General features: G+C 32.2%; 3 long non-coding RNA genes across 3 annotated transcripts; 2 read left to right on the top strand and 1 right to left on the bottom strand.

Annotated features, from left to right (window-relative positions):
- Window positions 1-479: 479 nt before the first annotated feature.
- Window positions 480-13903, top strand: LOC143059395 (uncharacterized). Its single transcript, XR_012973477.1, has 2 exons — window positions 480-545; window positions 10879-13903. It is a non-coding gene; the product is annotated as an uncharacterized LOC143059395 (long non-coding RNA).
- Window positions 13904-15152: 1249 nt separating this feature from the next.
- On the bottom strand, window positions 15153-30714 carry LOC143059394 (uncharacterized). The gene is made up of 3 exons (XR_012973476.1): window positions 30560-30714; window positions 20517-20916; window positions 15153-16575 (listed from the first exon to the last, which is right to left on the bottom strand). It is a non-coding gene; the product is annotated as an uncharacterized LOC143059394 (long non-coding RNA).
- A 496-nt stretch (window positions 30715-31210) lies between these two features.
- Window positions 31211-34853, top strand: LOC143059291 (uncharacterized). The gene is made up of 4 exons (XR_012973471.1): window positions 31211-31416; window positions 32451-32515; window positions 32996-33163; window positions 34522-34853. It is a non-coding gene; the product is annotated as an uncharacterized LOC143059291 (long non-coding RNA).
- The last annotated feature ends 26095 nt before the right edge of the window (window positions 34854-60948 follow it).

Raw genomic sequence — 60948 nt, 5'->3', positions numbered from 1 at the left:
GTCGATTGCATAATAAAAGAAAAACAGTAAACCCCATTATACTGCAACAATAAACGAAAAACAAGTACTGCAGACGGCAATAACGGACAACGTTGGTATACGAACCTACGACCTGTTGATAAATTTTTACCCTTTTCATTACAGAAGGTGTCACACCACCAATTACTCCCTCCAATTTAAAACGTATGTGAAAGTAGGCCTACTCGGACAAAAAATAGTGCATTTGATGTCATTGTTTACTTAAACTAACCAACAAATTGGCAGAAATGAAACTTCTGGTGAAAGAGAAAATATATTAAGACCATTTTGAGCTAAAATTTACTTGTTTATGAGTTTGCATTGAAAATTGAGGATTAATGCACTCCATAGTATACTAATTTTAAGATTTCCAGAAAACCAGGGGTTATTTTTAGTGGTACCTCTATTCGGAAGACCTCTTCTTTCTTATATGATTTGAAACATCTGTTAAAATTTTGCATGTAGAAAGCTCATAAATGTACGTAACGATTCAGGATATACCTGGTTTCTATGAAGTTAAACTTAAGGTAAAATATTTAGAAAGCTGTGAAAATTGCAAAATTTGGTTGAACAGATAGGTACTTTTAATCGGCGGTCTGATACCAGAAGAGTAGTTATACAGTCCAGGCGATTATTGTTATTCGTAATATTCCTCAAACTTGTAATATTACAACAAATAGTAACATTACAGCATTATGTAATATAAGGCCTATATAATAATATTACAAAAAAGCGTAATAATCAATATTACGAATATCTGTAATATAATTTTCACTTTTTATATTGAGTCTGTAACGTGTAATTTACAAACAAAATAATGTGTTCGTTGATTTTATATGGAAACCATCTTTGCTTATTAAAGTCCGAGAAAACCTTCCGACACGTTAATATTGACAAACAATTGACAAAAGCGTGCTAAAAAATCACGTGCTTTATTAGTGTGACAATTAAGCTGTGTTGATTTATCTACTTTCACTTTCAATTTTACTTGCGCAGTAACGGCTTTCACATTGTTTACGAGAGAAATCATGCATACCGAAAAGCATTCGGTGAATCTCGGAACAATTACTCACTGGAAGTAAACAAGTAATAGCTTTTCTAAAAATCTTGCCGTATTTTAGCTGATTATATTGAGATCAGTGGTTTGTGAGCGGTACCTCGAATCACCGAATAACACTGTTATTATCCGAATAACACATGTAATGACCGAATAACTCTTCAAATATCAATATTAACACATTTGAGTGACTTTTAAACATATATTATTGAAAAAAATTATATTAGAAGTGTATTTTATAACCTAAAAATGATTTACAAGTTGCAGGTAAGTTAATATTGACAAGGATTTGTATAGTAAGAACTATACAAATCCTTGATATTGATCATTAAAAATTTATGGATATCGGTGTGTACTTCCAAGATGGCGACCAATGAAATCGTATGGAATGAATAAAAGAAAGATTGCATATGCCTTCAAAGGAAAACGCTATGAAAATATAGTATTAAATATTTTACTGTATATACAGAGAATTGTCTAATGATTGTTTTTCAGAAAGGATTTGAAAATTTAACCAGTACATCAAAGCAATGCAATTACTCCAATCACTAATTACTTTTCATAACAATTTACTCAACATTAAATAAAATGTAATTAAGTATTTTCACATATTCAATTCAAATTTAATTAAAAAATTATTATACTTGATTGTTTTAATAAAAACAAAGCTTCTGAATGGATGATTCGTATGTTTGTTCTAATAAAATTTTCTCAAAACTAAATTAAAGATTTTCATTGGCAAATATAAATGTTTTTACAAGTAACTATAATTTTGTATAAAAAACCATGAAGACATTTGTGCTGTCTTCCATTTTCAAAATGGCTTTATATCCGTGTGTTCAATGTGATGAAGAATGTGTTGATTGCACCATTCAATGCAGTTGTTGTGATCGTTGGGTTCACAGTGCTTGTGTCCCAATGGATGATGCATTGTTATTGGCCTGGTCAGATGTGTCTCTAAAGTTCCTATGTAAGGACTGCTGCTTTACAGACAACAATTATGACATGGCCAAGGCCCTAGAAAGGTAAGTATTTTTTTTAAGTATATTTCAGACATACCGTTTATATTATATAGGTTGTTTTATATATTATAGGGTATATAAATGTGAAATTGAGTTTTTATATTATTAATAGAGAACAAAACGGGCGCATTTCATTTGCGCCAATTTTAAAAAAATCAAACCTTTCATTTGCGCCACAAGGTTATATATCATTTGCGCCAAAAAAAAACCTTCATTTGCGCCATTTTACAGGTATGACAGGTAATATAACGGAAAAGTTAAATATTATTTACGATTTATTTTGTTTTTTGTTTGTACATAACTCCCCCTGTGCCAGAACAGACTTGTAACTTTACTATAGTGCTAACAAATGTCTCAGTAATGTACTCCAGTGTATAGTGCTTTCTTTTCTGTTTTTATCAAGGTTTTAACATTACTTTCATGATTTTACCAAGGTTTTATTCAGGTTTTAACATTACTTGTATGATTTTATCGAGGTTTTAGCATTACTTGTATGATTTTATCGAGGTTTTAGCATAACTTGTATGATGTTTTATACTATTATCGAGGTTTTAGCATAACTTGTATGATGTTGTATAATCTTATTACCTGTATTTCTGAGGAGTATGTTTCTTCATTATTAAAAGACTTTTTGAAAAATGTTATGTTTTATACTATTATTAACTGTATTTACCTGTACTTACCTGTAATATTGGCGCAAATGAAAGATTTAGTTTTTGGCGCAATTGAAATATGGTTTGTGGCGCAAATGAAAGATTTTTTTGGCGCAAATGACATGCCAATTGGCGCAAATGAAAAGCACCGGAACAAAACATGGAACAAGAAGATTAAAATAATTTTTAAGAAGACAATCTTTCACTAAGTTTATTATATTTCATTTATTTCTTATTTCATTTAAAATGTATTAAATTTAATTAATTTAAGTTACTAAAAAATCAGAAATAATATTCTTCTAAAATTAGTATTTACGTTTTTTTATTGCTACTTTCCTTTATTTTCATACATTGAATAAGTTTTAATAGTGAAATGTTCAGTACCAAATATATAATTTAGTAGTGATAATGAGTTAATATGTTCACGGCCGACACTCGGCTAACCGAGAGATAGGTCGGTTAATCTATATTGAGTATGCGGCTATATCGGCGGTTGGTCTGTTAATTGGGTTGGTTATACGTGTGTCTTTCTAATACAACACGGGGTACATATAACGTGTTGTCGTTCTCATATGCACATGATATTTGTCACTGGACGTTAAACTCTAAATCGTCAACATCATCCGATTGGTTCTTTTCTTCTATTACTGAATCATCTGTTGTTTACAAATCAGTCTAAAGAAGTAAATGGAAAGGAGAGAATGCAGGTACATTTGGTTATCATAAGTTTTAATTCATTTTATTCCGTTAAGTTCCTTTCTACATAAGTGCAGAGGAGAACTGCAGTTGTTCGCATGTAAACTTTTAGCATTTATTACCAATATGAGTACATAGCAATCCGTTACTGTTTCAACACCCAGGGGTGTTTCATGTCTTTATTCTCAAACAGTTATATTTTTTTTTCTATCTTATTTTATTAATGCATCACTTCCTACTGTCCTTATCTATTATTCTATATATTCTGTGTTTCCATCCAGATTCTCGTGTATACAATGAGGGTCCGGATTGGGGTGTTGTTTATTTCTATATTCTTTAAATTGTCTGTTACTTTTCTCTACATTTTATTTTATCTTACTCATTATTATTTCTTTATTCTTTATATATTCTAACATCCCAATATATTTTACTTACTGATGTTTAGTTACATAACGACGTTTATCTCTGATTTATATACTGGTTAATACCAATTTAGATACAAATTAGTGTCATTCATGACAACCTAAACAGAATCCACATGATATATGCGACCATTCTTGGATGAAATCAATATGTATAGATTATAACATACCCTTTTCTATATTAGCCCTGATATCATCCCGAGACTCCCATATCGACCTCGAGGCTTTAGCCGAGGGGCGATATGGGTCGAGAGCTGATACCAGGGCAAATATGGAAAAACATGTTATAATCTTTAAGCTATTTATCACATATTTAAGTGTTGCAGAAAAGAGGGGAAAAAGTTCAATTATAACAATTTAATGAAACATAACAGGTAAATCTTAAAAATGTATCCGTATCCGTAACAAATATGTGATAAGATATAAATAACACATAGCTGAGAGGGTGATAGAGCAGATTGGGTCCCGAGAAAACATTGTCAACCGCGGCGAAGCCAAGGTTGACAATATTTTTTCGAGGGATACCGATCTGCTCTATCACCCTCTCAGCTATGTGATATTTGATTTATTATAATGAATGTCCTATCATCATTTTCTTTAACAGATGGGTTTTATTATAAAGTATTTTCTATGTAGTCACGTACTTGACAGCGTAACGGGTATTTGAAAAATCATCAGAAGTGAAGTAAATAGACAATAGTAGTGCATTGACTTGACATATAAACGATACAAGGATTAGGCCCGAAACGGGAAAAAAGCTCTGCTATCAAGAAAAAAAATATTTTCAATTGTTGTTATTTTGTTATTGTTATTTATTTTATTTAAATTTTGGGTAAATACCCCTTTCAAAAGGCCTCATATCTGGCGGAGAAATATACATCACAATGAACATGATGAAATGTACATGTACATCACCAGTTGAAACCCATCGATGGTGAACGAATGCGTTTAATATCAACAATAAGCATAACACACAATGATTTATAGGTTTTAAAGTAAAAATATTAACAAGTGAAATACGTTTTTCCAACAATTGTAAAAGAAATAAGTTTGAGTCGTTCCACGCTTCGTTGTATAGTAAATTAGAACTTTAAGCATTGTCTATAAAATAACTTGATGACGATTCAATTCATTGTCGTTTAAACTGCCGATTTTTTATTGGTCTAGCCGAGAGGGTGACATTCCAAAAAATTGTCACCCGCTCAGCCATGTGATAGAGTAAATTAACACCTTCGTATTAGGCAATCAAAATATGGCATTTTAACATGATGTATAATAATGACATTTTCAGCATGTTTAACTAAATGACAACTGCGTCTTCAAAACAACTGTTTACTTTCAGTTTGTGTTTATCGTGACTTTCGATGTAAAATCTAGAGACGTTCCGAATTCCTGCACTTGTGTCAACTCGGCCAATATAGAATAACTCGGCCAATACAGAAAAAAATCTGTATTGGCCGAGTTATTCTGTATTGGCCTAGTTTACACATTATATTGCATAGGCAGTTTTCATCATATTAAGTCCAATAACAGTGTAGTTAATTAATAATAAAGTAGTATGGCATACATTTCAGGCGAAAGACAGTCACATTCATTTAAAAGGTATTTTGAAAGCAGACGATAGAACTATTTCAGGTTTGGGGAACGAGTAGATTATCACAAAGTTTTTTTGTGTACATTTTGTGTGTGTAAAATGTGTATAAATTTATTGATGAGTAACACGCCTTTTCATTTTATAGATCGTACATCGAAGCTAGAAAAATAATAATTACACCACTGGATTCAGTACATTGAATTGTTTTGTTAGACATGAATAATTTTTATGATAAACATATATTTAAAAAGTTATACAATGAAACATGCAGAATTTCCAATGATTTCCTCGATAACACCTGATTAACAGACTTTAGCCAACCCGATTAACAGACCCACCGTCGATATAGCCACATACTCAATATAGATTAACCGACCAATCTCTCGGTTAGTCGAGTGTCGGCCGTGATGTTCCAATAAACAAAATAATCATTACCTCACACTTCTGTTATATTGTTAATTCGGTTGTTGTTTACTGACACGTGCCCATTACATAATTAATCATTAAGAGATAATGAAATTATATTACGGTATGGACACTCTGCATTAAACAGGCTTATGACTGTCTTGGTTTACCAAGGCTGCATTACCAACACCAATAATTATAAAAATGAAAATAAATATTTACAACTATATACAATATGTACATCCTATGTTAGCTTTCTGTGAAAAGGTAATAATGTTCAATGTTTCACCAATAATTGATAGTGACCATTCAGGAAATCGTGGATGCACAATTCAAGGATTTGCAGCGTGCTTTGGTGTCCAGGGGCCAGTACCGTGTGGCTGATTCACATAAACATTTCGAGATAACAGCAACGTCATGGGTTAATAAAACTGTACCAGAAAGAGAAAGATTGACCAAGAGATTCAAGAACTACATTCTTCCAGATAAACGTGTTATTACATCAACAGATGGCAGGATGAATGTCATAAAGCCGAGAGCATTGGGCAAGAAAATCGGACAACGCAAAAGAAAGATCAACGAGAGAACAACAACCTTCAACCAGATGCGTAGCTTTATACGACCGCAGAGGTTGAACCCTGAACGGTTGGGGCAAGTATGGACACAACATTCAAGCTGGATTCAGCTCTAAATTTGGATTGTGATTAAATAGTTGACACAGCATAGGTTTCTGACACAGAATGAATGTGTTCTAATGAACTTAAAATTTTGTTTTCTCTTAGAGCAATTCACTATGCTGTTGAATATTAATCCTCTCAAAAAAATGTTTGAAGAAATTTTCTTTTTTATTTATGAAATTTCAAATGAGAAAAATTGAACCCAATTTTTTTAAATCACATCCCCCTTTCCCTTATTCCAAAACTAATCTCAATTAAAATTTCTAATGGAGTTTGCAACAATAACTACTCATTTAAATACATCATAAAATATTAAGATGTAAAAAAACTGCTTCTTATCATTGAATGGTAAAGATTATTTTAATTTATCAGTTGGTAGTAAAAAGTGAATATACATTGTATATTGTATATAACAAAGATTTAAGTTGATTCTGGACAAAGAAAGATAACTCCAATTAAAAAAAAATCTTGCTATTGCACAATATTTTGCAATTAGATATTTCTTGCTTACTATTCTGGACAAAGAAAGATAACTCTAATTAAAAAAAAATTTGCTATTTCACAATATTGTGCAATTAGATATTTCTTGCCATTGCGCAATACTGTACAATTGAAAAGACTTGCTATTGCACAATACTTAATATAATAATTTTAGATCCTGATTTGGACCAACTTGAAAACTGGGCCCATAATAAAAAATCTAAGTACATTTTTGGATTCAGCATATCAAAGAACCCCAAGATTTCAATTTTTGTTAAAATCAGACTAAGTTTAATTTTGGACCCTTTGGACTTAAGTGTAGACCAATTTGAAAACAGGACCAAAAATGAAGAATCTACATACACAGTTAGATTTGGTATATCAAAGAACCTCATTTATTCAATTTTTGATGAAATCAAACAAAGTTTAATTTTGGACCCCGATTTGGACCAACTTGAAAACTGGGCCAATAATCAAGAATCTAAGTACATTTTTAGATTCAGCATATCAAAGAACCTAACTGATTCATTTTTTGTCAAAATCAAACTAACTTTAATTTTGGACCCTTTGGACCTTAATGTAGACCAATTTGAAAACGGGACCAAAAGTTAAGAATCTACATACACAGTCATGACAGTTCGATTCGGCATATCAAAGAACCCCAATTATTCAATTTTGATGAAATCAAACAAAGTTTAATTTTGGACCCTTTGGGCCCCTTATTCTGTTGGGACCAAAACTCCCAAAATCAATACCAACCTTCCTTTTATGGTCATAAACCTCGTGTTTAAATTTCATAGATTTCTATTTACTTATACTAACGTTATGGTGCGAAAACCAAGAAAAATGCTTATTTGGGTCCCTTTTTGGCCCCTAATTCCTAAACTGTTGGGACCTAAACTCCCAAAATCAATACCAACCTTCCTTTTGTAGTCATTAACATTGTGTTTAAATTTCATTGATTTCTATTTACTTAAACTAAAGTTATTGTGCGAAAACCAAGAATAATGCTTATTTGGGCCCTTTTTTGGCCCCTAATTCCTAAACTGTTGAAACCAAAACTCCCAAAATCAATCCCAACCGTTCTTTTGTGGTCATAAACCTTGTGTCAAAATTTCATAGATTTCTATTAACTTAAACTAAAGTTATAGTGCGAAAACCAAGAAAATGCTTATTTGGGCCCTTTTTGGCCCCTAATTCCTAAAATGTTGGGACCAAAACTCCCAAAATCAATACCAACCTTCCTTTTGTGGTCATAAACCTTGTGTTAAAATTTCATAGATTTCCATTCACTTTTACTAAAGTTAGAGTGCGAAAACTAAAAGTATTCGGACGACGACGCAGACGACGACGACGACGACGACACAGACGACGACGCCAACGTGATAGCAATATACGACGAAAAATTTTTCAAATTTTGCGGTCGTATAAAAAAGAAAAAGGACTGATTGGGTATTTAATACTATACATGTATTACATTATTATTACAGCAGTGGGTAAATTGTGACTTAAATTGTTTAAAAGAAGTTGTGTTATCTAATTGTATTTTATTTATACTGCAATTACTTTGTTTGATTAATTCTGTTTTACTTATTGGTAAGTATATTGTGTGCTCAAACTGTTCATTTGAATTCTGTTTTTTAACCATGTTGATAACTTACTTTTGTTTTCTTTCTTCTTCAGTCATTGGTAAGTAAGTATGTATTGTTCATGATGTTCATGATGTTCATTATTGTGTTCATTTGTATTGTGTACATTTTTCTATATTGTTCATGTTCAATTTCATTGTGTACATTTCGTATGTAGTTATACTGGTAAGTACATGTTTACGTTGCAGGTTCTATTCTCTTTTTTCAATTATTTTAGTGTTTAAGTAAGTATACAGTTTTGTTTATGCAATTTATTTGTATTGTGTTTAATGCATTTTTCTTTTCTTGTTTCCCATTGCTGTTTTATACACTTGATACATAATGCATGTATAGTATTGTTGCGCATGTTTTCAGGTTGAACTGGATGAATATATTTTTAACAATTCTAAATAAAGTATTTCCGCGGACTATGACAGATAAGCCCGTGCCTTGTGCAGGATATCTTAATAGTTATAAATATTTTACAATAAATTCTAAATAAAGTATTTTCGCGGACTATGACAGATAAGCCCATGCCTTGTGCAGGATATCTTAATAGTTATAAATATTTTACAATAAATTCTAAATAAAGTATTTTCGCGGACTATGACAGATAAGCCCGTGCCTTGTGCAGGATATCTTAGTAGTTATAAATATTTTACAATAAATTCTAAATAAAGTATTTTCGCGGACTATGACAGATAAGCCCGTGCCTTGTGCAGGATATCTTAATAGTTATAATTTTTTTTAAATAAATTCTAAATAAAGTATTTCCGCGGACTATGACAGATAAGCCCGTGCCTTGTGCAGGATATCTTAGTAGTTATAAATTTTTTACAATAAAATCTAAATAAAGTATTTTCGAGGACTATTTACAGATAAGCCCGTGCCTTGTGCAGGATATCTTAGTAGTTATAAATTTTTTACAATAAATTCTAAATAAAGTATTTTCGCGTACTATGACAGATATGCCCGTGCCTTGTGCAGGATATCTTAGTAGTTGTAATTTTAGAGTTTAAAAGGGGGCTTGGTTAACATCCATTTCTAAATTAAAAATATAATAATATGATAAAGATAATAATTTTTTTAATAACTAACTAAAATTAAAACAAAAACTAATTTAAACAGTTTACTATTCCATATTTTATTTAAAAAAGCCCACCCTCACATTGTTCATTGCCTTGTCGTGGCGTGAGGGCTCCACTTAGGTGGTCCAAGATGAACACGTTGAGGGATTGTATGCAATCTTTCTTTTATTCATTCAATACGATTTCCTTTGTCGCCATCTTGGAAATACACACCGATATCCATAAATTTATAATGATCAATATTAACTTACCTGCAACTTGTAAATCATTTTTAGGTTATAAAATACACTTCTACTATATTTTTATTCAATAATATATGTTTAAAAGTCACTCAAATGTGTTAATATTGATATTTGAAGAGTTATTCGGTCATTAGGCAGCAACCATTTGATTTTCTGGGGGGGGCTATGGTTTTTATTTCTGGACAAATTTTTTTTTTCGCCTGCGGCAAAAAACAATCTATTTTTTTCGCGACAAGTCGAAAACAATTTTTTTCTTTCAATTTTAGCATTACATATAGTGGCAGCTGAGGGTGAAACAAACAATTTTTTTTTCTCAGAATCACAAACAAATTATTTTTTTCTCCAAAAACTGGAAACAAACTTTTTTTTCCAAAAAAAACCATAGCCCCCCCAGAAAATCAAATGGTTGCTGCCTTACATGTGTTATTCGGATAATAACAGTGTTATTCGGTCATTCGTGTTACCCGTTTGTGAGTAGTTTATTTTTATTGGAATATTGCACTTCAAGCAATATGAAAACATAGCGCTTTTTTTCTACTAATTTGTCATTTTTGTTGTATTATTGGTGGACCCGTGTTATAATGGAAGGAGACTTTATAAAATTAAGAATGGAAATGGGGAATGATATTATAATAAAATGTATTCTGTGTCTATAATCAATTTGATAAAAATAGCATATAACCTACACATACTTTTGAGGATTACTACTTGACAAAATGGACAACAACAGAAGGCAGTGGCGGATCAAGAGGGGGACGTAAAGTGTGTACGCCCCATTCCCCCCCCCCTTTTGCTCGTTTTTTTTTAAAATGATTAATCATACGCAACTATGTGAACTTTGCCATTTCCTGTGTACTCTATTATTTAATTTTTATCCGACAATTCTTTACTTATAGAGATATTTTTCGCTGGAATTTACTGATTGTCAAAGTCATGTGATTCGCTATGGTGGAGTTGACCAGTGCTTCGAAAAACGTCGCTCAGTCATTTTGAAATTCAAATTACAGTAACACATTGCTTAAGCTGAGGATTACAATCATGACACCTTCAAAGTGACATAGGATTGAGCAAGAACGTATTGACTTCTATTTCACTATTCCACCAAACAGGAAGTAATACTCTATAGACTATAACACTCTCATGAAAAAAGTTCCATGGCAATATTATTTACCTACGAAAACATGTTTAACCCCAAACGCCATTGTCATGATTGATATGGACTATATAAAATTGCTGTTTGCTGTGAACCAAGCTTTGCCTTGAAGACCAAACTACAACCTTTAATAGTTTACTTTCATAAATTGTGACTTGGATAGACAGTTGTCTTTGGTACTTAAATGTATATGAGATCCAGTAATATCTATCTACAAGATTAATATTGAGAACACATTTTTTTGTAATAAATTTAAAACATATTTAATTCTGTAATATCTGATAATATGTATCAGTTATTTGTGATTTTTCATTTGATGTGTACTCTCTGGTAATGTCAGTATCAGCATGATCAGTTGATTGGTTGTGATGAGAAAAAATGGGGCAGTTTTCAATTGTCATGTGCAGGTACACCACATGTGGATCTTCTTTCCCCTCTCATTTATAAAATTGTGCATGATATTTATCACAGAAATGCACCCGTATTTTGGTGAATAAAACACTTGTCATATTAAATTAAAGTCAGAGGTGGAGTTAGAGGGTTTTTCGGGGGGCCTGGGTCACCCCTTTTTTAGGAAAAATTTTGTTGTTTTTATAGGGAATCACTGAAGCATGACTGGAGTTGGCCCCTTCTTAGGCAGTCAGTGGGCTCCCGCTTATGAACATTTCTTGATCCACCACTGAAAGTTTGAGTAAAGTTAGATAAGGATTTATGACAAATTATGTTGAAATTTGCACAGATAATGAATGAAAAATCTAGTAAATTAAAAAATAGGCACTATTATTAAAAGCTTTCCTTGCTTATTCACAAGGACATATCATATCCTCCATGCTATTCCGATCTGAGTTTTTATTCATACATGTACATACATGTAGTCTGGTGCTGTTCCAAGTAGTCTTCTTTTTTCTGTTTCTTGAGAAGTATTTGTTTTACCTGTTCAGTCACTGTAAAGTGTTGCAATTCATATTTAAACGCAACACATAAATAGTGACCAAAAAGGTATGGCTATCACATGAGAGAAGCTAGAAAAAAGTCAAATGTATACATTTTAAACATTTTTGTGGGACCATGAAAATGTGGTATATAGATAGATATGCATAGATAGACCATATAACAAATAAGCAAACAATTCAAAGGAGATGTACATGTAAGATGAATTATGAAAAAAAAAAGAGCCATGGCCAGGGGCCCCAAACTTGACAGCATTTGGTGTTGAACAGGTAAAATGTTTGCAGTGACAATAAATATAGCCTTTGTTAGAGGTGACCCAGGTCGCCTTTCTCTAAATCAGCTATATTAAACATATTTCTGGGCCGGGTTGAAAAATAAATGAAAATGACTTTAAAAAAAGCTAATAGAAATACACCAAATTTGGGAGACATCTATTTAAATGTTTGAAATAATAAGAAAGTAGACAAGAACTAAGCTTTTTCAGATAATATACAGACTATTGCAGTCAGCCTATAATAGACTCTTTGCCTCCTGAAATGTTTGCTTATACACTGTGCTTTCATATAATGATTTAAAATCAGTGTGATAGTTTTCATGAAGAACACTGAGCGTACAGGTATTATGACAAGATAAATGTTGTGTTACATGTACATGTATCTACCCAAATAAGTAAAATATAAAAATTCTTGACTTCTAAAACCAGTGATTGATCTCCTGATTTATATCTCATCACTCTATGCAGATGCTGTGTGAAAAAAAAAAAATTGACTTGCCAGTATGCTTCTATCCATTGAGTTGATTTATTATTAATTATTTTGCTTTGGATACACCTTAAGCTTATTGCTACAACATGTATATGTCTAGCTGCCATTACAAACTGTACATGCATGTACATCACATATATTCCATGTAAAATTTTGATGTTTTAATACAAAATATATGATGCCACAATGGAAAAGTAATCGTTGTATGACGTTAATGGTTAAAATGGGACAGATTCTCAGGTCAGCTGGGACAATAAGGGAGGGCTGGGGGAAGGGGTGACTTCTCCAGTCATGCTTCAGTGATTTCCTACATAATCAACCAAATAGTAATGTTCATCACGAAAAAATATACTAAGTGTAAGACCTGATGATGTGAATAAATTGAAATCAGACATATCAAATGAAGTTTCCAGTGCTTTTGATATATCAATGGGCAATCTGATGAGTTAAGCCTTTTTTGACTGATTTTTATAGTTTGTTCTTATGTTGTACTGTTATACATGTACCACTGTCCAAGGTTATGGGGAGGATCGGAATCCCGCTAACATGTTTTACCCCGCCACATTATTTATGTATGTTTCTGTCCCAAGTCAGGAGCCTGTAATTCAGTGGTTGTCGTTTGTTTATGTGTTACATATTTGTTTTTCCTTCATTTTTGTATATAAATAAGGCCTTAGATTTCTGGTTTGAATTGTTATACATGTCATATCAGGGCCTTTTATAGCTGTGTTGTATAGGCTTTGATCATTGTTGAAGGCTGTACGGTGACCTATAGTTGTTAATGTCTGTGTCATTTTGGTCTCTTGTAGACAGTTGTCTGATATCGGGATCGTTCGCCCTGATTACATGTTCGCCCTAGGTTCGTTCGCACTGAGTTTGTTCGCCCTGGTAATCCGTTCGCCCTGAGTTCGTTCGCCCTATTATCATTAATGATATGTATATATATGTATATGTTACATTAATAAAAGAAATGTATATTTATATATATTAAAATTTATGTTTATCTATTAAAGCTGAATACAGAATATTAATTAAATAAAATTCGTGGCTGCATTATTACACTTTATTTTATAATTACTTTTAATTACTGTTGATTGAATTTTGATTGCTGATTAGGTATAATTTGAAATCTTTGATATCACTGATTGTTATATGAATTGTCTTTGATGGATTAAATAATGAAAATAACATTTTTCTCAAATAAAATAGTCAGCTTAGCTTGGATGGGTAAAAACACTGATGTACAAATTGTTAGGCATGAAAGGGAAATTATTTTCGCAGCTTGGCTTCTTTGATCTCAAGTGTGTTTTGACAAATTTGTTATATATGGAAGTGGATTATGGAACCGGTGCATTATTCCATAAACTATGGAAGTGTACATGTGAAAAAATCGTAATATTCGGCGATATTGTAGACTGACTTCAACATATTCAATTAAATACACACAACACAACACTATAATAAAAAATATAAATCAGGGCGAACATACCCAGGGCGAACGGTCTCAGGGCGAAACGGAACTAGGGCGAACAAAAATCAGGGCGGACGGACCCGGATTCCAGTTGTCTCATTGGCAATCATACCACATCTTCTTTTTTATAATGACTGCTGATCACCACTGTGTCCATACTGGGACTATTATGGTCCAACAACCAGTGGCGGATCCAGAAATTTTCATAAGTGCAGGCCCACAAAATTTCCCAGAAAAGGATGGCAAGCCCCCTGGCCCCCTTCTAAATCAGCCTCCTGACAACTCCAAAGAATAAATCATCATGTACGAGTACAGCAAAGATCATCAAACTGTCTACACATGCAAACATCTTTTTGGGAGTTCACTGTGTTGCAAGTTTTTGGGGTTCGAAGGATCGTATAAAATGATTGCCTTGGGGGTCATTGTCAAATATAGAGCTGTGCATTGTAAAAAGCTAAATTATATAATTTGCAACAGCTGACACTATAGTATCCTATTGTGCACTGAAACCCTTGCCAATAACATATACCGTGATGCTTGGTGTAGGCTTCTTTGCACATAAGAAACCATATTGCTCACCTTGTAATTTTTGTATTCTTCTAATCAGTATCGTCGGGTTTGTTTATTTACACCAGAAATCAATGAAGGATGAAAGTGCTGGAAACGAAATTACATCTTCGGTAAATTCCGTGATTTTAATATTTTCTAATCAATATGTCCAAGCAATGAAAAATAAATGGCTATTATTTTTATACATAGAGCATACGTTTTGTGTATTAACTATTTAAAATCTAAGTTTTATAAGAAGAAATCTAACACAAAAGTATCTCAATCATTTAACCGTTTTAATACGCAGTTTAAAGTGTGAATTATACACATTACTGTTCTATTTTTAGAGAATAGCAATAATACATAAATGTACAGTTTCTTACCAAAATAGCAACATAATTTCAAGATTAAATCATCACATTGTCACATGATTATATAATCTGTACCACATTGACAGTTTGTGGTGAGTTATCATCATAACTAATCACTATAGCAAATGAACACTTTATCATAATATGTACCTATAACCTAGTATCATGATTTCAATCCGACCCCACTTACGGACGCGTTGAACATATAATGCATGCCACTCATTAATAGCCAATCAGACGTTAAAATGACCTTCATTTCCCCCATAATAATTCCGGAAACAGCCACGAAGCAGCCATTAGATAGTATTTATAACCAATGAAATAACAGAAATACCGTTAACAGATTTACCCGAACCTGACGTTTAGCCTCTGACTAATCAGACCGTATCACCATGGTGATACGGTAATAATTCATGAAGTTTTACATTGAAATATAAGAGTTTTCACAAAAACAAGTGTATGGATAAAAGTTTTATACTATAAACTTACTATTTAGTTAAAAAAAATCATGTTCAACTTTATTTTCTACAACTCGTTTCATATGACTTTAAGTTTTCATAGTGACTTTTCAGATTTTTTCTCCAACTCACAGCTGTCTTTGGTTTTGATCATGCATTTTGATTTCCTGGCCCATTTTAAGACTCTGAATATGAAGGTACACATTGTATTTAATTCTTTCAAATCAAGTTTTGGTGGATTCTGAATACCTCTAAATGTCATACTGGGTGTACTTGCAAAATGAAGATCTTTATCCTTTTTTATAATAACTGATAGTTGAAATGATCTAGGTGAGACAACAATGCCAAAAACAATATCTTGGAAGAACAGTTTAGACAACATTTGTTGAATGTTTTGAACAAGTCCATGTGACTCCTGATAGGCAGGTTTCAGTTCAAATACTAATGGGAACATACCAGGAAAGGCTGGAAGGGCAACACAAAAATCTGGCACAACTTTCTTGTGTGGTTGTGATAAATGTACAGGATGTACTTCTGGTGCTAAATCAGCTGCTTCAGTTAATCTTGTTGATTCGAGATTTAAAGATGAAAGGCTGCTTACTAAAGATGAAGAATTACTGAATGAACTGCTAAAATAGGGTTCTGCATTATACTCCATCTGAGTAATTGAATTATCTAAATCACCAAAAACAATTTCCATGACAGTGTTGGTGTTGTCATACTGAACTGGAGCAAAACCACTTACGTCAGCTGACCCATCAGCACCGACACATTTCAAAAGGATTTTTATCAATTCATCTATCCACATTTTAGCATGGCCGTTCTTCATATCAGTCCGTAATGCTTGCACAAATGCTGATACATATGCTGTTTGTTCTGAAAATATATATAATAAAGAAATGCATGAAATGGAGGAGTAGTAAACAACAGCTTTAATCCCCTCCCTTTCTTTGCAAAGCGTGTTATAACAAAAATGTAGGGCAAGGTCACCTTATTTTGGTACTGATATAATCATCCAGTTGGTTAATACCTAAGATGTATCCACTGACCAAATATCCCCCTTCCCTGACTTGTACATGGGGTAATATGGACCTTACAGGTAGGGGAAAAACATGCTGTAACGTTTATATGGATAGGTGAGAAAAACAAGTTGCTTGTTTAAAAATAAAAATGTGCTTTGCCGAGCGCAGCTGGGTCAGTCCATTTACACAGTGCTTTAGTGGTATAGCAGGGAAAACATATAATATTTTTTTGTAAGAAGCAATTGAATGCTGCAAAATGGGCAAACATGTTGCTTATATAATGAAGAGATAGTATGAATAATTATATTTTGATAGGCTGTCAACTTTTTTTTAAATAAAGATTATATTTCAAAAAGGCCTCATTTTTGCCCTTTTAAAATGGGACAAATTATACATCACCAAGTAAAAGATTAAAAATATGTTGAAAAAATATAAAGTGAATGGTTTTTATTCATTTCAGCTAGTTCTTAATAGTGTGTTTTTTGTCGTAAACTACTTGTTTTGTGAATTTAATTGGTGAAAATGGGTGATTTTTAATGTTTTAATATGCAGTTCATTTGTGATTACTGTCCGTCAAATTTATATTTACAGAAAAATATTTGTAATGCATATAACAGCTGTCAGTTGAAAGTTAATGTATATGAAAACAAGGACCTTTATAGCTGACCTATTCATATTTGGATTATATTGCCCCTGTTAATTCTTCTATGAGAGAAAAAAAGAAAGAAAAAAAACTTCTTTCAAATGTCCGTCAACATTAAGGATAACAAATGTGCATTTCACTTTCATTGTTATCCATTGTTTACAGGAGTCATTATTAAGGACAATTGCTTATATTGAAAGTCATCATCACTGCATTGTTATATACAATTATGATAACGTAGGGTAGAGGAATCTGCCGAGATTTGCCAATTGTACTTTGTCCGTCAACACTTCACAGCATTATAACATATGAACAATTTATCACAAATGAACATGAAATCGAGAATAAATTGTCTTATACCTGTTTTGATATCCTTTAAAAATATGTAGTTCTTGAAAACAGAGAATATACATCTGTTGCCAAATACCAAAGTATGATAAGACCACAAGGACCTCATTAGGATATGTGCACATTTGTGATTTGACTGTTTGACATTTTTTCTTTTGTGATTCTTGACCATAATATTGAAAGTCAAACATCACAATTGTTTTAGATTGCATGTTACTGCCACTTTGGGATACATGCAGAAAATTCTTTTTAGAATTATTTTTTTAACTTGGTGAAGATTTCTCATCTGTAACTTGGAATTTCAATCAGTACCGAAAATCATGTATTTAAATTGTTATCACTTAATAGTAACATATGTGATGATGGTGCTGTCAACAATCATGTATGAACATTTGAAGCTTATCATATCCCGATGGTACTTACAAATAGAAATATTTATTTCTTTGGTTCATTATAATTAAATTAAACTAGAGGCTCTAAAGAGCCTGTGTCGCTCACCTTGGTCTATGTGAATATTAAAGGAAGCAGATGGATTCATGACAAAATTGTGTTTTGGTGATGGTGATGTGTTTGTACATCTTACTTTACTGAACATTCTTGCTGCTTAAAATTATCTCTATCTATAATGAACTTGGCCCATTAGTTTCAGTGGAAAATGTTAGTAAAAATTTACAAATTTTATGAAAATTGTTAAAAATTGACTTTAAAGGACAATAAATCCTTAGGGGGTCAATTGACCATTTCAGTCATGTTGACTTATTTGTAAATCTTACTTTGCTGAACATTATTGCTGTTTACAGTTTATCTCTATCTATAATAATATTCAAGATAATAACCCAAAACAGTAAAATTTCCTTAAAATTACCAATTTAGGGGCAGCAACCCAACAACAGGTTGTCCGATTCATCTGAAAATTTCAGGGCAGATAGATTTTGACCTGATTAACAATTTTACTCATGCCAGATTTGCTCTAAATGCTTTGGTTTTTGAGTTATAAGCCAAAAACTGCATTTTACCCTTATGTTCTATTTTTAGCCATGGTGGCCATCTTGGTTGGATGGCTGGGTCACTGGACACATTTTTTAAACTAGATACCCTAAAGATGATTGTGACCAAGTTTGGTTTAATTTGGCCTAGTAGTTTCAGAGGAGAAGATTTTGTAAAAGATTACTAAGATTTACGAAAAATGGTTAAAAATTGACTATAAAGGGCAATAACTCCTAAAGGGGTCAACTGACCATTTCGGTCATGTTGACTTATTTGTAGATCTTACTTTGCTGAACATTATTGCTGTTTACAGTTTATCTCTATCTATAATAATATTCAAGATAATAACCATATAACGGCAAAATTTCCTTAAAATTGCCAATTCAGGGGCAGCAACCCAACAACCAGTTGTCAGACTCGTCTGAAAATTTAAGGGCAGATAGATCTTGACTTTATAAACAATTTAACCCCATGTCAGATTTGCTCTAAATGCTTTGGTTTTTGAGTTATAAGCCAAAAACTGCATTTTACCCCTATGTCCTATTTTTAGCCATGGCAGCCATCTTGGATGGTTGGCCGGGTCACCGGACACATTTTTTAAACTAGATACCCCAATGATGATTGTGGCCAAGTTTGGTTTAATTTGGCCCAGTAGTTTCAGAGGAGAAGATTTTTGTAAAAGTTAACGACGACGACGGACGACGGACGCCAAGTGATGAGAAAAGCTCACTTGGCCTTTTAGGCCAGGTGAGCTAAAAATCAGCAGCAGCAGCAGGTTTTTTTTTTTTTAGTTTTTTCATCCTCCTACCCATTGGTTTTGTCAAAAAATTTCGTAAAACTAAAACTATAATAACTATGGCCTTAATGACTTTAAATAAAAGGAATATACTTTAAAATCAATAATAATGATTAAGAGTTATCTCTCTTTGCATTTTTTAAGTTAGTGTGTGAAAAACAGTAAAATAACTTTATTTAGATAAATAAGTTAATTATCTCACTTTAAATACTCCATACCAAGAATATCTTACATAATGCACATTCTCTGGTCATGTACTGCAATTGTGCATAGTTTCATTAATATTTCTAGTCATTTTAGGAGGAGTTGTGTTTATAAGACCTATTGCCACATATTGTGTTATTTAAACAAACTTAGTTCAATTATCTCCCTTGAAAAAAAATCTGACCAGATATATCCTCCTTCCTGCCCATCCTAATGTTGTGTACAACAACTGTGTAAAAGTTTCATCAATATTAATTGATCAATTAAAGTGTAGTTGGGCTTACAAGACCTGTTGCCATTTATTGCTATATTAAAACTAAGTAAATTCAATTGTCTCCCTTGAAATAATTCAGACCAGAAATATCTTTACCTTATGCACATCCTCAGGTGGTGTACTACAACTGGATAAAGTTTTGTCAATATTGGTCAATCCGTTAAGGAGGAGTTGCGCATACAAGACATATGGACAGACAGACAGACAGACGGACGGACAGGGTGATTCCTATATATTATTCCTGTATAATAAGCAGATAAGCATTTGTATTTAATATTTTTCAAAACAAAGAGAATATAGCTAGAGTGGGCACAGGTGGGCTGCCCACAGTGGGTAAGTGGAAAAAGCAAAATCCACCTGAGCTGCAGTGTAAGGAAATAGACTTCCGTCTTTTCCCAAAAAATGAATCATTATTGAATATTGTTCGAATAATGTGAATCGGATGTATATTTTTTCAGTTATTGTCTGGAAACCAATTGTTGACATCCGACCTAAGAACCCCAACCATCTTGAAAACAAAACTTAATTAATAATATGTGTTACCTAAAGACATCTTTCCAAATGCTTCTACCAAGTCCTCATCAGTCTTTGGACTTTTTTCAGATGACCAGAATTCTACTCCCTCAATTTTTTCATACTTATAGTCAAAGAGTTCCAAGCAGTTAACAATCTCCTTCCAATAATCCTCACATATTTCAGAATTCTCAAACGATTTTAAAAAACTGTCTATATATTTATAAAAATTATCCAAGGATAGTTGATGGAAGGAATTATAACAATCATACATCAGATATGAAGCCTCAGACTGTTCCTTTTCTTTGGAAAAAAATTTTACACTTTCAATTGTACTGGACTGTGACATTGAACATTTTTTGTCTTTTGAATGGCTCAGGCATAATATCCTGAGCAGCAAGGCTCTTTGATTGTAATTTGCCTTCCATGCCTGAAAGCAAAATATGTCTGATAATAAAATATGTATTAGTATTTATATGATGTATACCTTAGAACTTTTTAAAATATCTTGCAGATACAATGTAACTGCAAAACAGGAGGAAAATACACTGGGTATCCCAATACAAAGTCTGTGAAGTGATCCAAATTATGCAGAGCAGCTAACAATGGCTAACATGACTGCAAAAGATGTTTAGCATTTTAAAACTAATTTTATTCATATTTTGAAGGTCAATTTTTCCAAACGGATAACTCCAAAAATGTTCAATAAACAGAAATTCACGTTTCAATTAAGGATGTACTTTAGGAAGTTAGGTGAGGTTTTGGAAATTTTTGTCAAATGTTTGGACTCCTTGGCTTTTTCCCTAAGATACAGCGTTAAATATTTTGCCCCATAACACCCACTTTTCTTTTCATAGAAATCTTCAAATAGCTTATAAAAGGTCATTAACAAAATTTAAGCAGATTGTAGATTTCCTTTCTTATGATTTCAGACCCAAATAATACTAATGCTAAAAATAAGGTAAAAGTCAGAGAAAGCCTTTCCAGCCATTATTTTAACATCAAATATTGCGAAAAGGAATTCCATAACCTATAAACATTTTTAGCTTATTTTAGTTTATTTAAGACATCCTAATGATAATTCAGTTTATGTTTGGTTGAATTTGGTACACTAGTTTCAGAGGAGAAGGTTTTTTATAAGACTTAAAGTTAGCTAATATGATGAACAAAATGTGTAAAATTGTCATTAAAGGACAATAACTCCTTATGGGGTCAATTGACAAATTTGGTCACATTAACATTTTGTAGATCTTACTTTGCTGATCATTTTTGCTGCTTACGGTTTATCTTTATCTATTATAATATTCAAGAAAATAAAAGAAAATAAAACACAAAACATTATTCAAGAAACCCCAAGGATCATTCAGCTTAAGTTTGGTTGGAATTGGTTCTACATGTTACGTTTCAGAGGAGAAGATCTTTGAAATATTTTACACCAGATAGACCGATGACGACGACAGACGCCAAGTGATGGCAATAGCTCACATTTCCTTTAAAGAAAGGTGAGCAAAAAATGGGTCAAAGTCTCAAATGGCCGGTATGTTATAGTAATGTTTGTATTAGAATCTTAATTGAACTGTATGAGGAGATAATTACAATAAAATTTACATAGTTTCCAAGTCTGGAAACAACAAGAGGCTCTCAAGAGCCTGAATCGCTCACCTGGTAAACAATGCCTTATTGAACATATTGAACCATGCCAGGCAAACATGTACAGCTAACAATTCTTCAATATTACAAATATATATGACTTACTGTTTATAAATAAAGAAAATGAGACCAAAACACAAACACTTAAAACTTAGCAATGGACTGTGAAAATGAGGTCAAGTTCAAATAAAACCTGCAGTAGACCATGACCTAATAAATATTTTAACTTCTAGTCTTATTTGCTCTAAATGCTGGAGTTTTTTAGATATAAGCCAAAAACTGCATTTAACCCTGTGTTCTATTTTTAGCCTGACGGCCATGTTTTTAGACAAAATAGAAAATAAAACACAAACTTAATTTTATACACCCTACTGATCATTCAGTTGAAGTTTGGTTGAATTTGGTTGAGTAGTTTTAGAGGAGAAGATTTTTTAAAGTTAGCAAATATGATGAACAAATTGTGAAAAAATTGTCATTAAAGGACAATAACCCCTTAAGGGGTCAATTGACAATTTTGGTCATATTTAACTTATTTGTAGATCTTACTTTGCTGATCATTTTTGCTGTTTACAGTTTATCTTTATCTATAAATATAATGATATTCAAGATAATGACCAAAAACTGCAAAATTTCCTTAAAATTACCAATTAAGTGGCAGCAACCCAACAATGGTTTGTTTGATTCATCTGAAAATTTCAGGGCTGATAGATCTTGACCTAATGAACATTTTTACCCCATGTCAGATTTGCTCTAACTGCTTTCGTTTCTGAGATATAAGCCAAAAACTGCATTTGACCCCTATGTTCTATTTAAAGTAAGGGCGGCCATGTTTTTTGACGGATCAAAAATCGAAGCACACACTTTGTGCAGGATAATCTAAGGAACAATCATGCTAAGTTTCATCCAAATCAATTCAGTAGTTTCAGAGGAGAAGATTTTTTAAAGTTAGCAAATATGATGAACAAATTGTGAAAAATTGTCATTAAAGGACATTTACCCCTTAAGGGGTCAATTGACAATTTTGGTCATATTAACCTATTTGTAGATCTTACTTTGCTGATCATTTTTGCTGTTTACAGTTTATCTTCATCTATAATAATATTCAAGATAATGACCAAAAACTGCAAAATTTCCTTAAAATTACCAATTAAGTGGCAGCAACCCAACAATGGTTTGTTTGATTCATCTGAAAATTTCTGGGCTGATAGATCTTGACCTAATGAACATTTTTACCCCATGTCAGATTTGCTCTAAATGCTTCCATTTTTGAGATATAAGCCAAAAACTGCATTTGACCCCTATGTTCTATTTTAAGTAACGGCGGCCATGTTTTTTGACGGATCAAAAATCGAAGCACACACTTTGTGCAGGATAATCTAAGGAACAATTATTTTAAGTTTCATTCAAATCCATTCAGTAGTTTCAGAGGAGAAGATGTTTGAAAAATTGTTAACGACGACAGACGATGACGACGACAGACGACGACGACGACGGACGCCAAGTGATGAGAAAAGCTCACATGGCCTTGTAGGCCAGGTGAGCTAATAAAGAAATAATTCCACTCCATAATAGCTTTTGCACAACTTCAACAAATGAAAAGTTTCAGGAATCTGGGTTGATTAATTACACAAAACTTGCCCCTTGCCCCTTTCAAGGGAAAAATTTGGTTGATTATATAGGGAATCACTGAAGCATGACTGGAGCAAGCCCCCGCCCTTATGAAAACTTCTTGAACCGCCACTGACTTGTTACCTTTTTTCGTAGGTTTGCTGAAAAATGACTAATTAAGTTTCCCAACGTCCATATTACATGGTTGTGAACGTGATAATTATTTGGACTAGTTACCCAATATCTACAGGCTTTACAAAATTCTAAAATTACTAATGGCTTGTAAAACTTACTTGGCCCAATTGGAACAACTCAGCCTTTCTGGTTGCACGAAGAAATAACTTATATTGTACTGTGTAGCGAGAATGGCCAAGTAGTTACAATTGTTACTTGGCCCAACCACTTTGTGATAGCATGTATACAATGTACCATACAGACATGCTTACAAGTTACAGAAACATTTCAGCCTTCTTTTACTTTAAGCCAAATAAGGGTCCCTATACTAGAGTTAAGGAGCATGTATGGCTATGTTTTAGGTTAGGGTAACGGGTTAAGAATAGTTTAGTAGAGCTCTTTATGAAATTATGGGTTTTGGCCACTAAAGTATCAGAATGCCAACATTTTCCATCTATTATTATTAAAACTTGCTAAAAAGAAAAAAAAATAATATAAAGATAAAAAAGTTAAGGTTCATCTTTACACTTTGTCAAAAATGACTGTGTTTACACCATGAAATTACATCTGAGTACAGACAAAACTGTATAATTTAAAAAGTTTTAAAGCCTGGCAGCACCTAGATATACAAAGGTTGTATTAATTTTTTGTTTAAGAAAATATGAAACTATTGTGGATTTGGCTAAACATTTTTTTCCTTACCACAGGTGAATCCGGGTTCGTTCGCGCCCAGCCGCGTTCGCTCCCAGTCACATTCGCACCCTACACGTTCGCACCCTACACGTTCGTGCCCTTTTTAAAGATAATTCTAATCGTATTTCAGTCAGTGTATTGCTATAAAATATAGATAATATTTTGTTATAATTGTTTTAGAATAAAGTGTCATTCTAAAAGGAGTCTTGTGAATTATTTTGAAGAAATGAATAATTCGACTTGTAAAAGAAAGGCAGAAGCTAGTTACAGAACAGCTTTCAAACATATGTTATATCATGATGCTTAATTGTCTAAAAACAAATCAGATCAAAGGAACCAAGATGTTAAAACAATCATCTTTTTTTTTCATTTAATATCTTTCATTATTTTACTCATACCAAGCTAACTACTTGTTTTACTTAACACCAAAGCTGGCTATAACAACAATCCTAATTTTCAAACATATAATAATAACAAATTAACTTTTTAAATACCAATTAACAGTAATCATTTAAATAATTTTACCATTGAATATAAATCAGCTATCCACCAAAAAACAAAATATGAAATAGAATTACTATTTTTTATTTATATAAAGGATAAATATAAAATTACAATTTTCATTATACAAAATCTACTTATTAAAAATAGGGTGCGAAAGAACCCAGGGTGCGAACGTGTGGGGCGCGAACGTGTAGGGTGCGAACATGTTATGGGCGCGAACGGACCCGATACCACCACAGGTGATCCTAAATGATAATTATTTAAGGTCTGTCCCCTCAGGTAATGATTGTAAATTGTAGCATGCTTTTTGCATGAATGATAGGACAATAGAAATCTACTCAACAAAATTAGTGGACTGTATCATTTAAATCTCACATGTCTCAGGTGGTTTTTTATTTTTCCATCTTCTGTGGAAAGGAAAGAAAATGTTCAGCAAAATTCATAAAAGATTTTAACATTTTAAATGACAAAATGGATGCAAGAAATATAGATCTAGGTGCTGCCAGGCTTTAAAATTTTTAGATTGTACAGTTTTCTCTGTACTCAGAGGAAATTTTATGATGTCAGAGTTCGCGAAAAGTGTCAGTCCTCAGGATTTCACCACCAAAACTTTGTATAGGACTGACACAATTTTAGTATTTTTCAATAGAGTTAATAGTGAGGACCAGTAAATTTTCTTCAAGGACCATCAGGGAAAAAAAAGATTTCGCGAACTCTGTGATGTAAACACAGCCATTTTTGACAAAGTGTAAAGATGAACCTTAAGTTCATAAATATGGGGGTCGGACCTTTATCGGGACTCCGGGATTGTCGGACGGACGGACGGACAACGGTATACCATAATACGTCCCGTCCCGGGCGTATAAAAACCGCGTATATATCCGTCAGTGGTAGATAAAGAGTTAAAGAAGACATATGTGTATGTCATTTTGTACCATACACAAAATCTATAAGAAAGCCATTTTTTACCATAATGGTAACCTTTTCGTACAACATGGGAGATCAAATTGCCATTTCGTACCATACCAAAAATTTATTTGTTTACCATTTTGTACCATATAGGAAATTTAAGTGTTTGCCATTTTGTACCATATATATAGGAAATTTATGTGTATGCCATTTCATACCACATCAAAGATTTTATAGCTATTTTGTTATATGATTGGGTGCATGTAATTGATGTCTCAACGGCATATACTTCACATGCTTTTTTATCAAATAAGAAAACAAAAACAAGGTGCAAATTCTAATGCAAACAGACAAATTTGTGGCTTGCTTCATGATAAATGTTTTATTATGTTAGCTTGTGCCCCTTTCTCTGCATTTCCTGGTAAAACAACGTTTAACAGGTCGGGACCACTACCTTATATGGAAATGCATAAATTAGCATACTTATGTTCTCGCACATGTAATTGTTTATTTACATGTGACGCAATTTATTTTTACCTAGGTTTTTGACCAATCCACTAAATGAGTCACAATGCATGATGGGCTACTACGTGTTTACAATCAACCAAGAACATGTGTTATTTACTGAAATACAACACATTTTTTCGTGCAATGCGGGATTCACAATTTCGCTTAGTTTTTCATTTTGTGTATCCTCATTTATAGTTCGTGATATAAAGTATTACTTCCATGCTCAGATTAAGGAAGAGTTGTTTCTATGTGAAGAAAAAAGGGTTTGAATTACCCGATATATAGCCATTAACATGTTTGATGATGGCACAGAGATTTCATGTATTTGTCCACCAGAAGCAACGAAACAACAGCGAAAAAACACAATTACCCATGAGACAAACTTACTGGTGTAAAGTAAGCCGTCGATAACAGCCGGTGCTGATATTCAAGAGTACAGCAATGTTCGTATATAGATAATTAAAGGCAAATGTGGGATCCTTGAATTTTGTGTTCGTAAAAAAGGCGAAGAAACATTTACATACATGGCAGTGTTAACAAAATTTATAATAAAATTGAGAATGGAAATGGGGAATGTGTCAAAGAGACAACAACCCGACCAAATAAAAAACAACAGCAGAGGGTCACCAACAGGTCTTCAATGTAGCGAGAAATTCCCGCACCCGGAGGCGTCCTTCAGCTGGCCCCTAAACAAATATATACCAGTCCAGTGATAATGAACGGCATACTAATTTCCAAATTGTACACAAGAAACTAAAATTAAAATAATACAAGACTTACAAAAGGCCAGAGGCTCCTGACTTGGGACAGGCGCAAAAATGCGGCGGGGTTAAACATGTTTGTGACTGAGATCTCAACCCTACCCCTATACCTGTAACCAATGTAGAAAAGTAAACGCATAACAATACGCACATTAAAATTCAGTTCAAGAGAAGTCCGAGTCTGATGTCAGAAGATGTAACCAAAGAAAATAAAGTATTTTTATAAGTATAAGTATTTTTGTTGGTCACATTTCAGTATATGGGACTTCCAAACTGTTCCCTTTTTTTGAAGGTAGTGAAGTCAGCAACTGTAGTTTCAGTTTGTTCGTTTTTTTAACGGGCTCAGACATTTGCCAAACTGAATACAATCATTACAGCTGATTTCTTAAACCTGCAAAGTAAAACTTTGGTTGGCTTGCTTGCTTTGTTTGTATAGTTGTTTATACAAGCTTTGAAAATAAGATTGACATCTTTAAACAATATATATATATATATATACATGTATAGGCATAGTTTAACTTGTATATTTTATATTTTGTACAATATACAAACAAGCAAGCAAGCTAACCAAAGTTTTGCTCCACATACATAAGAAATAAGCTGTAATGATTTTATCAATATGTACATGTATGTGCGACAAGGTGGAAAATTTGATATGTTTGGGGAAAATTGCAGCGTTGGATCTATAATAAAAAAGAAGATGTGGCATGATTGCCAATGAGACAGCTGTCCACAAGAGACCAAAATGACACAGAAATTAACATTTATAGATCACCGTACGGCCTTCAACAATGAGCAAAGCCCATACCGCATAGTCAGCTATAAAAGTCCCCGATATTACAATGTAAAACAATTCAAACGAGAAAACTAACGGCCTTAATTATATAAAAAAAAAAATGAAAGAAAAACAAATATGTAACACATAAACAAACGACAACCACTGAAATACAGGCTCCTATACAATATATTTTTTTTTGATGGGATAGATTTCTTGTCCTTTTATATATTTAATTGGGCCGTTTTTTTTTTGTTTTTTTTGTTTGGATTGATTTACACAAGTAATTTTTGGGTCATTGATAGCTTACTTTTCAGCATTGGACCTATGACTGCTTACTTTACTAAATTATGTCTTTGTTGGAAAGATGTCTCATTTGGCACTCATACCTCATCTTCTTATCAGTCTTCACGCTGAGTGGCAGCCCTGGCAGCCCAGGCTTGTAAAATTGCTCTCGGGCCTGTAAATATCATATCTACAGGCCAACAGAATCTAACTAAAAAATTTCAAAAATTGAGCTCCGGGCCTGTAGATTTAACAGTTCATCGTGAAGACTGTCTTATTTCTACATACAAAGCACGTTTTAGAAAAAAAATAATAGGTAATATGGCACCCACTATGATCCAGAGACTTTTAATATTGGAGATATTTTACATATGTCAACAGGACAGCAACCGAACGATAAAAAAAACTTCTGAGGTATATTTTGTGATAAAATTAGCAACAAACGGATATTATCGATGGATGAATTTAAACTATAAAAAATGTATTGAGCTATATACCGTACCCGATCAGTGGCGGATCCAGGGGGGCAGGGGTTCCGGGGGATGGACCCCCTTTTTTTGGACGATCAGTGCATTTGGATGGGGACATGTAGTTGGAACCCCTCCCCTTTTGTCCAGGGTTAGAACCCCCCTTTTTAAAATGGCTGGACCCGCCCCTGCCTCTTTCATAACACTTCTTTTTAGCATACTGAATATTATGATGTTCTTACTATTAGTTCAGGTCCTGATGAAAAAAAATACACATTCAGTACAGAAAGAAGTGTTTCAATGAAAGTTTCGTGTTTTTCTAGGCACAAATGATTTTGCAATGACATTATACAGGTTTAAAAGAGCTCAAATGATTTTCTTACTGGACAGTGGTCACTTCATTGGATATTTCACTGTGTCATGTCGTGAAATTAATGCAGGTTCAATTTATAACAATGCACAAAACCGGTTCAACTACTTTTGCAAGGCGAGAAAGAAAGTCGAATGGTGAAGCCAATAAACAATATTTTTTTAATCTGAGCATGCAAATTGAAGATTACGTTATATATTTTACATTAAATATATTTGCAGAATAAAAACTTTGGTAATGAGCATGATGAGAGTCCCAGACAATATATTAATTGACTGTTTTCCCACTAATTCCACGTGTTTTAAGTAGTAGTTTACTCGTAGTAGCCCACAATGCATTGTAGTTCATTGAGTCGATTGGTCAGTTTTTCAAGGCCATATTGGCAGTGTGTTTTGGAAATTACTATGCAAATATATTCTGACGTCAGAACATCTAGAGTTCTCGACCTGTTTAATGACTATAAAAGCATATCCTGATGATTATTCTTTTGTTGTTTAATTAACAACAAAATTTTGGAGTAAAAATAAATAATTAGCGATAAACACTGTCCAAACACATACATGACATAGCTTAATTGCACCATTTGAAGTTACCATCTAATTCTTAATTATTCCTATCATATTCGTAAAAAAAAAAATAACAGATGATTAATTTTTTATGAATTCATATAAATACATGAAATATGGGAATTGATATCTAAAATAAATAGTATATATAAAACATGTAAAACATTTATTTAAACGAAATTATTTAGTAAATATAAAAACCAATATTAACATAAAAACAAGATTCCCATGTAATTTCTAATATATTTCTCATGAACAAGTCATATGGTACAAAAAAAAACATTTTTCCAACATGGTAAGAAATGGTATTTAAAGCATAATGATATGGTAAAGAATTATTTCCATAATATGGTACGAAATGGTAAAGCATTTTTCCATGTGGTACGAAATGGTCCTTTTATGGTACGAAATGGTTTATGTTCATGGTACGAAATGGCAAATGCATGGTACGAAATGGTAATTTTGGGTATAAAATGGCAATGGTACGAAATGGTTATGGTACGAAATGACTGAATATCTTTCACGACCCACTTTGTTGATTTTAAAATTAATCGGAGACATTTTATGGGAAATGAGATAAACACACACAATATAGATTTGTCAGTCAATCGATTCATATATCAAAATGTTAAATATCAAATTAGATGCAAGTTCTATGTTAATAAGCTGCAAAGTCTTATGTGGTCGGACTGCATCGTATGAGCATAAAATTATGATTATACCCGTGATTATACTGTTGAGATTTGAAGAAAAATACGAAATGTTTACATTCATATACAAAATGTTCAAGTAAAAACTTACATAGTCCAGTTCGTTTAAGTCTTTACATTCAGTAAGACCGATATTATGTCTTTTCCCTGCCGCTGACCTGACGTCCTTTGACGACGCCATCTTCTTCTTCTTCTTCTTATGTAAATCCCTCCAGTCTAGGAGCACTCGGATGAGACCGATAATTAGTTTATAACACAGTTATCTGTACATTTTAAAACACATAAAATCCTTTGAATATTTTAAACACACAATATGGGTTATAATGAAGTAATTATTTACGTAGGCGACAATGGTAGCCTTTTTCGGTCCTGCGTTTTTATTAAAACAATTACGTACACAAAATTGCCAAATTATTAAAGTTCAACACCTTTGGGTGTGAATAAGTCCAAGAAACACATATGGTGCCGCAGCGTTTTTGATCGAAAAAGAAAAACATTTTTGAAAGGTACTATATGACTCCGGAATTGTCCAAGTAGTATAAATGAAGCATACCCTTTGCTTAATCTTACGCCGATAACTGTCTTAATCACATAGAATTGTCCCAAAAAATTCTTGATAAATTTACACGAGTGGCTGACGTTCATTTCCTACTGTTTCAATTTTCTTTTCTAGTTAACAGGGCAGCAGAAAAAATAATTTACTTCTAGCTAGTATGTTGGATGTGAAATCTAGGTGCAAACTCCCCGGCAGTTCCAGTTCCGATCCGCATACGGGCCCGAATACTACTCTACACTAATCACTGCCTTCGGCTTTTTTCGTTACGCGCTCTTCAAGTGGTTTGACCCGTGATGACCTTTTGTTGCTACTGAAGCAAATATGGCCGACCGTTGATGAATGAGGATATCTGTTATCAACTTTACCATTATACATGAATAAAAACGATAACTGTAAGTAAATACACTCAATCCAAATAATTTTATTAAATAGAAACTTTGCAAAATTCTGTATCGTTAGGTCGAAGGAATCGATTGTGGTCAATTATGGCTTGAAAACTATCGACTTTGCATAAAATGTTGTGAGAGTGGTTAAATTTACCCGAGAAGCTGCTCCATATGGATTAAATTAGGGATAAATTTTCTCAAAATTCGATTCAGATATATACATGATATATAAATTCATGGATTAAAGAAATAAAACAATCATAAAATTATTATACAATGTATTTACTTGAAAAATAACACAGGGTAACACACACATACAAGATTTATTATGAATTTTGCTTTTATTATATATATGTCATCATGGTCATGTGCTAAATAAATGTACAATAGTCTGGATGGGTACTATTCAGGGTTTGAAATTAGCACGAGTCTACACACAATAGCCACTACAATTACAAGCATTTAAGTTTGGGCTACATTTTGTACTTCAATTTTTTTTATATATATAATTTAATATCAGAGACATATGTATTATATGTCTCTGTTAATATATATATATGTGTTGGCTACAAAATTTAAGCTGTGGGCTACAATGCTAAAAATTTTACTTCAATCCCTGGCATTACTAATTATTTCAAGAATATTTTATTGAATTATTATCCAGTCAATTTATACAATGTAATAATACACACACCCCCCTCAAGTAAAATCCTTTAGGGCAAATAAAAAAATATGTGTGTTTCCTATTTACCCATTTACCCTATGATTTAAGGTTACAAATAGCTGCCTGCCTTAGAGGTTTTTTTTGTCGTCTTTTCAATAAGCATTTTACAAGTCAGAATATCTCTCCCAATGTTAAATAAAATAAATTCCTACCTACCTACCATTTTTTTTCATAGATATTATTTAATTTGGCCTCATATATATACATGTACTCCTAATAAATCTTTTATTCCTGCAAAAAATGCACTGTTGAGTGTTGACAATAATTCTAGGACGCGCCAGTGATCAGTTCTAATGTTGTTGTTTTTATCTTACAGATGGTGACAAAACAGCACAATGTTTAGACTGAATCATAATGAATAAAACAAAAAGTGTATATAAGGTATTATTTTATTTTTAGATATTTTTATTTGCAAGGATTATTTAATTACTTTATCAAATTATAAAAAAATAGTTTTTAATTATCCTGAATCGCTGTCATATGGAATAAATATATTAAATGTACTTACATTGATCTTCAAAAATGTTTGTAAATAAGGTGACTTCACATTTAAATACTTCAATGTTTAAAATTAATTCTTAAAATGAAAACTGAGTTTGACAAGAAGCCATATTTTATCAAATCAATTAATGTAGACACATCTTTTTTACAGTTACAAATGTATGTGACAGTTAAACACTCAATAAGTTTCTTTAATTAGTATATAAAGATAATACAGAGTGAATGAATTATAAAAAAGGTTGGATTCAGTTTTTAATTGTCAATTATACTTCCCTCCCCCATATTTTTCGAACTATCTATTCATATATGTTTAATAAATAATGCAACAATTTATTTTTATTATCTCTTTATTAATTTTAGCTATGTCAACCAGAAGGACTTTGAACACAGTTATTGAATTAATTTCCTTGGAGACTCTAACAGTAATTGTTGAGACTTGGAACCAGACAGAATGAAACTGTGAGAAAGTTTACATATTTATACATGTACAGTGTACATGTAGCTTCAATATGAATCAATTGATACACCGTAAGTATATCTTCTATGAAAGTTATAAATTGGTTGTTCACAAAATTTAGTTTTTACTTGACAAATGCTAGATATATTTGAGCATAAAATACAAGACCAATTTATATATTAAAACAAATACAAAAGATTTTCTAAATACTACTATATTTCCTATATATATCATGTTGATATTAATTATACGGTCAAATTGTTAGAAACAACTACACTGTATAAAATAGAGGATGTTGTATGATTGCCAATGAGAAAACTCATCCAATGATAGACAAAATGACAGCAATTAACAACTGTAGCCTAAAGTAGGTCATCATACAGTCTTAAACAATGAGTAAATCCCATACCACACAGAGAGCTATAAAAGACCCTGTAATGACAAATGTAAGACAATTGAAACAAGAAATTTGGCCTAGTTTATGTACAAAATAATGAACAAAAAAAACCAATATGTGATACAACAAACAACAACCACTGAATTACAGCCTCCTGAATTGGGACAGACATAAACATGTGGCAGGGTTAAACATGAAAGCTGGTGCCCAATCCTCCCCTTACCTGAAACAGTGGTGTAACAGTACAAAATAACAACAAATTATAAAATAAGTTGAAAAAGTATTAACTCATCAGATGGATACAAAAAGAAATACATTTAACCAAAAAAAAGAGGGGACATGCCCAGTACAAGTATACAAACAACTGAAAGACATTCAGTACAGATATGAGATTATTGACTTTAAGCAAACTCAAGCTCAATGGTGTGAAAAATAACCCTAAATCTGATAGGTCCTGCAACTTTTGAACAACAGACTCCAAAAAATCTAAATTAAAAGTGAACTCAATCTAAATTTTGTGTTAAAATTTCATGAGAAATTGTTGAAAGCAAAGAAGACTATAATATTTAAGGACTATTTCTAGTCCAAGAATAAATGTTTGTCAACTATTTCAAAAAGACACATTATGTTTGGAAATGTATAACTTTCTTGGATGCACACATATCAAGTCTAAAATATATTTTTATTTGACCAAAAAACAAGGAAAATCAAGAATTTTACAAATTTTGTCTAAGTTTATTGCCATAGTAACTCTTAAATTGGTAAAAAAAACACATTATTTTCTGAAAATGGTGTACCTTAGTCTAGTTTGGACAAATGTTGAAATATTTAGGATAACTGTTATTTTCTTAGGAATATCTGGGCCAAATAAAAACCTTTTTTATTTAGCCCCTTCTACTTTGAGATATTGAACAAAGTGTTGTCATTTGAAAGGATGGATGGACAAACAATGGCATACCATATACATCCCTTACCTACTGTACATCAAACCAGAAGTAACAAAGTTAAAAAAAAATGTTTATATATTTTCAGATCACAATTATGTCATCCTAATCATTGGAAGTTTACCAAGTTATATGAGACGCATTGAAAGCCTGTAGAGATTCTACATGTATACATAAATGGAATAGACTCACACTTACAAATAACAAGACTAATGCACTCTCAAACAAGGATTATTCACGTTTCAATAAGTGAATTGAAGTGCATACTAGCTGCGCATGGAAATTTTTGTGCATTTTTAAATATTTATTTTCATTTTATTAAATTTTTTTCTTCAAAAAATTGCATGTCTTCATAAATTAAGCATGAACATACATGTATTGTTGTTATTAATTAAAATAGAAATAAAGAATAGTTTTATCTCCGACTCAATTTTAGCCAAATAATACAGTTTAAAAAATATGATTTAACTTTTTTCCAAATATATGAACATGTGATACAAGGAGATGTGGGGTATAGGTTCATTGGACAGTATCCCAACAACACAAAACACAATACTTAAAGTTGAATACAATTAACAGAATAGTTTAAAACTTTCAATTGGCCATCATTCATCAAAAAGTGTGAATATATTCAAATTTATAGCCCAACAAATAAAGATCTGCTATCAACAAAAAGAAAACAGGAATAAAATTATCTCGCAAATGAATTATTATTGTGCTAACCAGGTTTATCAGATCTCAAAATGGATACAATATAAAAACTTTTGATTAAATAGTAGATTTTATGCATAAAACAATGCAGTATTACAACTGCTTTTACTACAAAGATGGAAGACCTGGATGCTTCATACTCTGTATATAGATGCTTCATGTTACAAAGTTTCCGTCAGTTACATGTCTAATGTCCTTGATCTCATTTTCATGGTTCAGTGACTACTTGAAACAAAGTTAAAGATTTTTTGTAATGTGAAATTCTCTCTTATTATAAGTAAAAGGATAAGTTATCCTTTTAGTAACTTATCCTTTTAGTTATCATAACTATATTTGGTATGTGCGTAGCTTGCAAGGTTCCCATGACCGTCAGACAGTTTTCACTTGACCTTGGCCTCATTTCATGGATCAGTGAACAAGGTTAGGTGTTGGTGGTCAAGTCTATATCTCAGATACTATAAGCAATAGGTCAAGTTTATTCGGTGTATGGTATGATTGTAAGGTGTACATGTCTAGCTGGCAGGCGTCATCTGACCTTGATCTAATTTTCATGGTTCAGTGGTCTAAGTTAAGTTTTTGAGTTTTTTTGTTTTTTTTCTAATACTATGTGCAATAGGTCAACTATTTTGGTGTATGGAAATATTTTATGATCTTTATATAAGTTGCACAGGTTTTATTTGACCTTGACCTAATTTTCACAGTTCATTGCTCAGTGTTTAAGTTTGTGCTTTGGTCTTTTTTTTGAAACTATAAGCAAAAGGTCAACTGTATTTGTTGTATGGAAGAATTGTTAGCTGTACATGTCTTCCTGGCATGGTTCATCTGACCTTGACCTCATTTTCAGGGTCCATTGGTCAATGTTAAGTTTTCTTGGTTAATGTTAAGTTTATGTGACAGTTGAAATACAGCTTTATATTTAGGACTATCAACATAATATCAATGATTAGTAAAGAAGGCGAGAAATTTCAGGGTGTGCACTCTTGTGTTTCCTTACTGAATAAAAATTATGAGATTTAATTGCTTTTGAGACAATAATTAATAATTTAGCAGTGACAAACAGGCAATTGGACCAGATTCCTTCTCAAAGTTTTTGAAATATAAGCAATTGATTTACAGTACATATATTCATTACTGGTTTAAATTTAATGCACACAACTACAATAACAATTATTGTTAATGCCAAGAGTATCAGGACATAATTTGGGTGTAACAGCTACCAAGGTATCTGTTAGCTTAAAACCCAGTCCCCAATCATGTATATCAAATAATAGATATTGGTTAATGTGCAGTAAAAGTAAAGAGTATATATGTGTACAATAATGTAAGAGAGAAGGGGTCAAGATAATGTTTTTATGAGCAGTACTAAAAATACAATAAAAATGAATGCAGCAAGGTTCAGTATTTCAGTATTTCAAAGAATTATTTCATAGGTGTCTACTTAAAATGCTTGAACAAGAATAGGATTTATAGCTATTAGGACCATTAAATCTACATGTACCATTCATCTATTAAAAGGGGGCAGGTTTGTTTTCTCTCTTGGAAGTCATATAACTTTAAACTGTATTCATCAATTTTTTCATTCAACTGCTTGAAATTTGTGACTGTGTAATGGTATGGTGATGTCATCATTGGGAGACATTTAGTTTTTAGACAATAACTTAAGTATAAGAGAACAGATCTGTGCAAGATGGTCCAAAATTAAAGTTTTGTTTGATTTTTATAAAAAAATATTATGGGTTTTTTGTTATGCTGAATCTAACCATGAATTTAGATTTTGAGCCCAATTATCCAATTAGTCCACATTGAAGTTCTTACGGTCCAAAACTAAACTTAGTTAGCTTTCATTAAAAGTTCAATTCTTCTGATTCTTTGATATATGCTGAATCTCAACATGTATTTATGTTTTGGATATTATACCATATTACATTTACATATTATAAGGGAAATATATCCAGTTTTAAAATTTAAAGTTCTTAATCCACATTGAATCTGTGCCAGAAATCAGCTATCATGTCAAATATATATATTATCATGATAATCACAATCCAAATTGAGAGCTGTATCAATCTTGAATGTTGTGTTCATTATTGTTCAGGGTTCCATCTCTGGGTAGTATATAGCAGCACCCAACCATGCCAACAGAGCATTATATTTTGGAAGGAGCAAACTTGATTTAACATCTCACTTTTGAAAACATTATTATAGATACAACATAAATAAATGCTGATTTCATGGATTTTCTTGTTTTAAACTTTTATTACACCTCGAGCTCTGTCATGATTGATGAAATGAAAGACTGACCATATTCAAACTTGAGTTGATGATGTCAGAAAAAAGTTCAAGCCTGCAATAACTCTTGGATGTGTGGTTGTTCACAAATAAAATAAACTGAATAAACATTATAATTGCTGTTGTAGGTAAGAAGATCTGGAACACATGTGAAAATATGTCACATTTTGTAAGGTTTGATATGACAAAATGAGATTACTAAATAAGAATGTAGCACATGCAGGTTAAACCATATAACCTAAAGTTGCTTGAATCAATATCATTTGAACTTTGGTACATAGTCACATTAGCAATCATTCCTGAACTCCATATTTTCATAATCATGATCATATATGTATTACAGCACTTTTTTTAAAATGTGTTAAAGAGTTTCTGTTCCAATTAATGTGTAAAAATCAAATGGCCAATATACTATGTGCTTATAAAGTTAGTGAACATATTGAAGGGAAAGTTAACATGGTCATTTGTTAATTAGTTCCCACTATATGTCCAGGGAGCAAACTTTCAAGTTTATATATGTAGGGGGGAGGGGTTCTTGGTTCCAGTCATGCTTCAGTGATTCCCTATATAATAAACAAACAAACATTTTCCAGGGAAAAAGGAGGACTGGGTCACACTAGATCCAACTATAAATGGATAAAGATGTCCCTTTGGAAAGGAAACATGGAAAGGCTTGATGTGGTAGACCAAAATTCAATGAACTTCCTCCGTTGACAACCGAATATCCAAATTCAAATCATCATTTGTACTTGTCCAAGTTTATTTTGCAGCATTTGTGCTTGTTTTCTCTTTGGACTTAGGAGGCACTATGCGCCTAACATACATTTCAATTATCTGATTCACGTTTCCCTCCATGTTTACTTTCCAAAGGGCTGGGGAAGATAACTGAGATATGAATGCACACACATAATAAAGGTCCTGTGTTGGACGTAAATTTATTGCTCATTTTTTATATCTAGGAAAAGTTATTTAAATTTTGGGAAAAAATTATAAAATTGAAGTTTTTCAAGCCGGTAACTAATGGTTCTGAGGAAATTTATTGCGTAGATAAACGTTCCAAAATTTGGAACGAATTTCGAAAGCCGGTGGCAGTGATTGATGGAGTAAGGGAAAAAAGTTCCGGAACGGAAACGATCACTGTCCGGAGTTTGGAGTAAGGGAAAAAAGTTCCGGAACGGAAACGATCACTGTCCGGAGTTTGATCTAGGTGGCGCCCGTAGTCCGTATTTACTTCCGTTTAACCTATACGGACACAAACTGAATTAAAATCAAACATGTTTCATATTTATCGATAGCTATGCCTATTTCCTGCTATTATGCAAAATTTGGCGACACAGAGACGATCGTGAAAAATTTAAACTGACTTTCTTTACAGGTACCCCCAATCACAAAAAACACTTTTTTTTTGCAGACTCGGGTACCTTTACCAACACTTAATTTCAGTTTGACAGCATCTACAATTGGATATGCTATGAAAAATGTATATTCAGATCCAATGCTAGAATCGAAGCTGGTGATACGCTTTTCGTGGCAAGTTTAGTATATTTTCGTCAAGTATATAATAAAACAGTTAAAACGGCGAAACCATACTTCATGAAACATGTGAAACAGACTATAAGAAGACTACAATGCATATCTACACTTGCCTTTGTAAGTTTTCTGTGCACATTCTATAGCATATTCAAATCGACGACACAGTGTAGAAAAATGTGTTATCCCTGATTTTTAAATTAATTTTCATATTTTAGGAGGTATTTTTACGGCTAACAAGCAATTAAAATGGAAAAATTCACACAGAACATCAGGAACACCGTGCCCCCTTTTTCTGATATGCCTAAATATAGGTAAACTAATGAGAAATGATAGAACATAATGATATAAACAATCTGTACAGGGATAATTGTTTAACTGTGGGTTAAACATACCCACCCCTCGGAAAAATAATAAAAATAGTAAAAATTTGAAATAGACTATAGGTATATTGTGAATGCCAAATCTTTTCTTGTACAGTTTACTGACCAGACACATATTGATTTAAAAAGTCCCCTCATAAAATATATCGTCCACAGGAAAAAACATCCCAAAATCATCATTTTGCTATAGGTTATAATGAAGTAATTATTTACGTAGGCGACAATGGTAGCCTTTTTCGGTCCTGCGTTTTTATTAAAACAATTACGTACACAAAATTGCCAAATTATTAAAGTTCAACACCTTTGGGTGTAAATAAGTCCAAGAAACACATATGGTGCCGCAGCGTTTTTGATCGAAAAAAAAAAACATTTTTTAAAGGTACTATATGACTCCGGAATTGTCCAAGTAGTATAAATAAAATTATCAATATATCATATTTTTTTATTGTAGCTGTAAATAAACATTAATTATTAAAGAACAAAATAATCTAAAAGTGATACAATTATTCAAGCACTTTAGAGACAAAATGTAAATCATAAAGGCGCTTAAAATATAAAAATCACTTAAACGTTTAACATTTCCTAAATTCATCGAATATAATTAAAGCATTTGAAAGACGAAGACTGTTTATGATAACAAAATGGCGCCAAGTTGTTGTGACTCTATTGTTATAAGTAAGTAAGTAAGTAATGACTTTATTTACAGAGGGTGACTCAATTAGCTTTCGCTAATCTACCTTGAGGCCCTCACAAAGAACAAACAGTACAAATATTACAAAGCTTACAGTTTCTAACATATTATGTAAATGCACTATTCATACTAACTATAAACTGTCTGTAGAACAAGAGAAAAATAAATTCATTGATACTGTATATATATATACATAACATTCAAATCATTAGAATATTTGAGTAAGTTGTTATAAATCATTTATACACAAGAAATCAACACATTTTTGTTTAAAAGTGTCCAGGTTTTCACAACATTTTATTTCATTTGGTAGTTTATTCCAAAGTATAGATGAGCTATATGCAAAAGATTTCTTCATTGAATTTGTGTTCGGTCGTACAACAGCTAAATTATTATTTGCAGATGACCTTAGATTTCTACTATGTAGGTTAACAATTAGACAACAGAGTTCCTTTAAGTAATCAGGTGCTTTATCGTTTAGAATTTTATGAACAAGAATAAGTTTATGATATGAAATTCGAGATTTGAAATTCAACCACTTTAGCTCTTTAAATAAATTTATACTAGGTGTTAGTACTGGTGCATCAAGTATAATCCTTGCAGCTCTTTTCTGCATTTTAAGAATTTTTTTATATCCATCCTCATAGCAATTTCCCCATATTGAGCAACAAAAATCAAATATGGGCAGAATATAAGCATTATAAAACAGCTTTCTACTACTTATATCCAAAAATTTCTCAATTCTAGATAGCAGTGCGATACGAGAACTTAAGTTTTTACATACATAGTCAATTTGAAATTTCCAGTCCAAATTTTTGTCAATATATACACCCAAAAGTTTCTGTATTTCAACGGGTGTGATTGGGCTATCTTGTATACATATATTCATATCATTTCCTAGCAAAGTCCGTTTCTTATTTGTTCCAATCAACATAGAAGTAGTTTTTAAGGGATTTATAACCATCCTATTGTTCAGACACCAATTATTTATGGTGTTGGCATCGTAATTTAGTTTCCTTTCTATCTCTTCCTTATTTGTTCCATATGTATGAAGTGTTGTATCATCAGCGTACATATCAATGGCTGTATGAGTGGCTTCTAAAGTCATGTCATTTATGAATAAGACAAACAAAAGGGGACCTAAGATGGACCCTTGGGGAACCCCATATTTGATACATTTAGATTCTGAGGCTGTATTACCAGAGCACACTTTTTGTTTTCTATTAGACAGGTACGACTCGAACCATTTTATTGAATGATAAGATACTTTGTATAAATGTAATTTATGGCAGAGAATGGTATGATTAACGAGATCAAATGCCCTTTTTAAACCTAGAAAGACTGTTCCTACAACATTACCATTATCAATACATTTGAGCCAGGTGTCAATTAATTTGGTAAGGGCTGTCTGACATGAGTGGTTAGATCGAAATCCAGATTGTGCCTCATGTAATACTTTATATTTTGACAGATATAGATAAAAATGTTTTGCGACATGTTTTTCAAATATTTTTGATAATGAAGGAAGTATTGATATAGGTCTGTAGTTTTCTGGCATATGTTTATCACCATTTTTAAATATTGGAGTTACTTTAGCTAATTTAAGATGTTTATTATATGACAAAACATCAACTGTTTGTGTTCTTTTAATATAAATGATAATTTTATTTAATGGAATTACGCATACCATAAGAGGAGGAGAAACTAGGTAACTTAAACGTAAGTTGATCTCTCTATATATGACTAGTTTTGCTAGTTTTATTTTGTATGACAATATGTAAATATTTATTGTAACTAGAGTTCAAGTATGGTTTTCATGTAAACGTTCTCTCGTGAATCTAACATTGGATATTAGCAGTCTTCAAAAGCTCAGAGAATGTTGTAAAAATGTCCTCTGACTTCCCTAGTAAAATCGCAAAGGTACTAGTGGAAACATTTCTCAATCAACAATTTCGAACAGAGGCGGGAACATTTATATTGACTGTTAGATATACTGTTCCCAGATTGACGGTAGAATGTAAATGAGTAAGTTTATACCCGTTTAAATTGCATGAATTATTTCTGTATCTATTTTTAAAAAACTTCACAGAGAAAATATTATTAAAATTACGGTATTGTAATTATATTTGTTTTATAAATAACGTAACATTGTAGAAATCAGAGATATAATATTGGTTTTAAATTAAAAGTGTTTTTATCTAATGATTTAAAAAAACATATTTTTTTTATACTTTTATAAATTAATATTTAGTTTATACTTCTATAACATTTAATATTTTGTACTTTTATATGTTCTATGGTCGGGTTGTTGTCTCTTTGACACATTACCCATTTTCATTCTCAATCTTATGCTTTTATAAAAGTAATATTTTATACTTTTATAAAAGAAATATTTAATGTGTAATAATAAATTCTTGTTTACTTAGCAAAACAAACAACAGTAACCTTGTTTATCTAAGAACATTTTACTTTATAAAATAATGTGGGACAATCAGAACTTTTCATGTGGGACAATCAGAACTCTAAAATTTTAAAAAGTGGGACAATCGGGAATAAACCAAATTTACAACTATAGGTCATCACACTGCCTTCAACAATGAGTAAAGCCCATACCGCAAACCTACTACAGATTGAGCAATACAATCCCATCAAATGTCGATTAGTATACTTTAATGATAAACTAGTCCGTATGTTGATGCCAATTTATGAATGTTTTAGGAAATGCGGTTCTAATGCTTCCTTAAATGTAAACTCTTACGCGTGATTTCCCTAATCAAAGCAAAATATGATCGCTAAAGTCGCTAAATATCATCTCAAAAATCGAATATAAATACTTTTCAAAGGTACCAGGCTTATAATTTACAATTAAGTATATTACAATAAAAAAAATTGCAATTTTCGAGCAAAATGTGATATTTTTTTTTCTAAAAATTTAGCATTTTTGTTCATGTATTAACTGTTCTTGTCCAAATTGCTCAAACGGTTAAAACTCGAGCCAATAACATTGAAATGAGAATCTTTGAAAGCTAAAAATTTAGCACTGAGTTTTGAATGTAAAATTTCAGTAGGCTAAAAATTTAGTTTATTGTATAATTTAAAATGTAAAATATAACTTACAAAAAGGAATGCTAAAATTTTAGTATGTATATTATTCATTTCTTTTTTTTATTGCAGGATGCATTTGAAGGATGTTGAGAATTGCCTTTTTTTCTAAGAAAAATTTAAATAAGCTGTAGTATTTAAAAGCTTGATGCATTTTTTCTAAGCAAAAAGAAATTGATTTTCCGACATGATGCAAATTGATATAAAGTTGTTAAAACTCCTAGATTTCAGGCAAAAAACCCTAGATTTTTAGCCATTTTGCAAAAATTCAAAACAATTCATTTTGAGAATGAAAATTGCAGAGTATCAAAATTTATTGCAGTCCATTAATTATATACTAGTTCAGTGATACTAAACGCAATACTGATCTCCAAATTTTACACAAGGAACTAAAATTTAAAAATAATACAAGACTAAGAAAGGTCAGAAGCTCCTGACTTGGGACAGGCGCAAAAGTGCGGCGGGGTTAAACATGTTTATGAGATCTCAATCCCCCTATACCTATCGCCAATGTAAAAAAGTAAACGCATAACAAAATGCACATTAAAATTGAGTACGAGTCTGATGTCAGATGAAGTAACCAATTGAAAGAAAATAAACAAAATGACAGTAATACATAAATAATAACATACTACTAGCTGACATGCCAGCTCCAGACTTCAGCTAAACTGATTGAAAGATTAAGCCTTCATCATATGAATAGCAGGCACAATCCTTCTCGTTAGAGGTTTAGTATCATACCATCATAACATATATGAGAAGAAAATAACCCGTGTCATACCAACAACTGATTTTTAAATAGATGTGTTTAGTTCCGATGCAAAGACCCTATAAGTGAAGCAATATTAACGTCAAAATATGCAATTTTTCATGACCGGACAACAGTATCGCAACTATATCCCTTCTTAATAAGTCTATTTAAAGGTTTTGTTAGCTTCTGAGGTGATACTGACATTTTTATACGACCGCAAAATTTGAAAAAATTTTCGTCGTATATTGCTATCACGTTGGCGTCGTCGTCTGCGTCGTCGTCGTCGTCGTCGTCGTCGTCCGAATACTTTTAGTTTTCGCACTCTAACTTTAGAAAAAGTGAATAGAAATCTATGAAATTTTAGCACAAGGTTTATGACCACAAAAGGAAGGTTGGGATTGATTTTGGGAGTTTTGGTCCCAACATTTTAGGAATTAGGGGCCAAAAAGGGCCCAAATAAGCATTTTCTTGGTTTTCGCACTATAACTTTAGTTGAAGTTAATAGAAATCTATGAAATTTTGACACAAGGTTTATGACCACAAAAGAAAGGTTGGGATTGATTTTGGGAGTTTTGGTTCCAACAGTTTAGGAATTAGGGGCCAAAAAAGGGCCCAAATAAGCATTATTCTTGGTTTTTGCACAATAACTTTAGTTTAAGTAAATAGAAATCAATGAAATTTAAACACAATGTTTATGACCACAAAAGGAAGGTTGGTATTGATTTTGGGAGTTTTGGTCCCAACAGTTTAGGAATAAAGGGCCCAAAGGGTCCAAAATTAAACTTTGTTTAATTTCATCAAAAATTGAATAATTGGGGTTCTTTGATATGCCGAATCTAACTGTGTATGTAGATTCTTAATTTTTGGTCCCGTTTTCAAATTGGTCTACATTAAGGTCCAAAGCGTCCAAAATTAAACTTAGTTTGATTTTAACAAAAATTGAATCCTTGGGGTTCTTTGATATGCTGAATCTAAAAATGTACTTAGATTTTTTATTATTGGCCCAGTTTTCAAGTTGGTCCAAATCGGGGTCCAAAATTAAACTTTGTTTGATTTCATCAAAAATTGAATAATTGGGGTTCTTTGATATGCCAAATCTAACTGTGTATGTAGATTCTTAATTTTTAGTCCCGTTTTAAAATTGGTCTACATTAAAGTCCAAAGGGTCCAAAATTAAACTAATTTTGATTTTAACAAAAATTGAATTCTTGGGCCTCTTTGATATGCTGAATCTAAACATGTACTTAGATTTTTGATTATTGGCCCAGTTTTCAAGTTGGTCCAAATCAGGATCCAAAATTATTATATTAAGTATTGTGCAATAGCAAGAAATTTTCAATTGCACAGTATTCAGCAATAGCAAGAAATCTTCAATTGCACAGTATTGTGCAATAGCAAGAAATCTTCAATTGCACAGTATTGTGCAATAGCAAATATTTTCAATTGCACAGTATTGCACAATAGCAAGAAATATCTAATTGCACAATATTGTGCAATAGCAAGAAATTCCAATTGGATTTCAATTGGAGTTATCTTTCTTTGTCCAGAATAGTAGTTGAATCAATTTAAATCATTGTTTTATACAATATACAATGTATATTCACTTTTACTACCAACTGATAGATTAAAACAATCTTTACCATTCAGTAATAACAAGCACTTTTTTTACATTTTAATATTTTATGATGTATTTAAATGAGTAGTTATTGTTGCAAACTTCATTAGAAATTTGAATTGAGATCAGTTTTGAAATAAGGGAAAGGGGGATGTGAAAAAAAAAAATTGGGGGGTCAATTTTTTTCATTTCAGATTTCATAAATAAAAAGAAAATTTCTTCAAACATTTTTTTGAGAGGATTGATATTCAACAGCATAGTGAATTGTTCAAAGGCAAACATATTTTTTTTAAGTTCATTAGACCACATTCTGTGTCAGAAACCTATGCTGTGTCAACTATTTAATCACAATCCAAATTTAGAGCTGAATCCAGCTTGAATGTTGTGTCCATACTTGCCCCAACCGTTCAGGGTTCAACCTCTGCGGTCGTATAAAGCTGCGCCCTGCGGAGCATCTGGTTGTGCTTTATAAAGAATATTTCCATAAAAAATTGGATATGAAATACCTGAACGTATAAGAAGTCTGTATTAATTTTATTTTATTTTTACTCAAACTGAAAATGCGTTTGTTTTTTTTTTGGCTCCTCATTTATGACTACATTTATTGGTTTTTACATTTTGGGATTTTAAGAGTTTCTTTTGACGTAACAACATTACAAAAAACTTCGGATGCATTTTTGGTTGACTACTTAGTATAACAAAATAGAAGGAGATGTGGTTGTATAGCCAATGAAAAAACTATCCACTAGATGTCAAATGTTGTAACTGCTAGCAACTGTAGGTCACTGCACTGTCAAATACCAACACGCATACCGCTTAATAAATTTTAAAGGGCCCCGATATAACAAAAGATTAAGCAATAAGAAAAAGCTTGATTTTTGTACAAAACAACAGACGCAAAAAAAAAAAAAAAAAACAACAGTAAGAAACGACATCTACTAAATAACAACTGCTTGCAATGAGAGAGGCACTCCTAGAAATATCCGATTAAGGTGGTACCTAACACTACAGGGAGATAACTCTGTAATATCAGCTAAACGTTTTAATTACGTTGCGTTGTGAAGGCAATATAAAGCTTCTCAATGATCAAAATTAGTGTTTGTCAAACTGCTATATAACCAGTGTAATTTTTCTGATAAAACGCTTGGTTCAAATTATTTTAATTTTTTATATTTTTGTAAAAGGGTCAAAGTAAATACTTTGTCAAAATTTTATGAAAATTAAACGAGCCAAATTAATTTTAGTGAAAGTGTTGGGTACCACATTAAACATGGTTTCTGACGCTCAAACTTCCCTTACCCTGGGATAGTTTTGTAACAGTCAAACAAAACAACAAACTTTTAAAACAAGTTTAAAAGGGGTTTACAATCGTAACATCGATACAAACGAAAAGAAACAACTAACATACTGAATAAAAAGTACCGATCTGACAGCAATCGTAGATACCAAACCTAGCTTCAAGTTATGACAAAAAAAAGAGGAACGAAAGATACCAAAGGGACAGTCAAACTCATAAATCTAAAAAAAACTGACAACGCCATGGTTAAAAGAGGGACGAAAGATACCAAAGGGACAGTCAAACTCATAAATCTAAAAAAACTGACAACGCCATGGTTAAAAAATGCCTAATCAACCAAAGGCAAACATGAACAAAACAATTTCCATGTTTTTTAAAGAATAAAGTAGAAAATATCAAATTGATAACCAAACAAATAATTCGATGATAAACTGAAGATGCATTGGTCAAAAATGAAAAACCAAAAACGGATAACAGGTAACACAATACAACATTAACACTAACAAATTATGAACACTAACCCGAACAAAACATGGGTTGAGATCAGTTGGTCTTACAGTTCATACAGATTCAATATAGCTAATACGAACATATTTTTCTAGGGCGTGTCCAGTTATTCCAGCTTCTTATTCACCTGAATTTCTAGATATGAAGTATCCAAATCCACATATATTGTACGGTGCATTAGTGGGCGATCCTGGACAAAATGATGAATCCGATGACGTACGGACAGATTACGTTCGCAACGAGGTGGCACCTGATTATAATGCTGGTTTCCAAGGAGCGGTGGCAGGTAATATAATTACTGTCTCAAAGTATTATTTTCTTATTTTTGTTCGATAGGTATTTTTAGTGTACACAATCTTGTTATTAAAGTTCTGTGTTTTGATTACATAAGACCAAATGGTAAAGACGTTCTCAACTATTGGTCATAGAACGATATTCAGAGATAGCATCTTACCGCATAGTCATCTACAAAAGGCCCTGAAACGACAAATGTAAAAAAAAATCAACTGAACTAACGACCTGATTTATATAAAAAAAACCCACAACAAACAACAATGAACAAATTATGACCACCGAATAACGAGTTTTTGACTGAGGACAGGTATATACAGAATGTAGCGGGGTGAAACATTTTGGCAAACGACCGACACTTCTACTATCCAAGGAGAGTAGTATAACAGTATAGTATATTAACAAATTATTTAAATCTTTTGAAAAAGACTTAATTCATAAGATTTCTACAAAACAGAAAACCAGGTAACAAAACACAAAGCCCGGCCCTGGCTTGATATTTATAAATCCCCACAAAAAAAAAAGAAAAGTAAGTACAGATATGAAAGTAATCGCAGCTACTGCTAGCTTGCTAGTTCAAAGACTATAAAAACTAATAAAAAAATATGTATCTTTTTCGGGGTAAACATTTTGTTTCAATCTAATAAATGTTTCAAATTGTTTGCGTTCAGCCTAAATGTTTTTTCTAGCAGATTTGCCCTTTCTGTCGCATATCTGTTTTTACATAAAATCGTTATCGTTAAAAAGAAATCATCTGGATAAGTCTCCTAATAAACACAATGACAATCAAATTGATCTGGTTACCTTTTCTCTCTTTTATGATCTTATTCAGTATGTCCAATATATTTTAGATCACTTGATGCGCTAAGCGTATCGTTCGAAAACTATATGGAATATAATCATGTTTAAGTACTGGAACAAATAACCAAAACGGGATACACATAATCAAAACCAGAAACATTACAGAAAATAAGTTTACAAAAAAATAATAAACAAAAAATCGAACTTTCCTATATCAAATCAACAAAAAGTACTTGTAATTAATTACAATCATTAATTGAGAAATAAAGCAAACAGAAAATTCCTAAAATGGAAGTCCAAAATAGCTATAATATTTCACTTGATAATTACATGATCGATGCTTCAAACACAACTTTCATTGGTGATTAACTTTTGTTGTCTTAATCGTAATCCTTACAGTTAATGTAATTATAAACAGGGCCTTCCTTGTGTATCTCTGGGAAATATAAAACTGTAAAATGTATCGTTCATTTTGGTATAATCGGAAAAAAGTTTGAACACCCTAACTCCAATTTAGGCCAAAAACATGAGAACTGCATTCAGCACGAAAATCGTCTGTATTGTTATTATATTATATTTCATCATTGTTCATGTGTAAAAGTGTTCAATTTTAAAAACTATAATGATAGACTAATTTAATTCGTTTTTCTTTGTAGGTCTATAAAATATTCTACACTAAAATATGTTTTTATTTCAAAATAAAAAAAATATATTCACCAGTTGTTGTTTTAATTTGAATACGTAAATAAATGTTAATAGAAAACCAACTAGGTAAACACCAACGCAGCAAACGAAAACGAAACCAAGAGGTCGATATTTATGGAACGCCTCGGCTGTCTTATGTGTAACTCTGATATTAAGTTATGTTGTTCTATTATTACTTGATGATAGTTTGTCTTTACATAATATGGTTTTGACATTACGTAATGATGTTTTGATACAACTCAAAATGGAATAGTCATTACATAATGATATTTCGATATTACATGATATGGTTTCATATTGACTTGATATAGTTTTGTCATTACTTAATATGGTTCTGTCATTACGCAATGTGGTTTCACCATTACTTAATGTGGTAATGCCATTAGGCAATATGGTTTTAACATTACTTGATGTGTATTGACATAACGTAATGTAGTTGTTTGATTACATGATTTGGTTTTGTTATTTCGTAATGATGATTTGTTTACTTTTTATATGGCTTTAACATTACGCAATGATGTTTCAAAATTTGACGATTTTACACTACTTGATGTGTTTGTTTCAGTGTTTGATGTGGTCCTGTCATTCTTTGATGTGATTTCCCCTTTACTACTACGAGGTAAAACCAAGTGATCATTTTGGAAAAAAAACATGTTCTTTTTTTAGACCGATTTTGTAATGCGCTTTGGATGAGTATCGCTATTCATTAAGTTAAAGTTCAAATGCATGACGATTGAAACCTGCGATGCATGACGATTGAAACAAGCGATATGTGACGATTGAAATACTCGATACATGCGATAAATGTAGCTTTAATCATGCAATACATGTTTATTAGAACATGCAATACATGACGATTAAAATAGGCGATACATAAAGATTGAGAGATACAATATATGTAGCTTGAAACATGTGATACATGTATATTGAAACAAGCGATACATAAAGATTGAAGTATGCTAAACATATTGATTTAAAAAGTCTTCCTGATCACATGCGAAAATTACATGTGCATTTGAAACATGCAATACATGTAGATCAAAACATACTATACATGTATATGAAAAAAAGCGGTACATGACGATTGAAACATGCAATACGGGATATTAAAAAAAAAGCGATGCATGTTAATGGAAACGTGTGATACTTATTGATTAAAACATGTGATACATGATTATAAAACCGCGCGATGCATGACGATTGAAACATGCGATACATGACAATTGAAACTTGCGACATATGTACATTGAAACAAACCATACATGTAGATTGAAACATTCGATATAGATTATTTACCACATATATGTCTATTATATAGTGCTGACACATATGTTATGCAATAACTATGTAATAAAAAACACAGTGCTTCATTGGAAAAATATTAAATCGTATAATAATACTTAAACTTTTCGACTTCTTACCTTATACTTTTGAAGAAATTGAAAACCATAGTGTACCCTTTGGTATCTATAAGTCTTGTATGCTGTGTATGTTTTATTTTGTGTTTTGGAGTTTTGTATGATGTCTATTTTTACCGAACTAGGACACATTAAAGCCAGTCTCTGGGTGCAGTTTTTCTTGCTGTGTTGGTGGTTTTTGACTGTTTTATGCTCTTTGTTTTTTTGTTACGCGAGTACTCCAATTCGAGTCAATATATAGCGTTTTCACATAATAAGATGTAAAATAAATGTTAAAAAAATCAGGTCGAGCAACAGAAATCTAGCTTTCCCATTTATACCCATTTAATAAGATAAAGAGAGGCATAATATACAAATGGGATCGACATTCACACTCATGCGTCAAAAATAAACTGACAAAGGAATGGCTAAAAAAAGAAGACAGACAGACAATCGATAGTTCAAAAAACACAACATAAAAATTAAAAATTAAGCAACACGATCTCAGGTGCTCCGGAAGGCTATGTAGATCCTGCTCTACATGTGACTTCTTAAAAATATAATAGAACCAACAAGAAAGGTATTATGCTCTTATTTGATCCCTATATACCTTTAAAAAGCTTTTGTTTGAAGTCGGGTATCGTTTCATGTTTTATGTTCCAATTCATAAATTCAGAAGATCATCAATTATTAACAAATTAACTGTCATCACCTATATTGTGGATCAAGTCACTGGAAAGTGCGCTGCTAAATTACATTTCATTAAAGAAAGCTCATCAGTTAATGTCTTTCTAGGACGCTGCAGGTAATAAATTCAATTTATACAAATGTTGTCACGGAACTTAGTCTCCTTCATTTCATCCATTTTCATGACTGACCATTGACAAATACCACAAATGATGAGGCATACCTTTGGAATAAACTGGGGACAGAGATTAAGGGAAATAACTAAGAAAATTATCAGTATGTTTGTGTTCACAATTTGCATAAATATATTGTAAGCTTATAGGTTAATAGATTATTTTCAATCTGATTCAGGTACACGTTTAACATACATTTTTGAAACGTGACTTTTACCAACTTTCATCTGATTTAAATAATTTTCTCGCTTTACCAAGGTCTACCCCCTGAATTAGTACAGGTCGTTCGTCGGAGACATTTTGAATGCTACTGAAAACAAGAAAGGTTCCCCTGCATCGTCAATATACTCTATGTAATTTACATCCAATACAATTATTTTTTTTTATAAACTTTACATTTGGCAAAGTGAACTGTTCTACGGACTATTTCATCTATTATTTCGCCGAAAAGTTGACTCATTAGCGATCCGTTCAAATCTCCATATTTTCTAGGACATAAGATCTGGAAAAACATCTTTATCGGAGAATTATTATATATCATCATTCATATATCGTGAATTCTTTTCAGTAACTTCCTTTTTTTTTTAAATCCAGTGACAAGAATACATTCAATCAAAAGATAAATCAGCAAATCCAATGGTTCCATTTTTAAACCTTCAAATAATTGTTTTGATAGCCAAAAAGATATATAAACACTTACAACAATGCATTAAAATACATAACTAAAAAAGTTGGATAAATTACAAAGCAAACAGAACCTTTAAAATTAATAACATTTTATTAGTCAAACCAGTATGTTTACATTTCTAAGATATCATTTGTATAAGTTAACTTTAAATGTTTAGCGTTTAGCGTAACACCTGCATTCAACTGCAAACTCGGATATATCAACATCTGCATTTTCATCTGGATAAATCTTTAATGTGTTTTGAAATACATTGATATGAAATGAACTGGAGGATACTTTATTTTAAGATTCATTCCATTTAACATATTGGAGATTTATCTGATGTTTAGTTAAATAATAACAACTTGAAAATCACTATTTCGTCACATATAATGGATTATGGTTTAAAAGTTCGAATGTTCGAAATGAAGATATTTATATTTTGAAAATACAGTCTCACATATATTCGCTCCTCTTGTTTTAGAATTTTTGCCAGATATTAGGAATCCTCTGGTTTTATTCATGTAGTGCCATTACACATTTTTACCTCAAAATGCCTCAACTTTTCTTTCTCATAATTTGATTAAATATAAATTAAGATCTATCCAATATATCCAAATTTGTCCTACCATCATCGCAGATGGCCTCTTTATATACAAGACCTACGTATTGTATTTATTGTTCACTTGTTCTCGTCTTGAACATGCTAGAAATATTTCCACTGAACGTTGATCAACAAACAATCAATCAATATTGATGTTTTTTCTTTTAAAATGCTTGTTTTTTAGAAACAGAGAAGCGAACATCATGATGATTTTTTTACAAAACGCTTTTTTTCATAACATATAAAAGGTAATGTTATGTAAGCTTTGGCTTTATATATTTATATATTTAGACTAAAAATTAAATGAGCATTGTCCCAGTTGTTCTAATCACTCCTCGTTTTATGGTAGCACAACAAACGTATGTATGCTAACGTTTTATTTATATTCAGTCACACCTATGTTGCCTCATCTGGCGATCACCTGTCTTAATGGTCACATCCATTCAGGAATCGACTTGCTGATCCCCCAACATGTTTCCACAATATCATTCAATTTTGTGCAGCGGCCAATAAACCAATGCCGTGATATGTCACCACATTCTAACAAACTAGAATATTTAGCTATAAGCAACGGTCATTTCAATTTCTTGTATCTACCAGGGGGAAAATGTGTTCAATACCCAAAGGTAAATGAGAAACCGACATTCCATATGAGTGACCTCTTGAAACAAGGTTTGGTTGTATCTTTATAAAACGTGATGAAGTAGATATTTTGATTAGAAAGATAAAAATAAATCCAACTGTATGTTTTTTATGTAGTAGGATTCATGCTTACAATTACTGTCCGTTAACTGGATTAGAACTCACACCATTTTTAATCAATAGCTTATTTGATTACCCTCATGTCAAGCGCTCTAGACCACTCGACCATATCCGCTGAATACAAATATAACTCAAATAGTCGTAGTTTTGCAAAGTGAATCTAGAGATAGACAGAGGCATGTGTTAAACCGTGTAAGTATATGTAGACATGTAAATATATGTGTTAGCTTAGGCACCAAACGCAAATTCCTTACTTATTTCAAAAAATTATCCATTCATTGATTACGTAATGTTAGAAGCATTATTCCAACGGACATACGTTGTAGCTTTCAAAATGTCAAGAACCGAATTCATGTGTCAGTTCTTAACATTACCAACTCAAAATGTGAATATTGCTTTACTTGAAACCTGTTCTTCCATAGAAAACTTAATCCCTATAAACCGTTTGGAAATAGATAGTATATACTGACCGACTTTAAAAACTGAAGTCTTGAGCTGGCATGTGAGGTTAACTGCTAGTAGTCTGTTGTTATTTATGTTATTTATGTATTATTGTCATTTTGTTAATGTGCGTATTGTTATGCGTTTACTTTTCTACATTGGCTAGAGGTATAGGGGGAGGGTTTAGATCTCACAAACATGTTTAACCCCGCCGCATTTTTGCGCCTGTCCCAAGTCAGGAGCCTCTGGCCTTTGTTAGTCTTGTATTATTTCAATTTTAATTTCTTGTGTACAATTTGGAAATTAGTACGGTAAACAGGAAAACGTAAACGTGCTGCAACCAAACAATTGTACGTCAGAAACTCGTCTTACTGTCCTTCTGATAATGATAGCGGTAGACGGGGTTCGTTAGAGACAATCAATGACCAGATCAATATGTGGTGAAAATGCAACGTCAATAGAATTTGATTACACAATGTCATTTGTGAGACAGATCTACGGCCGCAACGTCAACTGCTTATCAAATTTCTGAATGCCATTTTGCACAAATTTATGCCATAAATGTTTCCAATTAACTGAAATGCCACAGAATTGAATGTAGAAAAAAAAAAAATTTAACCTAAAAGTTTAACTGCCAAAACCAGTTGTAATGGATGGAACAAGGGCAAAATAAGAAGGTGCAAAACAGAATCTCGAACGTGCCAAACAGAAATGCTTGACCTATCTGACACTCATTTTTGCGTTTGTTACAGGCAGTCATTGCTTTTGACGGTGACTAATGCAAGTTCATTGATAAGGGGAAAACCAGGAATTCAGTGTAAACCACAATATTTGAACATTGAAAATGACGTAAACAATTCAACTTTCGAACTGGCATTTATTTTAAACATTTAAGTAATGAAAGAACTTTCTGTTCATAAGTTTGCTGACTTAAATTTGCTTATTTAAAAATTGGAATTTAACAGAACAATCTAGTGTTGCATTTCTAAAGTCGTTCAGTATATGTAAGACTTCAATTTTTATTAACATGAAAACAACACATCCTAACCTTTTTTTGGGTATCTTTTTGTCGTAACAAAAGACAAAGAAATCAAGAAACGTTTTTTCAAATACATTAAACCTTATTCTCCCTTACAAAGATGATCAAACAGAATTGCAACTTCCTTGATGGCAACAACCTTTAAGTGGTTGATCTATTTTAATTGATTATCAATAGTACATGTATACATTGATACATCTTGCGAGATGTGGTAAAATTTAACATATGTTGCTTACACATTTTTATTTACACATTGTTTTGCTAGATTTATTGAATCGTTTTCCAATAAAATAAAACTGATCATCAGGATCATTGTTTCCTTCTTCCTTCAATTTTCGGACGCGAGGAGGACCCTTGTGTATAGCAATTTAAAAGCACACCAAAAAACGTTATCTTTAGAGTATATGTTTGCCTGATGCCGTTCAACAACTTTTACTTTCAGAAGGTTTGCTCGAGTAAATTATCGAGACTTTTACCACATACCAGCTACTCTAGTAACCAAATTAAAACGTAAGTTAAGATACGACTTGTATAATGATCACCTTTTTTTTGTTCAACGCATTTTAGTTCGTGCGATACCTGTAGGTTGAAACATGCAATACGCGATAATAAATTTGAATTGCAACATGCAATACAGGTAGAGCAAAACACGTGATACATGTAGAGTGAAACATACTATACAAATAGATTGAAACATGCAAAACATGCAGATTGAAACATGAAAACCATATAGATTGAAACATGCGATGCATGTAAAGTGAGATTTGCGATACATGTAGATTGAAACATGCTATACATCATTACATGTAGTGTGAAACATGTACTATATTTAGATCGAAATATGCTGTACGCAGATTGAAACATGCAGTACATGTACAGTAAATATGCTATACATGTAGAAAGAAATAAGCTATCCATGTAGATTGAAACATGTGATATATGTCGAGTAAAACATTGACACATGTCGAGTAAAACATACAATACAGGAGGAGCGAAATATGTGAAACATGTAGAGTGAAACATGCAATATGAAGATTGAAATATGCTATACATATAGATTGACTCATGTTATACATCAAGATTAAAAAATGCGATACAGGTAGAGCAAAACATGTGATACATGTAGAGTGAAACATGCTCTAATACATGTAGGGTGAATATGCAATCCATGTATATATTGACACATGCGATACATGACGAGTGAAACAAGCAATACATGAAGAGTGAAACCTGCGATACAGTTCAAGTGAAATATGTGATACAGGTACAGTAAAAATACGATACATTAAGAATGAAACATGCAGAACATGAAGAGTGAAACCTGCGATACAGTTCAAGTGAAATATGTGATACAGGTACAGTAAACATACGATACATTAAGAATGAAACATGCAGAACATGAAGAGTGAAATACGCGATCCATGTAGATTGAAACATGCGATACAGGTAGAGTAAACATGCGATACAGGTAGAGCGAAACATGCGATACAGGTAAAGCGAAACACGCAATACACGAAGAGTGAATCATGCGATACATATAGAGTAAAGCATGCAATATATGAAAAATGAAACATGCGATACATGTAAAGTAACATAAGCGATAGATGTAGATTGAAACATACGGTACACGTAGAATTAAATATGCGCCACATGTAGAGTGAATCATGCAAAATAAGTTCCGTAAACATGCTATACATGAAGAATGAAACATGCGATACATGTAGATTAAAATATGAGATACTTGTAGATTGAAATATGAGATAAATGTAGATTGAAACTTGCGATTTATGTGGGGTTAAACATGCGAAAAGGTACAGTTAAGGATGCGATACATAAAGAATAAACATGCGATACATGTAGAGTGAAATATGCGATATAAATAGATTAAAACATGCAATACTTGTAGATTGAAATATGAGATAAATGTAGATGGAAACTTGCGATATATGTGGGGTTAAACATGCGAAAAAGGTACAGTTAAGGATGCGATACATAAAGAATTAACATGCGATACATGTAGAGTGAAATATGCGATATAAATAGATTAAAACATGCAATACATGAAGAGTGAATCATGCGATACATTGAGAGTGAAACATGACATACATGTAAAGTGAAACATGCGATACAAGTACAGTAAAGCATGCGATACACGAAAAATTAAACATGACAACGAGTAGGGTGAAACACGCGATATAGGTTCAATAAAGAATGAAATACATTAAAAATGAAACATGCTATACATTTGCAATACATGTAGATTGAAATATGTGATACCTGTAGATAAAAATATGCGATATATGAAAAATGAAACATGCGATACATGTAAAGTAACATAAGCGATAGATGTAGATTGAAACATACGGTACACGTAGAATTAAATATGCGCCACATGTAGAGTGAATTATGCAAAATAGGTTCCGTAAACATGCTATACATGAAGAATGAAACATGCGATACATGTAGATTAAAATATGCGATACTTGTAGATTGAAATATGAGATAAATGTAGATTGAAATATGCGATATAAATAGATTAAAACATGCAATACATGTAGATTGAAACATGCGATACATGAAGAGTGAATCATGCGATACATTGAGAGTGAAACATGACATACATGTAAAGTGAAACATGCGATACAAGTACAGTAAAGCATGCGATACAGGAAGAATTAAACATGACATCGAGTAGGGTGAAACACGCGATATAGGTTCAATAAAGAATGAAATACATTAAAAATGAAACATGCTATACATTTGCAATACATGTAGATTGAAATATGTGATACCTGTAGATTAAAACATGCGATCAATGAATAGTGAAACATGCGATACATGAAGATTGAAGTAGGCTATACATGTTGGTTTCCCATAATAAAATAGTAGCAGCAAAAAAAGGCGTTATGCTCTAACAAATATATATACCTTTAAAAAGCTTTGTTTGAAGTCGGGTGTAGTTTAATGCTCCTATGTTTCAATTAAGAAATAAATTCAGAGGACCATGAATTAATTACTAAATTAACTTTCAACACCTTTGTTAGGTATCACCTAACCGGAGAATGTGCAGCACATTTTTAATTTTATTGAAGATAAATTCAAAAGAAACGGCATCATCAATGTCTGTCTAGGCCGCTGCAGGTAGCAAACATATCAATCCAATCTATAAAAAAAGAAAAAGTTGTTATTTTGTACGTTAATATAAATTCTGAATCAATTTATCATTTCAATTTATAAAAATCATTAATCACATGAAAAAAGTACAACATAAATTACTAACATATTGTTAGACTGTACTGCACCACTGGCGAACATAGAAATACACTATCCTAAAAGCATATAACCGCCTAAATAGGAGCACACCATATTTATAAGGAACTTATTCCAATATCATAATCAGTTTTAACCCCTACCATTTAAAACCTTAACCTTTTATATAAACTCAACAGTTGTTTTGATAACAAAACAAAGTCAATTCATTTTTTCAATTGAAAAAAAAAAATCAATGGATAAAAAAATATGTTGTATGCAAGTGTCAAAGGACTCAACACTATGATTGGTTGATCGAATTTTGGTTGCTGAACATCATGGCATAAATCTTTCGTGATAGTTCTTGTAGAACATTTTAATGGTTGTAACCAACATCTTGCCTTAAATATACCAAAATTTCTAACCTAGACCAATTACCTTCCCGAAAACAAAATGGTTGGATATATAGCAGTTGACAAACACTAATTTTGATAATTGCAAAGCATGATATTTTCTTAACAGTACAACGTGATTAAAACGCTAAGCTGATTTTACAGAGTTATCTCCCCGTAGTATTATGTACCAACTTAAATAGAATGCGTCCGTCGGAGACTTTTGAAGTTCTACATCAAATGAGAAATGTTCCCTTGCATCTTCAAAGTACTCTATGGTATTTACATGCAATATAATTTTTTGTATGTGAAACATGGACCTTTGCTAAAATAGTTATATCAGTAGAATAATTGTCAAAAGCGTGTGCAGTACTGCTGTTGTATTAAAAAAAAACCGAAAAAAAAACCCTGTACATTTGGCAAAGTGAACTGTTCTACGAGCTGTTTCGACTAGAATTTCGGATTTACTATACGCATTCACAATCCTTTCAGATATCCTCATTTTTCTAGGACATAAAATCTAAAAATAAACTTTGTTCGGAGAATTGTTATATATCATCGTGAAACCTGACTAAATTATCGCTTCCATCTAGACCTCACTTGTAATAATGGTCACCTCTATTAAGCAATCGACTACCTATCACGGTGACTTACCGATCCTTCTTAACGTTTCTGGGATATCATTCAACTCTTTTCAGCGCTTATAATCTAGGGATAGACATACGACATGTGTTTAAGCCTGTGTTTTATATATTATATGTAAATATGTACGTAAGCAGAGGCTTCAACCACAAATATATCAACATTTATCGATTACATAATGTTAGAAAAAAAATTCCAAACTATTAAAATGCCTGAGCCCGAATTTATTTGTCGGTTCTAAACATTTCCCACACCAACCGTGCAAGGGTTGTATAGCCAGTCAAGGTCGTTAAAAATTCTCCTTGTTGTCCACTCAAAGTGTGCTAGTGATTTTAAATTGTTCTACCAAAGAGCTTTTTATCTCGATGAAATGTTTGAAAAAAGATAAAATACGTAAGACTTCAATGTATTTACATGAAAGCAAAACAACACACCCTACCTTCTGGTATCAATCTGTCCAGACAATAGTAGAAAATAAAAAAGAAATCACACGGTTATTTCAATACAATTAACCAACTTTTCCCTGGCGAAGAATAGTACTTTCCTTGTTGGCAACAACCTTTAAGGTGGTTGAACTATCAATAGTACATGTATACGTGATCGTCCAAGCTGTGGTACAATTTGACGTATGTTGCTTTAACATTTCTATTCATACATTGATTTGCTAGATTTATTGAATCATTTTCCCTTAATAACGCAAGAATCCCTGTGTAAGCAATTCAAAGGTACACCAGAACACGTCATCTTTAGATTATATATTTGTCCGTAAACATGCTATACATGAAGAATGAAACATGCGATACATGTAGATTAAAATATGAGATACTTGTAGATTGAAATATGAGATAAAGGTAGATTGAAACTTGCGATATATGTGGGGTTAAACATGCGAAAAAGTTACAGTTAAGGATGCGATACATAAAGAATAAACATGCGATACATGTAGAGTGAAATATGCGATATAAATAGATTAAAACATGCAATACATGTAGATTGAAACATGCGATAAATGAAGAGTGAATCATGTGATACATTGAGAGTGAAACATGACATACATGAATAGTGAAACATGCGATACATGAAGATTAGAGTAGGCTATACATGCGATACATGTAGATTGTTTACACTTTACCTGTAAATCGTATCGTGCTGACATTTATTCTATGCAAAAGTTGATTGAACCTATATGTTAAAAAATATCACAGTGCTCCTTCTAAAAAACTATCAAATCATGAAATATTAATGATCAACACAAACCTTTAGACCTATAACCTCAATTATCGTCCTTGATACGTTTGATTATGACAAAGAAATATAGATACAATGTAACAGAGGGACGAAAGATACCAAAGGGACAGTCAAATTCATAATTCTAAGACAAACTGACAACGCCATGGCTAAAAATGAAAAAGACAAACAGACAAACAATAGTACAGATGACACAACATAGAAAACTAAAGAATAACACGAACCCCACCAAAAACTAGGGGTGATCTCAGGTGCTCCGGAAGGGTAGGCAGATCCTGCTCCACATGTGGCATCCGTCGTGTTGCTTATGTGATAAAACACTCGAACCCTTACAAAAAATTTGGATGATCTCATGTGCTCCGGAAGGCAATGCAAATCCTGGTCCACATGTTGGTTTCCCATAATAAAATAGTAGCAGCAAAAAAAGGCGTTATGCTCTAACAAATATATATACCTTTAAAAAGCTTTGTTTGAAGTCGGTTGTAGTTTAATGCTCCTATGTTTCAATTAAGAAATAAATTCAGAGGAGCATGAATTAATC

Source organism: Mytilus galloprovincialis, chromosome 14 (assembly GCF_965363235.1).
Source record: "Mytilus galloprovincialis chromosome 14, xbMytGall1.hap1.1, whole genome shotgun sequence".
NCBI classification, from domain to species: domain Eukaryota; kingdom Metazoa; phylum Mollusca; class Bivalvia; order Mytilida; family Mytilidae; genus Mytilus; species Mytilus galloprovincialis.
The sequence above is the reverse complement of the archived record's forward strand: the minus strand, read 5'-3'. Positions and strand labels throughout refer to the sequence as shown.